The 71,434-nt window shown below is 39.1% G+C and overlaps 5 protein-coding genes and 2 long non-coding RNA genes across 10 annotated transcripts in view; 2 read left to right on the forward strand and 5 right to left on the reverse strand.

Annotated features, from left to right (window-relative positions):
* Positions 1-2,337: 2,337 nt before the first annotated feature.
* On the reverse strand, positions 2,338-5,403 carry LOC113017876 (type-2 ice-structuring protein-like). Its single transcript, XM_026160985.2, has 6 exons — positions 5,065-5,403; positions 4,807-4,869; positions 4,424-4,530; positions 4,181-4,315; positions 3,982-4,090; positions 2,338-2,675 (listed from the first exon to the last, which is right to left on the reverse strand). Exons 1-6 carry the CDS (start codon positions 5,123-5,125, stop codon positions 2,599-2,601), a joined length of 552 nt encoding a protein of 183 aa, XP_026016770.2. The 5' UTR covers positions 5,126-5,403; the 3' UTR covers positions 2,338-2,598.
* Positions 5,404-10,929: 5,526 nt separating this feature from the next.
* Positions 10,930-11,322, reverse strand: LOC145422041 (uncharacterized). Its single transcript, XR_013903418.1, has 2 exons — positions 11,182-11,322; positions 10,930-11,108 (listed from the first exon to the last, which is right to left on the reverse strand). It is a non-coding gene; the product is annotated as an uncharacterized LOC145422041 (long non-coding RNA).
* A 10,257-nt stretch (positions 11,323-21,579) lies between these two features.
* On the forward strand, positions 21,580-24,916 carry LOC113017884 (ladderlectin-like). 4 transcript variants are annotated; one of them, XM_026160994.2, is made up of 6 exons: positions 21,580-21,724; positions 21,816-21,910; positions 22,144-22,226; positions 23,812-23,946; positions 24,028-24,142; positions 24,624-24,916. In XM_026160994.2, the coding sequence occupies exons 2-6, from the start codon at positions 21,856-21,858 to the stop codon at positions 24,689-24,691; spliced, it is 456 nt and encodes a 151-aa protein (XP_026016779.1). In that variant the 5' UTR covers positions 21,580-21,724; positions 21,816-21,855; the 3' UTR covers positions 24,692-24,916. The 4 variants fall into 4 exon arrangements, with proteins under 4 accessions (XP_026016779.1, XP_026016781.1, XP_026016780.1 ...); XM_026160996.2 differs by having other exon boundaries at positions 21,585-21,724; positions 24,627-24,916; XM_026160995.2 differs by having other exon boundaries at positions 21,637-21,724; positions 21,856-21,910.
* A 7,477-nt stretch (positions 24,917-32,393) lies between these two features.
* On the reverse strand, positions 32,394-39,903 carry LOC113029712 (type-2 ice-structuring protein-like). Its single transcript, XM_026180707.2, has 4 exons — positions 39,779-39,903; positions 39,536-39,670; positions 39,334-39,442; positions 32,394-32,731 (listed from the first exon to the last, which is right to left on the reverse strand). The coding sequence occupies exons 1-4, from the start codon at positions 39,836-39,838 to the stop codon at positions 32,655-32,657; spliced, it is 381 nt and encodes a 126-aa protein (XP_026036492.2). The 5' UTR covers positions 39,839-39,903; the 3' UTR covers positions 32,394-32,654.
* On the forward strand, positions 32,952-37,580 carry LOC145419360 (uncharacterized). Its single transcript, XM_080290231.1, has 3 exons — positions 32,952-33,087; positions 33,234-36,519; positions 37,464-37,580. The coding sequence occupies exons 2-3, from the start codon at positions 33,466-33,468 to the stop codon at positions 37,578-37,580; spliced, it is 3,171 nt and encodes a 1,056-aa protein (XP_080146357.1). The 5' UTR covers positions 32,952-33,087; positions 33,234-33,465.
* A 19,108-nt stretch (positions 39,904-59,011) lies between the features above and the next one.
* On the reverse strand, positions 59,012-64,382 carry LOC113009171 (uncharacterized). The gene is made up of 3 exons (XR_003270123.2): positions 63,001-64,382; positions 59,531-59,649; positions 59,012-59,462 (listed from the first exon to the last, which is right to left on the reverse strand). It is a non-coding gene; the product is annotated as an uncharacterized LOC113009171 (long non-coding RNA).
* A 2-nt stretch (positions 64,383-64,384) lies between these two features.
* LOC113028446 (uncharacterized) overlaps positions 64,385-71,434 on the reverse strand; it is a 9,473-nt gene continuing 2,423 nt past the window's right edge. Inside the window, exons 2-6 of the mRNA XM_080295849.1 lie at positions 70,075-70,425; positions 69,321-69,608; positions 68,953-69,102; positions 64,617-67,146; positions 64,385-64,523 (exon numbers count right to left, since the gene is read on the reverse strand). Coding sequence (XP_080151975.1) covers positions 64,385-64,523; positions 64,617-67,146; positions 68,953-69,102; positions 69,321-69,608; positions 70,075-70,425 — 3,458 coding nt within the window. The remainder of the gene's footprint in view (positions 64,524-64,616; positions 67,147-68,952; positions 69,103-69,320; positions 69,609-70,074; positions 70,426-71,434) is intronic.

A 71,434-nucleotide genomic window follows, 5' to 3' on the forward strand; every position in this document is an offset into this window, starting at 1 on the left:
GCGTGGGAAGAAAACTTCTTTTTACAGCGAAAAAAAAAAAAACCCTAAACTTCCGAGCAAGCACCGAGTGCGCTACGACGTAATGGGAAATCCACAGAGAAACTCGCGGATTCTTCCACCGACCGCTGCGACACACCTGCACCAGGGCAAACATTCGCCTGCTTTACAGGTGAAAATAGAGCAACAGGACCGCTGAGTAATTCATTTTATTTATTTTCTACTGTGTTTTACTTGCATCTATTTGAAAGCCTGAGTGTAAACACAAAAAATATTTTATGTGCTGTAATGTGCAGAAAATAGGTTTAAATGTTAAACAAATTTTCTCCAGTCAGAGAATGTTGCATATAATTTGATTTTTGCATTATGCATAAAGTTAAAAGATTAAAACTAATAAAACAAGTTTTAAAAAGAAACTTTTCCATTTGATTACATTTTGTATGATGGATTATGCAGAAAAAGTAGAATTGGGCTGAAAGATCTATCACTTTATCACTTATTCAGGTTGTAAATCATGTTTTTAAAAGTAACTAAGTAATTAATTACTTTTGAAAATAAGCAATCAGTAAAGTAATGGGATTACTTTTTGGGGGAGTAATCAGTAATTAGTTACCGATTACTTCATGACCAATGGTCAAGTAACTTGACCAACACTGCTCCCCAACACTGCTGTGGTGTTCACCTGGCAGAGAATTTCTCTCAATACCAGCTCCATAACTAAGAAGGCCCAACAGCATCTAAAAAATTCCAGTGGAAGCTGAGAACAGTCCATCCCCCTCCATTCTTTCTCACCACCTTCTACAGAGGGACTATTGAGAGCGTCTTGAGCCGTTGCATCACTGTCTAGTAGGGTAACCACACCATATCGTTTAGCAATACCCTACAAAGGATAGTGAGAACGGATTATTGGAGCCTCTCTTCCCTCCATGACAGACATTTATCACACTTTAAACAAACTCATTTTCAGTGGTGCAGTTACTCAAAGTATAATTTGGGAAGTTTCCAGTATCACCATCAGGTGTCACTATGACAATATTGGTCACAGTGAAAGGATAGCAGTTTTCAGTCCTTGATAACTCAAGATTTAACTAAGGGATAGAAAACAAAAACAACATGAGCAGTGACGACAGGACTTGGTGGCGATTATGACTCATTTTATAAAGCACATGTAAAGCATAGGAGGGTAATATAAATATTAGAGTGCATAGCCACAAAAACTCTCTTTCCATGTGCTACCATAAAAATGATGTTTCACAAGAGCAATGAATTACATTATAGCTGGAATCGTTTTATTTGAGTCAGTTCTGATTGACATTTTTTTTTTTTACATTTGAAAATGTAGTTTTTCCTCTTCACTATCACTCCTGCAAGCCTTACTCTAAAAACTATCCATTTGCTTCCGCTTGGGGGCGATCATGGCTCAAGAGTTGGGAGTTCGCCTTGTAATCGGAAGGTTGCCGGTTCGAAGCCCCAGCTCGGACAGTCTTGGTCGTTGTGTCCGTGGGCAAGACACTTCACCCGTTGCCTACTGGTGGTGGTCAGAGGGCCTGGTGGCGCCAGTGTTGGCAGCTTCCCCTCTGTCAGTGCGCCCCAGGGTGGCTGTGGCTACAATGTAGCTTGCCATCACCAGTGTGTGAATGTGTGTGTGTGAATGGGTGGATGACTGGTTGTGTAAAGCGCTTTGGGGTCCTTAGGGACTAGTAAAGCGCTATACAAATACAGGCCATTTATCCTTTTCAGGGTCGCAGGGGGGGCTGGAGCCTATCCCAGCTGTATAGGTGTACACTAAAAATTACTGACTTCATGTTGTGCTTTGAATATAGTTGTCATGGTGAATTGGATTAAAGGACTCAGGTGCGAGACTCCTTGCAGAATGACAGTGGATTTATTTACAGTGAAAAGGTGAGTAACAGTTCGAGTCTATAATCCAAAAAGGGCAGTGCAGTGATACGGCGACCTCTCCTCACGGTGACAGTGCAGTAATAATCCACAACAACTCCTGGTGCCGGCTCCTCCTCCAATCCTTGAACCCCGGTTTAGTTCAACGTTCCAGCGTTGGTTGTGACTCAACCGCCGCGTTAAATAGGTCTGCGCTGGCAAGGTAATTCTGCACAGGTGCGATGATTCTAGCTTAGGACACTCCCCTCCGGTCAACTGCCGTTCCGTGCCACGGCTTCCGGAAGTACATGTTCCAGCAGAAAAACACATGCCCAGGATGGAGAGGAGAACACGACACAGTACACACAAACACCACAACAAATTGGCAAGATGATCAGTGAGGACCGTCTAGCCATGACAATAGTAGAACTATAGCTGTAACATGGAGCAACAGACCACTAGTTTCTTTCAATGCTTTAGTGTTTTAATTTACATAAGAATATGAAATACAGTCCACTTTCCAAAACAAATGTGTACATTGTGTGAAAGCATTCTTTTATTTTTAAAGCCTTTCCAAACATAAAATCCTTCTGCAGTTTATTGTATGTGTCGTTTGATTCCTTATGCTGTAGCAACAGAACAGAAATACCAATAAAGACTCAATAGCTGAAAAACACGTCAGTGTTTTTACTGATGAAGTGTAGGTTTGCATTAGCGATGAGATCACATGATAAGGCTACCACAGACAGATAGGAGCTTAGTGTCACACTTCATGTCATCCAAGCATCCTGCCTTTCCTTCTGCAAAAAACACACAAAAAATAAAACAGGAATTGGTCTCAAACAGTGACACTATGACTCAACGATCCTCTTTCATCAAAATTTATAAAATGTAACAAAAACTTTCTGAAATGAGGGGACAATTTTTAGCAAAAAAATGAGTGTAGCTAGTTGCTAAGACACAACTAAATACAATATTTGTCCACTTATTTTAATTAATTACATTTGGCTATATCATCATTGATGCATGTGTACACAGTTAAAAGCAGAGGACAGTTCTGTGGATTCAGAGGAATATGCATCAGTGTTCACCAGCTACATCAGCACATGCATTGACAATATTGTCATGCTACAAAACGTATCCAAACCAGAAGCCACGGTTGAATTGTGAGGTACATGCCATGCTACATTCACGCTCCGCTGCATTGGCCTCTAGTGATGCAGATAGAAACAAAAAGGCCAGATATGATCTGCGTAGATACATCATGGAAACCAAGAGACAGTACAGACTGAAGCTGGAAGGATACTACAACAACAGGAAGGCTTTCCAGCGTGTCATTAAAAAGGCACACTTCATCAGTAGAAAACTGGCAGACGCTACAGGAGTGTGAAAGCAACGACAACCCGACTAAAGAACAGCTTCTATCCACAGGCCAGCAGTCTACTGAATCACTGACTAGTTGTTGTTGATTATCTTTGACCTGAAAAACTGCTATTTTGTACATACACAATCAATACAATACAACTTCATACAATATAAACATGTTAATATTGCATACTCTGTAACTATCACCACTGTGACAGTGTTGCAACTACTTGCACTTTATTCTAAATTCCGTCTACACCCACAGATAAGCTACAAAGCTCTTGCTTTACTTTATTATCTTCTGTGCTATGTTCTACGCTCAGAGTTAAGTTTACTCTTTATTTTAGTTAGTTGATTATTTAGTTGTGTGAAGGGAACCTGCAAAGTAAGAATTTCATTGCTCTGCATCACCACTTGTGTTTTGCAGTGTACATGACAATAAACTCCCTGTACAACGCATCCACTTAACACACTGTTTGCTGCTACAACTACACATGTTTCTTTTCCAAATATTTATTTATAAGTGACTTATGTATGTATGTATATATATGTATATATTGTACTATTCTTAGTTAGCGTATTGTCTGTCTTGTCTTAATGTTGGTTTAAAATGGAGCACTGTAACAAAAAATAATTTCCCCCAGGGATCAATAAAGTATTCTGATTCTGATTCTGATTCTGAACTTCTTGAATCTAGCAGTTTTTTTTCTTTTTTTTGATGGGGTTGGGGGGTAGACTTACCACCAAAAGTTATCTGCAAACAGTGGTGCTTATGTTTAGCTTCCTGTCCTCTGCAAAACTCAGTAAAAGCAGACACGCCCATGTAATCACTCCAGGACCAGGAAGGATTCTGTTAAAGCAAAATTTTAAAAAAAATTGCTAATTCATATTAATAAAAAATGCAATTGTTTCATAAACTGCTAGACACCGTGCTATTTACCGCTGGAGTATTATGGCCTCCAACCCAAAACTGTCCATAGCCACGTCCAGCACGTTGCACCTCCTTTTGAATCTCGTAAGCTTGACTGGCACTATACACAGATGCAAGCTGTCCTCCACGAGACTGACAGTTTCTCTACAGCGCAGACAAACAGACAGAATTAAGTGACCAAGAAATTTTACATCATTAATGTACTCCAAGCTTTCATAGTATACTTAGTGTAAAAATCAATATCTTTGTTACTTGAGCCTCAGCCCAGGTCATGTATCTTGGAACAAAGAGGAGGCACTGTTGACTGTGCATACTCCATCCATCAGGGCAAGATGGAACCCAGCCACCAAAAGGGTCCTCTGAGGACAAATGGACAAGAAATGTTGATATTGAGCTGCCAGTGAATAGTTAATCTGTTGTCACTCTTCATTTTTTGGCTTTTACGGGAAAAAACTAAAATAAATAAATATTGTTATATTGCATCTGTTGTAAATGGTTTCATTCACCAAATGTCTGCATCTGCATGGGCTGAAAATGTTTTTGGTTGCAGTTACTAATGTAGAGCATGTGCTATTCTAATTTTTTACAGGTGGATCATCGAGATATTCATCCTAAAATAACCATCTTACATTCACCTGGTACAGGAGGAGCATCTGTCAAGGGTATATTACTATAAACTGGAACAGTTGCAGGGACAGCTTCAGCCACAGACAAGAAATAAACAAGAGAGTTAACACAGTATCATAAATTCAGTACCACAAAGATAAAATGCTCATGAACAATTAACACTTAAAAAAATCAGACTGATTGAAACATCTAAAATCTGCTATTTTTCAATCACGTTTTGTATGTAAAATCTAAAAATATCTACACATTTGCCTTTAAATACTCACAAGAAACTTGGGCAAGAGCCATCATGGTGCACACAAGCAGAGGCACAGTAAGCGCCTTCATCACGGAGCTTTAACCTCTGATAAAGACCTAAAGGGGTTTCATTTGCATTGGGTTTACAAACCAGTGGTGAGAACATTCATTTTAATGAAAAGAAAAAAAACGTTTGCAATGTTGCCTTCTGTTCTTCTTTCTTGGTCTCAGTCTGCAGATCCTGTGTGGGGAGCTGAAGACTGCTGGTCTTAGATATGCCTATTCACAGGGGGGGAAACAAGAAAAGAGGTCATACATACTCATAACACACAAAGAAAGAAAAGCAAATATAAATTTAGCATGAAAAATGAACCGGGGCTTTTACTGGCACATAAACGCCCTTATCCTGTGTCAATGAACTGCCGGAGGATCACCTGATTTTTCTCCAGCACAAGCAAAGTTCAGTTTATAATGTTCATGTTTATTCAAGGATTTATCAGTAAAGAAATGTGATAGATTTGTGTTTGAATATGAGACATGACCCAGCACCAGCCCTACCATCCACAAAGAGGCTTTATTATTCAAACTCTTTGTTAAAAAAGCAGCAGTTAGACACCCTGCATGTCTGTTTACTTTATCTTTGACCTTTTCCTCCAACTCCATTCTTTTAAATGTTTTCTCCCTCTTTTCTATTTCTACCCTGTCTTTCGCTAGTCTGGCTTATTATTGCAATCAACCAGAAAACCACTCTGATAACAGTGCACATCAAAAACAAACTATGAGCATGTACTGTGTATTTCTCTCCTCTGTGAATTACACACAATATGTTTGTAGCCAATGCTTATAATAACAGACGTCACAGTCATGACTTGCATGTGTTTAAGGTCCCCGTGTTGCATAAACTGTACTTGACAGCTTTTCTGACTACCCTGTGTCACCCTACCCACAAAAACTTCTCCACCCATATTTGCATATCCAGTATTTGATATGAGGGTGTCTGTTGGTCAGTGTAGCAGGATGCAGCAACAGTGCCAAACAGCATTATAGTAAACAGTTACCCTCAAAACTGCAGATGATCTTTGGCGGAATGATTTGAAAAAGTTTATTTAATTGTTTCGAGGTTTAATTCACCGTGTTGGTTAAAGTTGATTTTTAGAAATAACATCTGACGATTACTCCCATTAAAATATAATCTCTTAGAGTAGATTTATCTACAGTGAAAAGCAACTCCTTACCTTGCATTATCAAAAATAAACATGTCTTTGCATTGAGGTTGTGAACACAGATTAGGTTCAGCAGAATATGTGTAACCTATGACACATTTGGAAATCATTTAAATAAATTGAACCAGAGAGTAAAACTTGTAAAATAAATGACCTTGAGGATGTTACTATTTACAACAGATGTGTATACACAAATATTTATTTATTTTAGAACATCCTGTTCCCAGTTGCTCCAGCACCAGGTTTCTTTTTCTGTTCTTGGAAACACAAGCAGAGGAACTCTGTCACTGCCACGTATTACTGGAGCAAACACAGCATCTCACATCTTCACTCTCTATCACACACACACAGTAAGTGAAGAATGATCAAAGACCCCAGTTGTGTGTGTATAACCTGGAAATAACTAATTTTCAGTTCAAACATACAATATTCTTATACCCAGTCTTCCAATCTTAATGGATATGTATGAACATAGGGTTATATATGCTTCTAAAAGTATGTGCTTTTAAGTACATATTAGTATGTGTTTATATATTGTATTTTTATTGTATTTATGTCAGTAAATGTCAGTGTTAAATGTTAGCTAGATATCAGTAAAGTGCAGATAAAAGGTCAGATTTCTTAGCCCTCCAGATTAAAAGTGTAAAGTCCTAGTTATAGGACATATGTGTTTTAGTCAGCCAAGAGACACAAAAACAGTGCTGTGTGATACTACAGATTTTGGTATTGATCTGATACCAAGAAAATACAGAGGCAGTATTGTTGATGCCAGTACCAATACTGATACTCTTAACCAAAAAAGGCAGCTTGTACAGGAGAGCACTGTGTCATGATTTTTATTTATTTATTTGGAAATTATGAACATATTTTAATGGCCACTAAAATCCTTCATTTTGAATTAAAAGCTTCCAGGCAAACGTGTTCTGGTAGTTTGTGGCTGTAGTAGGAACATTGTTGAGCATCTGTGAGTAATGATGTCACTAGAGGGAAGCAAAATATCAGAATGACAACCGCCTGCTCTTCAGTGACTTACCGTATCAAAGTAGAAATTGCAATATAACCACACAAAGGTTCTTTCTCTACCTTCGAGTGGTTTAAATTCCTACAATCTTACTACACTCTTGGTGTCTTCACTCAGTATAGCAATCAACAATTGATTCTGTTAAGGAGATCAGGTTGCCTTAATCTTACTACATTATTAAAATAATTTAAGATGTTTATGTTTTTTGGCATTCCTGCTTTCTTTAATTTTCTTAAACAAAAGTTAAAAAGAAAAGGTTTGCATCATGTTTGAGGTTGATGTCTTAAAATATAATATCAATAATGCAAAAGTAAGGCTCTGGCTAGACAGCAGGACTCCAACTGTTTAAGCCTTCAAAAAAAAAAAAAAAGAAAAGAAAAAGAAATCATCCGTAACAGTAAACCTGAGAGTCTGATTTACTCATATTAATGTTCAAACTAGAAACAAAAAACAAACAAACAACCCCCCCCCCCCCCCCCCACAAATTTTACATTATGTTGCCTTGTAGCAACCAGCAAAACATGTGTTAAACATGTAATATAGCGCCACCTTGTGGAAAAACTGGAAATAATTAAATCAGAAGCGAGCCCATTTCAGCTGTACTGATGTGTAACCCTACTGAAGGTTTATTAGCAAGAAAAGCCCTAAAAGGCCATTATAAGATGATCTAGGATTGGCAGGAAGCCAAGGAATAAACATCAATAAGGAAGGACCACACCAGGGTAAACAGTGCACAAATTGTTATATTTGACACATAGCAGCTGCAAATCAATGTACTTAAAACAATCAAATAAAATGCTAAATATCCCCCTCCCAAAAAAAAAATAACAAACTAAATTAAAGTGCGCACATACAGCTTTTCTCTGAGTCATATGTATGAATGAATAATGTCTGATGACTGATGGATCATTGGGACCTGTTCTGTTTGTTTAACTGTTGTCCTACCGCTGAAAAAAGAAAGTTTGTAGTCTTGCAGGTATCTGAAACTTTGATGGGAACGAAGCTCTGGATCCAATAAAACCTCAGCAAATCCTATCCACTTTTATCTTAATATAATAACTATAACATTGGCCATATCATATTTACACTGACTTTAGTCTCATGAACAACATTAACTAACTGTTATTTACTAGCTAATCTTAAATGACTGTTCAGCACAGAAATGAAGCCCAACAATCATGTTTTACAGTCCTGTGGTCTCAGCCTCAGATACTTATTAAATCACACAAAGCTTGTGTAGAAACAAACAAATGAACAAAATATGTTCTCCTTCATTTCTGTCAACCACACGTTTCCAGCTATCATGGTTGCTAGGCGACCTGGGCAGTGCGACGGAGGCTAGACCGTCCCATTTCACAAGCCTCGCACTTCTGGCCTTAGCGGTCTTTGAGTACGCGGCCCTTGAGGACCGTTGAGGCTGCGTACTTTAAGGCTGCAGACCCTGAATTGGGATACAGCCTGTGTCTGAACTTCTCTGTGCCATAATGGTTCTGAGAACTACTCACATTTCTGTTATGGTGAACAGAAGAAAAGCACCTCAGTGTCCTTTATGATGTCCAGCTAAATTTGTAGCAAAACAGTTATGTATTTTATATCTGAAGTGAACTGAACAAACGAAAACAAATATTGAATCACTCCAAAGAAGTGAGGCATCAGCCACTTCCGGGTAGGGTGTTGTTTCAGCTCTAGAACATCAGTCAGCCATGTGTTGCGACCCCTGGTCTCATGTCGGTCCGCCTTCCTGTATGGAAAATCAAGTATGCCAGGAATCACAGGTGATTGGCTGGCCAGGGACCTATGCCCACCAAACTTCATGCAGATTGGAGTGTGCCAGTCCACACACACCATTGGCTGCTGCTGCATCCTCGGACGCAGTGGACCAATGATGTGGCTGCCTGCTTTTATCTGGTGTAACAACCCTTATTGTGTTATAGCACCACTGAGGGGGAGTCTCCTAGGGGTGTGTGTGAGAATAGCGTGGCAGCCATTACATGCTGCTCGTGTTCTGTTCTCAGGATAGACCTCACCATTGTAACGGCCTGGCGCCGGCGACTACCGATCCCCGCACATGTATGTACGGACAGTGTAGAGCCGTGGAGACCTGGCTTGTATGGTCTTATGTTGCTACAAGGAATAAAGGTCTGTTGTTTAATTTAACTGACTGGCTTCGAGTTATCCGGCTAACCTCCACACCACATGCCCGCGGGACCTGCTAGCCGCTCCTTCCTCGCCAGACTGCTGTTACACTGGGAGTACAAAAAGCTGAGGATTCTTCAGTCGTGGAGGAGTCTTTGGTTTGAACAGACTGTGTAGGTTGTCCCTCCGGCCTCTGCCTTTGTGCTGGTGGCTTTTGAATCTCTGTTTTTGAGTTGCTGCCTGTGAGATGGTTAGTGTTCTATTAGTGTTCTTGTGTTATTTGAATATATTAGTTGTTTGTTTTTTTTGTTTATTTAAATTGCCTCATTGCCTAGTGCAGACCTTCCCAAAGTGTGGGGCCTGCCCCTTTGGGGGGGGGCAGAGCCATGGCAGGGGGGGAAAAGGGGGGGAAAAACAAAAAGGCTTGGACACTGCGGGGCGGCCACAGAAACGCAAGATGAAGCATCGCTGAATATGTTTTCAAACCAACTTCATTCCAAGCCAAAGACTAGAAAATAAGGTGAAGCATATCTTCCCTTTGGCTTCACCTGCACAAGTGTCGAGGTAGGTCTCCCCTGCATAACTGCTTTTCCCTTCCTTTCCCTGTGTCGAGAGCAGCGCTGGGCTGTTCAAATCACGGACAAACAGTATCCCACATTCTTGATTTTTAGTTCACAAACACTTGTTGTAATGACTAACTACTCCTGACATTTTGGAGATGTTAGCTCTTTATACAGTAAAGTTACAGCGGGATACAAATAAGATCAGGCTGATCCTGCCACGATTTGTTCCCCCTGTCTAAATCATGGACAAACAGTATCCCACAGTTGTTCATGTTTTTGAACCCATTTTGCACAGAGAGGCATTTTTTGAAAATGTATTAATAACAGTGTTGAATATTATTGCATAGGAAAAAAAAAACAACTACAGTAAAATAATTACACCGTGACGCCTCTGCCTTTCTAAATGGAGGGACAGTAACTCCGTGTGTGTATGTGTAAGCCTGTAAAACCTGCAGATAGTCAGATTAACAGTATTTTGTCTCTATCTGCTATTCTGCAATTCATCTCATGTAAACAATAACGTGGCGCACCACGTGACGTGAAAAAGGCACATACCTTTGACGTTGCGTGATGAACTCTGTATTCCTCGTTCACACATAGTCACATCGGACTAGGTCGCTAGATACGGACTGGCCCTACATACCTAGACACATCACATTCTTTTCTCAACAAGCGGTGAGCGTGGAAAGAAAGAACATCGCACCGTATCATGTATAATTTGATTCACGTATACGTTTTTGTGAACACCATTGTACACGAAGCGATCTTCACGGGTGGGGGGGGCAAAACGATCTGGTCGATATGCCCCCGAAGGCCGTCAAGGCGCTACCGGCAGAGGATGACAGCTATGTCAGTGTTAGCACGCTGAACGCTATGCTGGAACTGTCATGGCGCAGTGGCCCGTGGAAATGGGATGGACTCAAGTGCAGTTTCAAACCCGGAGGCCAGAGGTGTGGTGTAACGAAAAGAGACTTTATTTACAATGCTCAGAGGCTAACAGAAATTGCAGACTAGAATTAAGGAACATAAACTAGATGTCTGAGGCGAGAGAAAATACTGTGACTATAACTAGATGGCAGGGATAACTGGGTGCAGGTACTGGGCAGGGGAAACTGTGGCGGGCCAGGGCACTGAAACAGAGGAGAGAGCAGTCAGGGGAATCCCACAGAGGGCTGCGAGTGAATCTGAGGATAATACACTTACAAGCTTGCAGGTGGGGGTTGCGTGGAGGGGGGAGGCAGGAGAGGTCCAGGTGGGTGCTGCATGCAATGCAGGGAGGCAGGCAGGAGAGACTGGCAGTTCCAAAATGGGGAGAGATTACCGGCGGCTGCAAACTTGTATCCAGGAGAGCTTGGTAGGTGGGTTTCAGAGGCTGACGAGAAAACAGAGGAAATAAGGTTAATACACACGATGAGTCACCAAGGAACAGACGTGAGGCTGAGAACTGACTAAAGTTGGCAGATAATCTGGTGAAGACCAGTTGAGTGCACCGGTCATAAATACTGCTGGTATGATTGCCATCAACAGCAAAGACTCCACCCAGTGGGGAGGAGCCGATGCTGTGGAAAACCACCCAGACCACAACAGGAACAGCAACGGGAGTTTTACAAAGATCTGATTCACCAACAGCAAGATAACTTTAAGACATTTGTCCAATTAATCATGGATGGAACTAACAAAAGGTTGGACAGCATTCTAAGGGATGTACAGGATGTTAAATCCAGCCTGCAATTCACGGATGGGGTTGTCACCGAGCTGCAAACTGAAGAGAGGCGCATTAAAAGCAAACTAAAAGAGTTTGAATCGGCGGTCAGCAGCATACACGAGGAACACAGAGAATTAACAACCAAGATGGACTATTTAGAAAATCAATCGAGAAGGAACAACATTGTGGTGGATGGATTAATAGATGAAAAAGCAGAAACGTGGGAAAGATCAGAGGAGAAAGTCCGACATATGCTGAAGAACAAGCTGGGCCTGGATAGTGACAGCATTCAAATTGAACGCGCCCACAGAGTCGGTCCATACAAGGAAAATGGACGAGCCAGGCAGATTGTGGTCAGACTACAAAGATTTAAAGATAAACAATTCATTTTCTCATCTGCCGAAAAAACTGAAAGGTACCAATCTTTACATCGGATTTTTCAGAGTCCATCAGGAAGAAGAGGAAAGAACTGTTACCACAGCTGAGAGCGGCCAGAGACAGAGGTGATATTGCCGTCCTGAAATATGACAAATTAATTGTTAAACCGAGGTCACAGAACGCCGGAATTAATATTTAGACTTCAGCAATGTTGCCATTTGTAGCTGTTGAGATCGATCGGTCTGCAAATGTCTGATCCTATACTTATTCCCGGATTCTCCAGTAAAGATTTTTCAGTGGCTCAAGTCAGTATTTGTAGCCTTAAATATAAGATTCAGGAAATTCAGTCACTGTTGTCAACAAATACGATAAGTGTGCTGGCTATTTCCGAGACACATTTAGATGCTGCCTTTGAGAATAATGAATTTGAAATAAACGGCTATAAGTTGTATAGGAAGGACAGAAACAGATTTGGAGGGGGCGTAGCCCTATACATTAATGATAATATGGCAAGCAAACTACGTATGGACTTAATGTTTGACGACCTGGAAATTGTGTGGGTTCAGTTACACCCGCTCTATGGCAGGCCTGTATTAGCAGGTTGCTGCTACAGACCCCCAAGTACTAATATGTTGTATGTAGAACGAATCTGTAAAATGCTGGAAAGAGTAACTGAGGAAAACAAAGACATGTTCTTATTACGAGACTTTAATATTAATTGGTCAGCTCCTTCTTGTCCTTTAAGGAAAAAGATACGTTCATCAGCGTCGGCCTGTTGCCTGTCTCAGATGATCGCCATTCCCACCCGGGTCACGGTCAACGCAGGAGGTCATAGGTCATCATCATGTATTGATCATATATATACAAATGTTCCTGAGCATTGCTCTAATATTGTTTCTATTCCAGTTGGTTATAGTGACCATAATCTTGTAGGTTTGACCAAGAAAATGAAACCACAGAAAACTGCACAAAAGATGATTTTTCATAGATCATACAAAAATTTCAATGCAAATAAGTATATTAATGACGTAAAAGAAATTCACTGGACTGACATCTGCCTCGAGAGTGACCCTGATATGGCATTATTTATGTTTATTGAAAACTTTTGCTACCTGGCTGACAAACATGCCCCCTTAAAAAGATTTACTGTTAAAAAGAACTACGCACCTTTGTTAGATAATGAACTTAAGGCTGCAATGTCAGAAAGGGATATAGCAAAAGCAAAAGCACATAAGTCTGTCAGGCCACAAGAGTGGGCAAGATATCGCGAGTTAAGAAATCAAGTAACTAAATTGAATAGGCGCAAGAAGAAAGAATATTATCAACTCAAGCTCAAGGAGGCCAATAAGGACAGCAAAAAGGTGTGGAAAGTTTTAAATAATATGATGGGTAGAGATCTTGCTCCGGTGGTGTCTCACATCTACACGGGTGGTACGTTTATAAATAAAGCCAAGGACATAGCCAATTATTTTGTGAATTATTACAGCAATAAAATAACAAATTTAAAATCTAATATGAGCAGAGGCGATCCCACTTTATCACAGTGTCTTATACAGGATGTTATCATGAATAATAAGCAATGCCAATTTAAGTTTGAGGCAGTGAATGTGGAGATGGTAGAGTGCTTATTGATATCACTTCCTGACGATACATCCTCTGGCTCTGATAACATAGGCAGTAAACTGCTCAAAGTTGCAGCCAAGTTTGTGTCCCTTCCTATATGTCACATATTTAATAGATCTTTGGCATGCAGCTTATTTCCATTGCAGTGGAAAGAATCAAAAATAATTCCCATTCCTAAAAACAAGAATGACGTTTTTAATGGTGTCAATAGCAGACCTATTAGTCTACTCCCCGTTCTAAGTAAAATTATGGAGAGGATCGTCTACGAACAAACCTAACAGAAAATCAGTTACTCACTCAGTTTCAACATGCCTACAAACCTGGTTATTCCACCAGTTCAGCTCTTATTCACATGACAGATAACTGGTATAAATATCTAGATAATGGGAATCTGGCTGGGGTGGTATTTTTGGATTTTAGTGCTGCATTTGATTTGATAAATCATGATCTTTTGATAGATAAACTAAAATGTTATGGATTTTCACCAGCTGCTTTGTGCTGGATGGAAAGTTATTTGTCTGGAAGAAGGCAAACGGTTTATTATAATGATTATTTCTCGGAGGGCTGTGAAATGAACTGTGGTCTACCCCAAGGCAGCTGCCTCGGTCCACTTCTCTATTCAGTCTTTACAAATGATTTGCCGTACGTCCTGGATAAATCTCATCTTGTAATGTATGCTGATGACTCCACCATGTTTTATTCAGCCAGTAGCTACTCTGAATTGACAAGCGTATTACAACTAGATTTGCTGAACGTGTTTGATTGGATAAGTAAAAACAACATGATTTTAAACGTGTCTAAATCCAAATCCATGTTAATAGGAAGTAGAGTACGCTTAGTCAACAGCCCACAACTAAATCTTTCCATAGCTGGATGGGTATTAGAACAGGTCACCCAGATTAAATTACTTGGTGTTACCATAAACCACCACCTTTCATGGTCTCAGCACATCAACTCTGTTATTAAGAAAGTGGGACAGGGCATAGCTATAGCTAGGAAATGCTCTTTTTATATTACTTCTTCAATTATGAAATATGTCATTAATGCACTAGTATTATCTCATCTAGAGTACTGCTCAATCATTTGGTCAGCAGCTAATAAGACGGATCTGAACAGACTTCAGTTAGTCCAAAATAGGGCGTCCAGATTAGTGTTAAGGTGTTCATATTATACAAGTATTGATAAAATGCACGATAAACTTTATTGGCTTTCTGTACAAGCTAAATTATACTATGGCTTACTTGTATTTTTAAAGAAAGCAATACTGGTAAACACACCACACTTTTTTTATGCTCAGTTGCAGTATCCAGATGAAATACATAATCATGCTACACGATTCTCAACTAACCACAATTTAGTAACTCCTCGAGTTAAAAGTAACTTTTTGAAAAACTCTGTTATATTTAGAGCATCTTTTCAGTGGAATAAGTTGCCTTATGCAATTAGAGAATTGGCTTCTATTCATAACTTTAAAAATCACCTAAAAGCCTATTTAGGCAGTTTTTAATTTATTTGTAAAAATTGTAGAGGGTAATGTCACTTGTAATGGAAATTGTGTATTTTGTTTGAATGTTTTTCTTATAATTTTTAATATTTACATGTTTACATTTTCAGAATTGTAAAACCTTATTGTGGATGTAAGAGCCAAATTCTGTGGACATTTTTGCATCCAACTCATTGTGTAACATTTTATTTGGTGGTATTTGATGGTTTGGGCCCCAGGAAGACTAGCAACCACTGTTGTGGAAGCTAATGGGGTTCCTTATGAATAAACAAACATAAACGCAAAAAAGGAGTTTTAAAAAAATCTCAGTTTTCGGTGATTCGAAACGACGTTTATGTGTGGACGAAACAGCTGTGTTTTCAAAAACACCCGTGTAGGTGTGAACGCAGCATAAAAGAGTTAGTAGTTTATTTTCTTACTACCTGTAATTTATTGCAGATTACTTGTATTTGCTTAATTGTTTACTAAATGTTTGAGGTGTGAAATAAACCGCAATGGAGCAAAATATGGGTGTGTGTGTTTGGAGGATGTGTGCGTGCGCGGGGGGATGGCACGAACATTTTTCTTGTAAAACAAAGGGGGGCCTAGCAAAAAAAGTTTGGGAACCACTGGCCTAGTGAGTCATTTCAATAACAGTTTTCAGTTGTGGTAATAAACCTTGAGTTTTTTTAATCTGGGCTCCTTTATGTTACCTCCCCTGTCACCTAGCAGAGTCGGGGCGTAACACAATGTAAGGTGAACAATGTTTTAATTAATTGTCTTTATCACTAAGGATTATCATGATTATGATAAGGAAGAACATACTGATAAACATTGTTACCACTTCCTACCTGATACAGTATCAGCTAACAAAATCAAGATGCCTATGCCCGGCTCCTCATAGTGGATTTGGGTCTAAACTTTTACATGACCATTGAATATCAGCTGGTGCTGGATGTGCTGAGGAGCTGACGTCGCTTTCCTACATAATTACATCAACTACCTAACGTGTTAAACTTCAGAGATGGAACAGTAACGTTTGTGAAATTATATCTCATTATCAAGGACATCTACATTGAGTCCTCTTAAACTGAAATTGCTTCCTTAGTACTCATGAGTTTGCTATGCATCGTCTTGCTTATGTAATATTTAGTTATATATAGTCATAATATATAGTTATCTTTTGTTCACTGCTTACCTTTGTTAGGGTTTTTTCTCCTTGAAATCTGTCTTCATGTTTTCTATTCTGTGTCTAACATTCGTTGGTGCAATTCTGGCTTTGGTCATATTTTGAGTTCTCTTTGTGCTTTACTTAGTATTTTATACTTTGTTCTTGTATATGTATACAGACTGTTTACACTTCTGCCTTCGGGACGGAGGTTCAGAAGTGTGAAATCCAGAACATCCAGACTCAACAACTCCTCCTTCCCCACTGCCATCAGACTCTTGTACAGCTGACCTAGTTTTGAACAGTAATAATTTTTTGCACATCAGGTTACCCTGCATATAAAGCCAGCATATTAAGCTATAGCTCTTTTGCACACATCTCTGTTTCACACTTTAATATTTTGTGCCCTTTTCTGTCTGCTTCATTTATTTATTTGTACTATTTGTATTTTATCTGTTCTAGTTCTATGCCACATCTGGCCCGATTATGGTTTGGTTTTTGTGGCCCAGGCTCATAGAAAACTGGACTGGATCTCCATCCAGGTTGTACACTCAGAGGTCCTGATGACCTCTATACTGTCAGCAGCAGAGTGACTGTGGAGATTGCAGGTAAGCTTGCTGTGTCTCTTCAGACCCCAACAAATGAACATCAACCATAGCAAAGAGACACATATACATGTTCCAGGTAAAGTTCATGCATATCCTAATGTAAATTCTTTGGAAAACCTGGACAAGTTTGGTCAAATTATATATGAGCTATTGTACATTAAAATTACATTTCAATTCACTCAGTTTTGTTTGAGATTAATAATGACAAATGATGAAATGCAGATTGGTAGTGAGTGATAAAGGTGAGTGAAGAACAAAGACTAAGTGCATGATTGGAAGCACCCAGCAGCCTAGACCTATTCCAAGCTGTTGTCACTTCAGATGATTTCTCCATGGTCATCGGGCCTTGTGAACTACACTTCTACAGAGTCCTCTATGTTGCATTGTGCATAGTATATAGTATTTTTTGCTATGGTGGTTTGCTATTTTGGCTTTTGGTCTTCATCAGGGCCATCATTTAACATCCCGGGGTCAACATTTTAAACATATTCAGTGTAAAACCATCAAATTTTATACAACCACATACATTATGCAGTGGAGGAACTGGACCCCAATCAATCCAATACTGGATTGATTGGGGTCCAGATTAATTGCAACCTCTTCTAGTGTTGGACAACAGGATGGTGGTGGAAATTGTTGGTCAAAGACAAAGGAAGAGAAGAACTGGAAGGTCTGTTCGGAGGCGGCCTGAGACAAGGACTATATAACAAGGTTGCAAATGTTGGATAGTGAGTCTGAGGTGATATGGTGCTATGGGGCCTTTAAGCCCAACACTTGGTTGCACTCCGTAAACTCACCATCAGATGCCATTAATTCTTTATTCGGGTAATGTCTTAAAATGTTATGCTATAGTATGTATGTATGTATGTATGTATGTAGGCTCCTGGGTGTGTGCTTGGAATGCCTATTAATATTAAGGTCAGGAATAATCAAGAAACTAGTGTTTCAGGGCAGGAATACTTGAATGCCGACAAGGCTTCAAGAAGATTTCTGCTAATCATGTTTTATGTTGTTGTTGTTATTTTTGTTTGTTTTCCAAAAGTTTATTAATGACTGATTTTCAACCAGATGTAGGTTTAGCATTTTTTATAAATAACATTGTGGTATCATTGTGCAATCTTTAAATGTATTTGAATTTTGTCATTTACGGAAAGTTGGGTCTGCAGAACACTTGCAAATCATTAACCTGTAGATTACACACTGTCCAAAACCCAGATTGTTTTTAGGTGTTGCCAGACTTTACAGGAAGGACACAGATAACGGTTGTTTTTTGGACTGTTTGTTGGTTCATCTATGATAAATTGGCAGCTACACCAAGCTCAAAAATCTTTAGATTTAAGCTTCAACCCTGGTAACTGGATATACATATTGCACTGTGAACAACTAAACATATTTTTTAAACTATGCAATATCTTCATCTTCTTCATGATCAGATGAAATACACATAAGACATGAGTCCTGAATGTGTCAAGAAAGGTGGAATGGAAGATCAGGTCCACATGCATGTAAACTAATGACAGGACTGCTCTTACTATGGTAAAGTCAGAAAGTAATATTACTATAACTAATGTGATATGATTAAATATGTGATTAATACACGTTACCGTCCATTATATCTGAGAGAGGATAAAACAACTTAAGGCTCAAGGTTCTTTATCTGTCACATGCATAGTTATACAAGTATAACACACAGTGAAATGTAGCCTGACATGCTCCTCGACATGTGCAAAGATTGGGGGGGGGGGGGGGGGGGGGGGGGGTAGAGGAAGAACATTATATATATATGTATAGTATATACATTGGGTGAATGTGCAGTAGTAGAAGCAAGCAGGTGAATTCTGTACATTAATATGAATAGACATCTGACTATTTTACAGAATAGACAATATAAACATATTTAAAATTACAGGAATTTGGAATGTACAATTACTTAACGTCTATATGTATGTATGTGTATATTAAATATACACATGAATTTATATTGAATATATTGTGTTTGCCTTGCGACCCTGGATTTGATAAGCACAAGAGAATGGAAGGATACTCTGATACACCCACTGGGCTGAGGAAAGGAGACAAGTGTAGTTACATTTTGAGGGTAAAATAATCACTTACGGGTAAAATTGTGGTCACAGTGGCAGGTGAAAGAGAAATTGAAAGTGTTGAGCAACAATCCTACTAATAATAAATAAAATTGCTGATGCCAATAACATATACTAGGAACATTGCAAACTAAAAATAAATTGCAATCAGGGCTGGACTGGGACAAAAAATCAGCCCGGGCGTTTTGACTAGAGACCGGCCCACCAGGTATTATCGGAAAAGCCATAAAGCCTTTAAATGAAAACACACGCTGTTGTGACAGGGATGTAAACTGTCTTGTTGGTATATGTATGAGTTCTATGCATTTTACATCAGATAAAAACTTTGGTTGTAAGATTCAGATAATTATTTGTTAAAAGCGAGACATTTTAAATGAGAATAAGAAAGAAAAGTATTTCTTTGTGCCCCCCTTTCCCTGTTAATGCCCTACCTGGCCCCCTGGCAACACTTTGCTAGACCCGCCCCTGCACAGTTACCAGCTGTCAGCTACATAAAAAAAGGATCCTGGTGTTATTTGTCTCTCAGAAACAGTTCATAACTTCCCTTCAATTCATTCATGTCACCTAAAAGGTAAACCTGTTTCTCCATCACCTGTTCAGCTCTGATGATTCAGTAAGGACATCTCCTGGTTTCATCTTCATGTTTCCCTCTAACCAGATAACCAAACCGATATCATGACCAGCAGCTTAACAGCTGTGGCTCCAGCAAACATCATCTGATACTAGAAGGTAATATTAAATAAATTCTAATAACAGTTGATCAAGCTTAAACGTGCAGCTGTTGTTTAGCGCGACATCCGCTGGTTTCCTCTTTCTGACGCAAAGTGGGAGCTAAACAAACAAGAGAGAAAAGCCGATCAGCTGATCATTGATCAGTTTCATGATTGAAGTAGCAACAGGAGAGAGAGGGGGAGAAAAGAAGAAAATAAAAGGCAGCTGAAAGTGTAAAGACACAGAATAAGTGTACCTTCCTGTCTTTTTTTCATTCTAGCTGAAGTACGAGACAAACTGTGTTCCTTCTCAGCTCAATATGAACCACGTAATATTTTTTCTGAATACAGGACGATTCCATTTTTTATGGGATGGTTGGCAACTCTACTAACTAACCTTATGAGTAAAATAAAGTTTACTATCAGTAACATCATGACACCTACCCAGCTGTATAGAAACTCCGTCATGCTAGCTAGTAGCAGTGCGAGTTATTGTAACTGAGTGTAAAAAGTCAGCACAACAAAAATAAACTCCTAAAATCCTAAAGTTGGTTTATATCTGACCCACATATAGTTCAGTTCAGTTCACCTGACACTCGGACCTGCGGCCGCCTCGGGTCTCTCCTCCTCCTGCCTCCCCTTTCCCTCATCCACCTGCTGGCCTCTGTAGAAGCTCCACCATTGCCACCACCAAACAACTGAGGGTTTTTTTACACATCTGGCAGCATCTGGCCAATCCGCCATCTTTCATCTTTTATACCGTTACTAAATAAAAAAAAAAAGTCATTGGTCGCAAAAAACGAAAAATCACCATCGGCCCAGTCCAGCTATGATTGCAATAATAACCTGTCTGACCTTTAAGATTCTTGGCAAAATACCATCAAAATCAATGTTCATTGTTGATATCGGGAACAGAGAGAGGAAATGGGTTAAGAAAAAGAATACTAATATTAAATAAAAAAATATGATTAAAAAAAACAACAAACAAAAAACAAGCTTTAGCGTTATTAGCTTAGAATAATGATCTTAATTTTGATCGCTGGATATCTTTTTTTTTTTTTTTACATTTTGGGAACTTTTCTTCCTTTCTTTGTTCTTGTTTTTTTTTTTTTGTTTAATGAAATTTGAAATTTAAATGAAGAAGTAAAATAGTTTTGTTGAAAACTGTGCTTTCTACCTCCTTACTGTGCATAGCAATAAACTGAATTCCCTATTGTAGACACATTCCTAAGCTCCATGTGAGAGGACCTAAAGTTGATATAGAGTAGGGCTGCAACGATTCATTGAGTAATTCAAATAATTTAAATATAAAAAGTTCTTAACACAAATTATTTGCTTCAAAGCGTTGTATAATGGCTTTGTGTTAATGCCAGTCTGCCAGTGTGTTAGACGACATAAAAGCGAGTACTGGAGGTGTCGGAATCTGTTTACACACAACATGAAGCACAAAGAGGTAACAAGCTCAGGTTGAGTGAAAGAAAACGTGTTTCTAGCTTTCAAAACACCAGCACTTTTTCCTGTAATCACTTATTAAAACCTTTACATCCACCGCTATTTGTTTTATAAAGCAAAAAGAATCTGCAGTAAGCCTCTACAAGTCATCTTAAAATATGCAGATAATCTATATCCTAATTAAAAAATAATGATTTCATATTGTTTATGGTTCTGAGCATATTCTGTGTGTCATTATCAAATTTGGGATTAAACAAGATGTGAATTGAGGAAACATAGAAGGAAGACCTTGAGTTTCTGTGATTCACATGCTTACTTTTGAAAAACCAACAGTGTGGGATGTGCTGCCCTTTGATTTGTTGACCAATAAACTGATAAAAAAAAAAGGGTCATACACAGATGAGAAGACTTATCTAAACACAGATATGGAGATAAGTTAGTGTATATAAGATCCTTTTTTTCCTCTGGTCCAACAGATTCACACAGGAGAGCCACCGAGTGAATCCTTCTTCTGCAGGTTTACTGTGACTCTTTGCCCCAATTTTCTCCTTCACACTTTAACTCCCTCCATGATCATTAATAATTTTTCTGTATTTGTTCTTTTTAAGCTCACTGATCATATTCTTTGTCTCCGTCGTCTTCAAAAAGATGTTGACTGTGTCTCTGCTTGTTTGTGCCTTAATTGCTCTGGCCAGAGCTGATGGTGAGTACAGGTGTTTAAGCTAATGTGCTAAACTCTTGACATAGGATTAAATCCTCACAAATTGGCTGTGCTCTCGTCAGGAAAAAAAAAAATTGAAAGAGTAAAACACTTCATGTGAACAGAGTCAAAGTAAATATGCAGAGAAAAGCAAACAGGGAGCCTTATCATGATGACACAATATCATACAATTACTCACAATTCTCAATTTTCACTAATTTTTCACCCATCTGCAGCAACTTGCCCTGATAATTGGAGTGAGTTTGGAGGTCGCTGTTTCCATTACGTTTCAGTACAGATGACCTGGGCTGAGGCTGAGGTAAGACAGAGGATTGTGATTCACTCAAAAATGTTGACACTGTGCTTAGTCTTTGGACACAAAATTGCCGCTTTAAGCCAACAGTTAGTTTGCTTACCCCAGTTAGCCCCAAGATAAATAGAGTCATATTCTGATGTTGGTATTTTCATGAACGCAGCTCTGCACTGAACACTGTTTTCTAAACAGGCATATTTATTGTAGAATTTGCTTGTCAGATCATTCCATCTGACAAATATGCAGGAGTAATTTCAAGTAGAAATTACTTCTGCATATTTTTACATTTCCCTCTCTTTAAATTGTGATATAACAAAGATTGAAGATGTATTAATGACAATTTCAGTAACATACTCTGGACTTCATATTTTTGAAAAGGGGATTAAATGGTATTCTAAAAATCAGTTACATGTATTATGATTAATTTTATTAAAGAACAAAACACATCAATAGCATTCAGTAAGAAGGTTTTACAGATAGGTGGAGCTGTGGGGTAGCTTCTTGTCTGTAGAAAACTCTTTGATCATTAAGATGTGACGATAGTTTCAAAGTAATATAAATGAAGAGCGGCAACAAAGACTGAAATGAGAAATATATTACTATTTTATAAAATATCTCAATGCTATGGTTTAGCTAAAATGATAGAATCACTGAACAAATTTAAAAGGTATAAATATATAATGCAGCAAGCCTGTAAACGAAGGTGCCACCACACTGCAACACCCTCATCTCAGAGTGATGTTGAATAGCTAGTCCATGATTTTATTTTTTATGTTTTTTACTTCTTGGGTTTAGAAGAGGCTATTCTGACAACTCCTGAAAAACCTTCAGTTGATCCAAAACACTGCAGCAGTAGTACTAAGATGAACTAGAAAGAGACACCACATTTCTCCCATATTAGTTTATTTTCGTTGGTCCCCTTTTAAATTAAGAATTGATTTTAAAATCATTCTACTCGCAAGACCTAGAAAGAGGACACGTTACATCTCAAAACTTCTTAGCACCATTTTATCCATATTACTAACATGGAGGCTGAGCCTTCTACTTTCACTTAGCTATGAGTTCTCTAGAGCTTTGTTTGCTGTGCTTTTTTCTTTTGCTAAAAAACATTCTGATAAAAGCTAAAGTACTAATTCAACTTCTTTAGTCAAATAAAAGTGAAAAAGTACAGGCTCTGAATGTACTCAAAGTAAGAAGGTAAAAAGTAACTCTTTGAAGAACATTTCCACTAAATATTTTTTTTCTGCAAAGCTAACTTAATCTTCTGTTATAATAATAAAAAATAATGTTAGTATATGTACTTTGTTACTTCCACCTCTGCAAATAAACACTCCTTACGGAGTAACTGTGACTTTTTTTTAAAGTTTTGACATGCTAGTAGTGTACAAATAGCTTACTGCCAGTGAACTTGCTAAAGAGCTCCCAATAAATGCAACCAGATTGAAAGTGTGAAAAATGACATCTATGATTGAGTTGCCAAATTGCAGATAAGTCCCTTTGGTCCAGATATTTATTTCAAGTAGCCACGTTGTTCTCCAGCAACCATCTCCTTTTGAGTTTCTGTGTGTCTTTTTGTTCATCTCCACTGTAGAAAAACTGTCAGGCCATGAAAGCACACCTCGCATCGGTAAACAATGCTGAAGATAATGAAAACATTCAGAAGTTGATAAGAGCTGCATCATTGTATTCCCGACGAACATGGATTGGAGGCACTGATTGCCAGATGGTAATTTATCCAAATAAAAGCTGATCTTAATGAGAGAAGGACACTTTGAACTTTTAAATCTCTGTTTTATTTCATCTTTAGAATGATCTCTGGCTCTGGAGCGATGGCAGTCATTTTTTATTTTCAGCATGGAAACCAGGGCAACCAGACAATTGGGGAAGTAACGAGTCTTGTATAGAGATAAATCATGGTGGAGGTAATTCCCTAAAACATTATTTACTGAAATGTCTGAGCTGTCTGAATAAACATTGTAATGTGGCAAGTCATAAATGATAACTAGCTGTTTAAATCCTAAAGGGGACTTTACTAGTGCATTCCACAGTCTCTCAGATTCCACAGCACTTAAGAGACTTCAAAACATCAAGTAAAGCTAAAACTCAGATGATATTGATAACAACAGCAGGTTAATTCCATATATATTAGTACAAGTAAAAGGTTTGAATAGTGGATGCCAACCTAGGGGCTGTAGCCGCTAGGTTTCACTTCTACTATACAGAGATAATGAACTGGACCTCTTGACTATGTTGAGTTTATAGACTTTACGATTATCTGTTTATTAATAATACTAAAATCAACATTTATTACATTTGCATTACTTTCTTTAAAACAAAGAAAGTAATTGCCAGTTTCAGGTCTACAGTTGCTCTAACTGTCTCCTGTGTTTTTTCTGGTCACAGAAGGAGGCAAATGGAATGATGTACAGTGTTCCACTCAACGTCCATCCATGTGTGCCTTTACTCTGTAAATGATGCTGAGCCGATGCAAAGAGTTGCTGCACCCACCAGATTTTGTGTCATCAGCTTCCAGTATTAGAAGGCCTTTTTTTGTTTTCTGATTCACTGTAACAGCAAACAGGAACTGGATTTCCTATTAGTCCTATACATTCTATAATGTTAAAGTGAGACCATGTGGACAAACATGCTACATGTTTCATTCTGCAGTAATAAATAAATAATGACTAAAGATAAAACATTATTTTAATTCTGTTTTTCTTCCAAAGTAAGAGTAGACCTCTTGGGGATGACATTACAAAAGCAAAGTATTTTGTATGAAGACTCGTAACTGGCATTCAGCAGGGCAACATAGCAGGTGATGAACTGGGTCATACTGGTCTTTTAACACTTTTTTCTTTTTTTTTGGCTTTCCTGCATTATCATAAAAACAAGAGTTTCTTCTTTCTTTATAGTGTCATGCACAATATCCGATGCGCCGCTCGGCGTAGGAGGAACTAAGTAAAAAACGAAAGCACAATATCCGTTGTAGGAGTAAATTCCAGCAAAGTGCACTTCCTTTTACAGTCGGGCGTATCTGCACATCATTTTTGGCATCCACCAAAGGAAAGGGGAAAAAAAGCCTGTTGCACATTGTGTCAACAGAGTGTTAATCCTAGAAACATTGCAAAACATTCCCCAGCAAAGTGGGTGATCTGTGACTTCTGTGCAACCAACTATCCCAGATTGCATTTTGTCCAAAACTCAAATGCACCATTGGTGGAGGATAGCGGCTAATACTATGAGTAAAGTTTGAAATATTACTGCTTCTGCAACACAAAATAAACATATTTTCAGGTGAGACTGTAGATGTGTAAATTTCAAATATCTGCTTGATTTATCAAGACATCACATATTTGCAAAATATGTCTTGTTTATCTCAGTGTTTTACTTGTTCCAGAACAGAACTTTAGCATCTCCTAGTGGTTAGCTTGGATAGTGTGGTCAAGTGATTTTTTTTCTGGGTTGCTGTCCTTTAGAGACACATGAGTAGGAGGAGGCATGAGGCCATTTTAGTACTGGCAATTGCACAGTGGCTGTATCCAGTTCACGGTCTGCAGCCTTAACGGTCCACAAGGGCCGCATACTCAAAGACTGCTGAGGCCTGAAGTGAGAGGCTTGTGAAATGGGACGGTCTAAACAACACGTTCTCACTCCCAACTCGTCAAACGTGTGACGCATGGTCAGGCTCCCTCTGCTTCACTTATCGACGCGCAGGGTACCCCCCTGGCGTAGAGAATTGACGTGCACGGTCCTCTCATTGAATACTATAGAGCTCCCTAAACGTTGCTTATTGACCACAAGAGATTGCCGCGGAAGAGCCTGTTGTCCGTATATTTATATATTTCCAAAATCACATTGTAGTGACGTATACAGAACACAATAAATTATATAATGTAAACAACTACCTGAGAAACAGCAGATACAGCAGATACATTAATTATAGGCTGTTACTTTTGTATCGTTTATTGCATTTATGGAGGGAGTGATGTATGCTGGGTAATGGCACAGCTGGCGACTGGGTGACTTTATTCACCCGCTTCGGCTGTTATCAGTCCATACAATGGGCGTTATTAGCACAAATCAGTCCCATAGATATGGGCCATCTCCTGCTAGATTGTTCAGAAGGTTGTTCTCATCCATCCAGATGGAGGATCACTAACAGGAGCATGGGAAGTAGTGATGGTAAATTTGATTCTTTTTACTGAATCGAGTTTTAATGAGTCACTCACCAAAGTGAATCGTGTTTTTTGAGTCATTTGATTCACTGAGTCAGTTGACCAGAGAGTGCAAAAAATTTACATTTTCACTCAAACTTAATTTGTTTCTCCTTTCATGTAAATCCCACTGCTAAGATGAATGATTCTAAAAAAAACAACTATTTTATAGAGCAAAAAAGAGCAAAAACATTTCTAAAATTAAGCAATTTCCTATCAAAATTGCTTAATAAACATTTATTTTGTTTATTTTTATTTTATTAGTATTTTCCTTAACTGTGTTAAATACATATTTTCTCATCTAAATGTCCACTGAGCTGTGAGCCAGGGGGCGGTAATGCGCCTTAACATTGGTGCCAACCAAGAAGAAGAAGAAGCTGTGAGCCAGGAGGGAGGGGGTGATGAGTGAGTGACTCGTTCGCTCGCTCTATGATTCAGCACAGGAGGGAGGGGGTGAGCGAGTCCTGAGTGATTTGCCTACGCTTATGATTCAACACAGGAAGGGTGAGTAGCTCAAATGTGTTGTTAGCATGTTAGCAGAGCAATGCTACTGTGAACCGAGGAGCTATTTTCTTGATGTGAGCTTCTACTCACATCTACACACAAACTTCTACTCTTCTACTTTACCCTTCTACTCAGGGTTTTTTCTTCCAGTTCAGAGCAGAAATGCTTTTGTTAAGAAACTGGCTGTTGTTTTTAATTATAAGCTAGATATATTTCTACTAAGCGAATTAGTTTGCTAATGCTGGGCAGACACTGCAATTTTTTTCAGTCGCGCGATTCAGCTCCTGCTCAAACTGTACTGTATGTTTTGGCATAAGAATATTTGTTGTGTTTGTTTGTTTTTAAATTCCCCACAAAAGGTATACATCAGCTCTCTCATTGGTTATCCTGAGTGACTGACAGAAAGATGCAGAGTACATAGTTGTACATAACTGTATGCAACACTGTCAGTTTAAACACTACTGCTGCATGTACTTTGGTTAAGGGAGGAGTGATTGTAAGAAGCCAGTAGTATGTTGTACTATGAAAAGATATAAATATGAATATAAACATTGTAAGTTTGATGGGGAACTGAATGAAATGTCAGTTACCGTGGGGTATGTTGTTATGGTGAGTACTGTGTGTATGTGTGTGTTTTTAGAAACAGCTCCGTGCTGTGATGATGATTAAGTTACAGTGAGTGCTAATGTAATTGCCACAGACTGTTGATTATAAATCATGCAGTTATGCAACACATAGTTTTGTTTTTGTTTCTGAGTGAGTTGGGGAGTATATCAAAAGCTTGAAGGCTTATTTAATTTTTTTTCTATATGCTAATACTTTCTACATTGTAGATGCATACTGAAAACATCAAATATATAAAGCAAGACATATAAAATTATGTAACAAAGAAAAAAAGTATAAATAACTCTGAATATGTCTTATATTTTAGATTCCTAAAGTAGCCACTTTTTGATTTGTTGAAAATGTGTCTGCTACACTGGCAGGGCTAGGGGCCAGGACTCTCCTCTTCGGGTTCTTGGGGGATGTTGCTAACTCCAGGTCCGATAACAGGCACCACACCCGGAGTAGATGTGCTCAGTGTGAGGTCTCGCAGCAAGCTATGAAATACGGTGCATTTCTCGGCTTTTAAAAAAACGCTACGCGTCGCCAGGTGTTTCATCAGATTCGAGGTGTTACCTCCTTTGCACAATGTCACCTTAAAGCACTTGTTGCAGGCTGCTGAGTTTGCATCTTTTGCTGTGAAGTACAGCCAGACTTTTGACCACCTTGGGCGTTTTTAATCTGTAGCTCAGCTCTAAAAGAACGTACGTACCTGTGCCCGCCTACTACGCTTGCAAAGGTAAAATGATTGGCTGGAATCCAAAGTGTATGACATCTCAGGAAAAAAAAGCACTGAAATGTGCACTGCTTTTCGGTCTGGTTACTACCGTTTATGTCAGAACCGGTACCCATCCCTACTTGTCAGAGTACATTTGTGGAATTGCTTGCCTTCTTAATCGGGTTGTACGGGTTGGGACCATCAGTTGTGTTGTGCAGAAGTCAGGTAGGTACGCAGCTGACAGCCCTATTTGACAACTGTTATAATTCATATTATACATCGAAACTGGCTCACACGAGCACCGCCTCAGCAAAGGAAGACCAAGCGTCACCTCTGCTGCTGAGGATAAGTTCAATCACAATCAGAATCTGATCAACTGGATTAATTCCAGCCATTTGCAATTAAATTGCATGCTTATCCAAATGAGCTAAACCATTGCATGATGGTGTTTAATCACCAAAACTGGAGAAGGGGTAGAGAGGGCATGGCCTAGGATATGAAACAGGAAATGACTGTTGTGTATTCCATTTACTGCAACAAAGAAACTGTATTCTGATTATCACCCATTTAAGCAGTAACTGTAACGGAATATAGTTACTCGTATTTTGTATCTTAAATACCTAACTCCATTACATGTATTTCGTTACTCCACAACAGAGATGGGCAGTAACACATTACAAGTAACGCGTTACTGTAATCTGATTACCTTTTTCAAGTAACAAGTGAAGTAAGGGAATACTATTGCAAAAAAGGTAATTAGATTACTGTTTCTTTCCCATAAGCACACTGCATTACTGCGTTACTAAAACCATGATTTTTTTTTTTTTGCGAGTGTGCCTCGTGACAATAACGTAAGCGAGTGCGACGTTCGTGACAACAGCTGTGTGCAGATCAACAATGGATAATATATCGAGTGCGGGAGAGAGTATGAGCATGCAGCGTTTAACCCTTTAAGACCTACCATAGAACCAAGTCCGCCAGAGCTTATATTATATTTTTACATGCTGTGGAGCCATTTTTGGGAGCATTTCAAATTGCTATACATCAATACAACCATTATAGCCCAAACTTTAATAATATGTCTGCATTAGGTGCATAGTAATTACATAAATTGCAAAAAAGTGCAATAAAATACAAAAATTTTTTAAATCGTTTTTGTTTTTTTAACATATATTTCTAGTTAGAGAAATTTAAGAGGCTTATCCCTCAAAACTGTAAATACAAAAAAGTTGCACAAACTAGTTTCCCACCACAGGAAATTTATTTTGAGTGTCTTCATAGTTTTATTTTTGAAATACACCAATTTTTATACACTGCAGGAAAAACGAAAATAAATATTATAGTGCAAATTTGCAAAATAACAGCATATGCATCAAAATAAACTATTTCCAGCAGTGCAATATGAGTCCTAAGCATCCCAGAAACGACACAGAAAGTCATAAACTCAAACATAACTTTTTAAAACACAAGTATAGGCTCATAAGGCCCCGATCGTAAAAAACTACATTTCCGCAAAATGACGTCACTTCCGGTTTCGGGCAGGTCATGCGGTCATGTGATAGTTCGCGCTGATGGACGTAGGAAGTGTTACAAACAGCTGATCGGATCGGCGAAGCGTGTTTCTGGAATATCATGTTTTTGTTGCTGCAAGTGATTTTTATGCAGTTTTTGCAAAGCTATATGTGGAAGGAAACCGTGACCTAGGACAAGCTAATGGCATAAGATGTAAGTACAACTCCTCCGGTTTCATATGCAAAAAAAATGATTGCGCTAGCTCACGTGGTTGCAGAGCTACCGGGATTTTAAAATAGTTACGCAAAACAAAGCGTGCCCGCTCCGATCGGCTGTAAAGGGTTAAAGCGTGGAAGTACTGACCTTACCTTTGACTCCGTAAAAGGTGACAAAAACATTAGTGTCCGCTGTTCACTGCGTGGGAAGAAAACTTCTTTTTACAGCGAAAAAAACCCCCTAAACTTCCGAGCAAGCACCGAGAACGCTATGACGTAATGGGAAATCCACAGAGAAACTCGCGGATTCTTCCACCGACTGCTGCGACACACCTGCACCAGGGCAAACATTCGCCTGCTTTACAGGTGAAAATAGAGCAACAGGACCGCTGAGTAATTCATTTTATTTATTTTCTACTGTGTTTTACTTGCATCTATTTGAAAGACTGAGTGTAAACACAAAAAATATTTTATGTGCTGTAATGTGCAGAAAATAGGTTTAAATGTTAAACAAATTTTCTCCAGTCAGAGAATGTTGCATATAATTTGATTTTTGCTTGATGCATAAAGTTAAAAGATTAAAACTAATAAAACAAGTTTTAAAAAGAAACTTTTCCATTTGATTACATTTTGTATGATGGATTATGCAGAAAAAGTAGAATTGGGCTGAAAGATCTATCACTTTATCACTTATTCAGGTTGTAAATCATGTTTTTAAAAGTAACTAAGTAATTAATTACTTTTGAAAATAAGCAATGAGTAAAGTAATGGGATTCCTTTTTTGGGGAGTAATCAGTAATTAGTTACCGATTACTTCATGGCCAATGGTCAAGTAACTTGACCAACACTGCTCCCCAACACTGCCGTGGTGTTCACCTGGCATAGAATTTCCCTCAATACCAGCTCCATAACTAAGAAGGTCCAACAGCATCTAAAAAATTCCTGTGGAAGCTGAGAACAGTCCATCTATTCGGGATGGCTATTCGGGGCCTGAACCAGGTGTAGGACTGGACTCTCTCAAACACGTCACTATAAGACTGGACTCTCACACACGTCACCACACGCATCACCACACATTTCCTATAATCCCTATAATTCCTATAATTTATAATCCTTATCTTTATAATCTCTTCTGCTTTTTGCACATTCTTTACTGTAAATTCCTAAGTTAATTTGTAAATTTTTGTAGTAAACTGTAAATTGTAAATATTGTAAAACTTTTCTTCTGTCATTTAATGGTCGGGCATTGTACAGCTACAAGCATTTCACCCCCATGTCATACTGTGTATGGTTGTGTGTGTGTGACAAATAAAATTTGAATTTGATCTCCCTCCATTCTTTCTCACCACCTTCTACAGAGGGACTATTGAGAGCGTCTTGAGCCGTTGCATCACTGTCTAGTAGGGTAACCACACCATATCGTTTAGCAATACCCTACAAAGGATAGTGAGAACGGATTATTGGAGCCTCTCTTCCCTCCATGACAGACATTTATCACACTTTAAATAAACTAATTTTCAGTGGTGCAGTTACTCAAAGTATAATTTGGGAAGTTTCCAGTATCACCATCAGGTGTCACTATGACAATATTGGTCACAGGGAAAGGTCAGCAGTTTTCAGTCCTTGATAACTCAAGATTTAACTGAGAGATAGAAAACAAAAACAACATGAGCAGTGACGACAGGACTGGACTTGGTGGCGATTATGACTCATTTTATAAAGCACATGTAAAGCATAGGAGGGTAATATAAATATTAGAGTGCATAGCCACAAAAACTCTCTTTCCATGTGCTACCATAAAAATGATGTTTCACAAGAGCAATGAATTACATTATAGCTGGAATCGTTTTATTTGAGTCAGTTCTGATGGACATTTTTTTTTTTTTTTACATTCGAAAGAGTAGTTTTTCCTCTTCACTACCACTCCCGCAAGCCTTACTCTAAAAACTATCCATTCGCTTCCACTTGGGGGTGATCATGGCTCAAGAGTTGGGAGTTCGCCTTGTAATCGGAAGGTTGCCGGTTCGAAGCCCCAGCTCGGACAGTCCGTGGGCAAGACACTTCACCCGTTGCCTACTGGTGGTGGTCAGAGGGCCCGGTGGCGCCAGTGTTGGCAGCTTCCCCTCTGTCAGTGCGCCCCAGGGTGGCTGTGGCTACAATGTAGCTTGCCATCACCAGTGTGTGAATGTGTGTGTGAATGGGTGGATGACTGGTTGTGTAAAGCGCTTTAGGGTCCTTAGGGACTAGTAAAGCACTATATAAATACAGGCCATTTATCCTTTTCAGGGTCGCAGGGGGCGCTGGAGCCTATCCCAGCTGTATAGGTGTACACTAAAAATTACTTACTTCATGTTGTGCTTTGAATATAGTAGAACTATAGCTGTAACATGGAGCAACAGACCACCAGTTTCTTTCAATGCTTTAGTGTTTTAATTTACATAAGAATATGAAATACAGTCCACTTTCCAAAACAAATGTGTACATTGTGTGAAAGCATTCTTTTATTTTTAAAGCCTTTCCAAACATAAAATCCTTCTGCAGTTTATTGTATGTGTCGTTTGATCCCTTATGCTGTAGCAACAGAACAGAAATACCAAGAAAGACTCAATAGCTGAAAAACACGTCAGTGTTTTTACTGATGAAGTGTAGGTTTGCATTAGTGATGAGATCACATGATAAGGCTACCACAGATAGATGGGAGCTTAGTCTCACACTTCATGTCATCCAAGCATCCTGCCTTTCCTTCTGCAAGAAACACACAAAAAAAAAAACAGGAATCAGTCTCAAACAGTGACACTATGACTCAACGATCCTCTTTCATCAAAATTTGTAAAATGTAAAACTGAAAATAATTAAATCAGAAGCGAGCCTGTAGCGGCGGATGTGTAAAGCTGGCCCACATTCACGTAATGTAACGTTTGTGCTTTTGTTTTGGTAACTTCCTGTGGGACCGGAAGTGAATGTTTTAACGGTAAACGGCTTGATGTGCAAAAAAGACGGAAGAAAACGGAAAACTAATACTAACGGAGAAAAGGGAGAGAAGATTATAGTTAAATTGTACGAAGACAAATGGTTCTAGCTACAGTCGACAGGGGAACAAGGTTTGTAATGTATAAGATTTAATTTGAGCAAGTTGAAATGCATAATATGTATTATATAGTTTAATAGATAACGGTTAGACCAGCGTAATGAGCGGTTAAGATGCTGTACATGAATAATATGGTAATTGTTTCATTTGTTTGTCTAGCTCTTACGTTGGTTCGTTGTCTGATACACGGCAAGGAATAATAAAGGTCATTCAACAACCATCAGTTCTGGCCTTCTCAGTTCGACTGGATGCTTCAGTAAGAGCTTGACCGCCGCCATTTTGCTACACCACGAGGGCTCAAGGTTTAACGGCAATTCCCACAACGTCCAGCAGATGGCAGAAGCAGGTCAGAGAATAAAACGGTGAAAGGCTTAAGGAAAATAAAGTTAAAATGGAGGATCTAGAAGAAGACATTAATGAACAGTTTGCAAACAAAGAACAAATATTAAATGAGCCACAAGACAAAGCTCAAAGTAACTCTGCGATTCCAAGGCGTTCAGAAAGAGCCAAGGTGCCAACCGAAAAAATGCTAACTCATCAGAAAGAAGACATAAGTAAAAAAGAAAAAAGACTATTAACTCTTTATGAACAATGGAAAATACGAGTGCGAGAAACAAGAGAAAGATTAAAGTTGGACATTTCAGAGAAAGAAATGGCAGATCTTGCAGATGATGTAGAGCAAAGAAAAGATGAACTGCTAAAGTTGTACACTGAAATGAGAAGTCACATTGCACCTTCATCAGACATACGAAGAAAAACCGATGCATGTGAAGCAGTTACTCATGACATCGTGAAAGTCATCCTGGAAAGAATAAGCGGTGTAGATGGAGATTTTGATGGAGAATATGAAAGAAAACGTCTACGCAGACTATTAGAACATGATTATGCCCAATCCATCTATGGTTCAACTGCAGCATCGAAACGTAGCCAACTGTCTTCAGCCTCACATCTTGCTTCAAAACGAGCAGAGGCAGCAGCAGAACTAGCAGCAAAGGAGGCAGAGTACAAGATTGTACAAGAGGAACAAAGACAGAAGGAAAAGATAAAGGCTCTAGAAGAGGAGCATAAGAAACAAATGGCAGTTCAAACATCAGAGTTGGAACGCCTGAAAGCCGAAAGGGAGGTGGAAGCCGCTCGCGCCAGGTTGGACGCCTACAACAGAGAGTTGTCACAACTTGATGATGCATATTCAGTTAAGATGGAAAAGGTGAACCCAGAGCACACACCCAAACACACTGTACCATCATACTCCATACCGGCGCCAACAACCCCTCCTAGTGTCAGCCAGCTTGCACAGGCGGTACAAGACAGCATAAGAATAAATAGACTCCCCACGCCAGAACCAACGATGTTTAGTGGTGAGCCAATAAAATTTTTTGAATGGAAATCCACTTTCATGTCACTTATTGAACAAACTGGCATGTCAGCAGCAGATAAACTGTACTATCTGAAAAGGTATGTAACTGGCTCAGCTCGCAAGTGCCTTGAAGGGACTTTCTTCAGAAATGATGAAGAAGCGTATAACGATGCTTGGGCAAAGTTAAACCAAAGGTATGGCCAGCCTTTCGTGCTACAAAGGGCATTTAGAGAGAAGTTATCTAGTTGGCCTAAAATACAGTCGAGAGATGCTGATGGGCTAAGGAACTTTGCTGATTTTGTGAATGCATGCACACTTGCTATGCCTCACGTGAAAGGACTGCAAATACTCAATGACTGTGAAGAAAATCAGAAACTGTTGCATAAATTGCCAGACTGGATAAACACAAGATGGAACAGGCATGTAACAAAGACACTCATGGACGGTGGTGAATTCCCCAGCTTCAGTGAATTTGCCTCCTTTCTCTCACTTGAAGCAGAAGTAGCATGCAACCCAGTCACTTCCATACATGCACTTCGCTCCACGGAAATAAATGATGACAAAAGAAACACAAGAGAAGTCAAAAGAAACAAGGCAAGTGTATTCAACATTAACACAACTGAACGAGATGCAAAGACTAAAATATACAACAGTTCTTCATGCACACTGTGCCAAGAGTCGCATCCACTTATAAAGTGCCCAAAGTTTCTGCAAATGACCCTGGAAATGAAAAAGAAACATGTAAAGGATAATAAACATTGTTATGGTTGTTTAAAGCAAGGTCATAGTGCCAAGGACTGCAAACGGCGTCTCACTTGTGAAACCTGCTCTAAGAGACACCCGACCTGTCTTCACGATGAGAACTACAGCATCAGTCTGCAAAGAGAAAAGCAAGCTCAAGTGAGTATAGACATCGCAACACAAGGGAACTCACCTGAAAGTGCAACAGCCATAGCGTTAAATGTCGCTAGAGCAGAACACACAGTCAGCACCTCCATGATAGTCCCAGTATGGGTCTCAACGGCTGCTAATCCACAAAGGGAAAAACTAGTCTATGCGCTACTAGACACGCAGAGTGACACTGTTTTTATAGATCAGGATGTAACACAGAAACTGCAAGCAAATGTGTGCCCTGTAAAACTCAGACTTACCACAATGATGGGTAAAAATGCAGTAGTAAGCAGCGGAAAGGTGTGTGATCTTCTAGTGAGAGGTTACAATTCAGCAACAGTGCTAAGGCTCCCGACTGCTTACACAAAGGACTACATACCTGCAAATAGAGAACACATACCAACATGTGACACGGCAAAACTGTGGAGTCATTTGTCGTCCATTGCAGATGAGATCCCACCGCTCCTCAGTTGTGAGGTGAGTCTCCTGATAGGTTATACTTGTCCCCAAGCTCTGGCGCCTAGACAAGTACTCTTAGGTAAAGACAATGAGCCATATGCCATCCAAACTGATTTAGGATGGAGCATCGTTGGCAACTCAGCGCCATGCAATGCATCAGAGACAACAAGGAGTCTCTGTCACAGAATAATTGTTAAAGAAATGCCTCCATGTACTCCCGCAGATGCAATACGTGCACTAGAAAGGGACTTTAAAGAAAACGAAAATAACAAAAAGACGGTGTCTCAAGACGACCTTAGGTTTCTTGAGAAACTTGAACAAGGCATAACACAAGCAGAAAAGGGACATTATGAAATGCCATTGCCATTTAAAGAAAGGCTACAAATGCCAGATAACAGACAACTCGCCGAGAGCAGACTCAATCAGCTCAAATGTAAACCAATGCGTGATGAAAAATACAAAAGAGACTATGTCACATACATGAATGACATTATACAAAGGGGTGATGCCAAAGAGATTGATGATAATGGACCTGAAGGCGAGACACAAAACAATACTACACCACAGCAATGGTTCTATGTACCGACGAGTGAAAACCCCGCTGACATAACATCAAGGAGCACATCAGTAGCGGAACTGCTATCATCAAACTGGCTCACAGGCCCTCAGTTCTTATGGGAAAAGAAGTTAAACCTTCCAACTAAAGAGTCTATTGAACTTTTGGTGGGAGATCCGGAGGTGAGAAAAGTGCAAACACTCAACAGCCAAACTACAGAACACAGGAGTCTCTGTGACCGTCTCACAAGGTTCTCATCCTGGTCACACGCTGTCAGTGCCATAGCACGTCTCAAACGTTTCCTACTCAGAGACAAATCAAAGTCACTCAGCACTGTAACTGAAAGACAAAACGCTGAAATGGTGATTATCAAAAACCTACAAGGACTAACATTTTCAGATGAGATAAAGACATTAAGCAAAGGAAAGGCACTACATGAGAGCAACAAAATGTACAACTTGGATCCTTTCTTGGACGAAGACAATGTGCTCAAGGTGGGAGGAAGGCTACAACACTCATCGCTTCCTAACACATTCAAACATCCAACTGTCATTCCAAGAGACCATCATACTACAAAACTCATAATCGCTCACTGTCACGAAAGAATAAATCATCAAGGAAAGAGCTTCACAATGAACGAAATACGGTCCAGCGGTTATTGGATTCCCAAGCTAAGTCAAACAGTATCAGACTACATCCGTCAGTGTGTGACATGTCGGAGACTAAGGAGAGCTGTGGAAGGACAAAAAATGAAAGATCTCCCCACAGAAAGAGTCGAGCATTCTCCGCCTTTCACATATTGTGGTATGGATGTTTTCGGCCCGTTCCTAACCAAACAAGCAAGAAAAGAAAACAAAAGGTACGCTCTCCTTTTCACTTGTTTCTATTTACGAGCAGTACACGTAGAAATGTTAGAAGACCTGACTACGGACGCTTTCATTAATGGACTAAGGTGCTTTATAGCTCTGAGAGGCTCTGTCAGACAAATAAAATGTGATCGAGGTACTAACTTTGTAGGTGCCAAAAATGAACTGTGTGCAGCACTGAATGAAATAGACACTGAAAAACTGACAATCTTTCTATCTGAAAAACAATGTGATTTTGTGTTTAACACACCCCATGCTAGCCACGCAGGTGGAGTATGGGAACGACAAATTCGGACTGTGAGAAACGTCCTCAACGCCACACTTGCTCTCGCAAAGAGACGACTCACCGATTCATCACTCAGAACCTTTCTCTATGAAGCAGCTGCAATAGTAAACAGCCGCCCGTTGACGACAGACAATCTCAATGATCCAAACTGTTTGAAACCAATAACTCCAAATCATCTCCTAACTATGAAGACCACAACAGCCTTGCCTCCTCCAGGACAGTTTGTTAAAGAGGATCTGTACGCCCGGAAGCAATGGCGTCAGGTGCAATACCTAACGGAGCAATTTTGGAGCAGATGGAAGGGAGAATATCTGCACAACATCAGGGTCCGGCAGAGATGGCATGCTGCTAAAAGGAATATGCAAGTAGGTGACATAGTAATGGACAAGGAAGAGATACTGCCACGATCCCAATGGAGACTTGGTAGGGTTGTGGACACCATAACAGACGAAGATGGACTTGTGAGAAAGGTCAAAGTAACCTTTGCAGACAGAAACCTTAGTAAAAAGGGTGAACGTTTGCATAAGATGTCTACAGTGGAACGCCCAGTTCATAAGTTGGTTCTACTGCTGGAAAGTTGTGAAAAACAAGATGCACTAAGCAGTTAAAATGCGATGAGAATTTGTTGTTGCATATACAAAGGTATTATCATTGTTAAGTTACCTGTTTAGAAATTATTTGTGTTTTATTTGTTTGTAACAGCAAATAATTTGGTGGGAGTGTAGCGGCGGATGTGTAAAGCTGGCCCACATTCACGTAATGTAACGTTTGTGCTTTTGTTTTGGTAACTTCCTGTGGGACCGGAAGTGAATGTTTTAACGGTAAACGGCTTGATGTGCAAAAAAGACGGAAGAAAACGGAAAACTAATACTAACGGAGAAAAGGGAGAGAAGATTATAGTTAAATTGTACGAAGACAAATGGTTCTAGCTACAGTCGACAGGGGAACAAGGTTTGTAATGTATAAGATTTAATTTGAGCAAGTTGAAATGCATAATATGTATTATATAGTTTAATAGATAACGGTTAGACCAGCGTAATGAGCGGTTAAGATGCTGTACATGAATAATATGGTAATTGTTTCATTTGTTTGTCTATCTCTTACGTTGGTTCGTTGTCTGATACACGGCAAGGAATAATAAAGGTCATTCAACAACCATCAGTTCTGGCCTTCTCAGTTCGACTGGATGCTACAGAGCCCATTTAAGCTGTACTGATGTGTAACCAATGTGTAATCCAAATTGTCACTAGGTGTGAATGTGCGAATGGTTGTCTGTCCCTGTGTGTTGGCCCTGTGACAGACTGGCGACCTGTCCAGGTTGTATGTAACACTTCATCAGTAGAAAACTGGCAGACGCTACAGGAGTGTGAAAGCAACGACAACCCGACTAAAGAACAGCTTCTATCCACAGGCCAGCAGTCTACTGAATCACTGACTAGTTGTTGTGATTATCTTTGACCTGAAAAATTGCTATTTTGTAGATACACAATCAATACAATACAACTTCATACAATATAAACATGTTAATATTGCATACTCTGTAAATATCACCACTGTGACAGTGTTGCAACTACTTGCACTTTATGCTAAATTCCGTCTACACCCACAGATAAGCTACAAAGCTCTTGCTTTACTTTATTATCTTCTGTGCTATGTTCTACGCTCAGAGTTAAGTTTACTCTTTATTTTAGTTAGTTGATTATTTAGTTGTGTGAAGGGAGCCTGCAAAGTAAGAATTTCATTGCTCTGCATCACCACTTGTGTTTTGCAGTGTATATGACAATAAACTTCTTGAATCTAGCAGTTTTTTTTCTTTTTTTTGATGGGGTTGGGGGTAGACTTACCACCAAAAGTTATCTGCAAACAGTGGTGCTTATGTTTAGCTTCCTGTCCTCTGCAAAACTCAGCAAAAGCAGACACGCCCATATAATCACTCCAGGACCAGGAAGGATTCTGTTAAAGCAAAATTTAAAAAAAAAAATTTGCTAATTCATATTAATTAAAAATGCAATTGTTTCATAAACTGCTAGACACCATACTATTTACCGCTGGAGTATTATGGCCTCCAACCCAAAACTGTCCATAGCCACGTCCAGCACGTTGCACCTCCTTTTGAATCTCGTAAGCTTGACTGGCACTATACACAGATGCAAGCTGTCCTCCACGAGACTGACAGTTTCTCTACAGCGTAGACAAACAGACAGAATTAAGTGACCAAGAAATTTTACATCATTAATGTACTCCAAGCTTTCATAGTATACTTAGTGTAAAAATCAATATCTTTGTTACTTGAGCCTCAGCCCAAGTCATGTATCTTGGAACAAAGAGGAGGCACTGTTGACTGTGCATACTCCATCCATCAGGGCAAAATATGCCTATTCACAGGGGGGGAAACAAGAAAAGAGGTCATACATACTCATAACACACAAAGAAAGAAAAGCAAATATAAATTTAGTATGAAAAATGAACCGGGGCTTTTACTGGCACATAAACGCCCTTATCCTGTGTCAATGAACTGCCGGAAGATCACATGATTTTTCTCCAGCACAAGCAAAGTTCAGTTTATAATGTTCATGTTTATTCAAGGATTTATCAGTAAAGAAATGTGATAGATTTGTGTTTGAATATGAGACATGACCCAGCACCAGCCCTACCATTCACAAAGAGGCTTTATTATTTAATCCTGTGATGTCTGTAACTCTTTGTTAAAAAAGCAGCAGTTAGACACCCTGCTTGTCTGTTTACTTTATCTTTGACCTTTTCCTCCAACTCCATTCTCTTAAATGTTTTCTCTCTCTTTTCAAATTCAAATTCAAATTTATTCAAATTTTATTTGTCACGTACACAGTCATACACAGTACGATATGTAGTGAAATGCTTGGACAACTGCTCGTGACCTAAAGAAAACAAAAAAAGGAAAAGGCTATGAATAAGATAGGAAATAAATATGAAAAATTAAAAAGGGTAAATTTAACTAGGAAGGAATAAAATATAAATTAAGGTTAAAAATGAAATAACTGTACAACACAAATTAGAATGAAGGGTAAATTTAACTGGGAAAGAATAAGATAAAATATATAAATTAAAGTTGAAAATAAAATAACTGTGCAACAAAATACACAATACACAATATAGAACTATATAAGAATGTATGAAGAAATCTAAATATAAATAAATATATACACAATAACAGCAGCTGTACAAGTATTAACCGGAAATGAAGAATATAGTGACCAGTGTTGTGCAAAAACAATGTCCAGAAAGTCCAGTGTGTGTGTAAGAACCATATGTGTGGGTCAGTACTGTGTGGTGGTGTGATTGAGAGACCGTATCGCCTGCGGGAAGAAGCTCCTCCTCAGTCTCTCTGTGTTGGTCTTCAGGGAGCGGAATCGCTTTCCTGACCTCAACAGAGAGAACAGTCTGTTGTTGGGATGGCTGAGGTCCTTCACGATCTTCCTGGCCTTGGTCCAGCACCGCCTGCTGTAGATTGAGTGCAGGTCAGGGAGCTCGGAGCGGATGGTGCGCTCAGCTGACCGCTTTTCTATTTCTACCCTGTCTTTCGCTAGTCTGGCTTATTATTGCAATCAACCAGAAAACCACTCTGATAACAGTGCACATCAAAAACAAACTATGAGCAAGTATTGTGTATTTCTCTCCACTGTGAATTACACACAATATGTTTGTAGCCAATGCTTATAATAACAGACGTCACAGTCATGACTTGCATGTGTTTAAGGTCCCCGTGTTGCATAAACTGTACTTGACAGCTTTTCTGACTACCCTGTGTCACCCTACCCACAAAAACTTCTCCACCCATATTTGCATATCCAGTATTTGATATGAGGGTGTCTGTTGGTCAGTGTAGCAGGATGCAGCAACAGTGCCAAACAGCATTATAGTAAACAGTTACCCTCAAAACTGCAGATGATCTTTGGCGGAATGATTTGAAAAAGTTCATTTAATTGTTTCGAGGTTTAATTCACCGTGTTGGTTAAAGTTGATTTTTAGAAATAACATCTGACGATTACTCCCATTAAAATATAATCTCTTAGAGTAGATTTATCTACAGTGAAAAGCAACTCCTTACCTTGCATTATCAAAAATAAACATGTCTTTGCATTTAGGTTGTGAACACAGATTAGGTTCAGCAGAATATGTGTAACCTATGACACATTTGGAAATCATTTAAATAAATTGAACCAGAGAGTAAAACTTGTAAAATAAATGACCTTGAGGATGCTACTATTTACAACAGATGTGTATACACAAATATTTATTTATTTTAGAACATCCTGTTCCCAGTCGCTCCAGCACCAGGTTTCTTTTTCTGTTCTTGGAAACACAAGCAGAGGAACTCTGTCACTGCCACGTATTACTGGAGCAAACACAGCATCTCACATCTTCACTCTCTATCCCACACACACAGTAAGTGCAGAATGATCAAAGACCCCAGTTGTGTGTGTATAACCTGGAAATAACTAATTTTCAGATCAAACATACAATATTCTTATACCCAGTCTTCAAATCTTAATGGATATGTATGAACATAGGGTTATATATGCTTCTAAAAGTATGTGCTTTTAAGTACATATTAGTATGTGTTTATATATTGTATTTTTATTGTATTTATGTCAGTAAATGTCAGTGTTAAATGTTAGCTAGATATCAGTAAAGTGCAGATAAAAGGTCAGATTTCTTAGCCCTCCAGATTAAAAGTGTAAAGTCCTAGTTATAGGACATATGTGTTTTAGTCAGCCAAGAGACACAAAAACAGTGCTGTGTGATACTACAGATTTTAGTATTGATCTGATACCAAGAAAATACAGAGGCAGTATTGTTGATGCCAGTACCAATACTGATACTCTTAACCAAAAAAGGCAGCTTGTACAGGAGAGCACTGTGTCATGATTTTTATTTATTTATTTGGAAATTATGAACATATTTTAATGGCCACTAAAATCCTTCATTTTGAATTACAAGCTTCCAGGCAAACGTGGTCTGGTAGTTTGTGGCTGTAGTAGGAACATTGTTGAGCATCTGTGAGTAATGATGTCACTAGGGAAGCAACAACCGCCTGCTCTTCAGTGACTTACCGTATCAAAGTAGAAATTGCAATATAACCACACAAAGGTTCTTTCTCTAACTTCGAGTGGTTTAAATTCCTTCAATCTTACTACACTCTTGGTGTCTTCTCTCAGTATAGCAATCAACAATTGTTTCTATTAGGAGATCAGGTTGCCTTAATCTTACTACATTATTAAAATAATTTAAGATGTTTATGTTTTTTGGCATTCCTGCTTTCTTTAATTTTCTTAAACAAAAGTTAAAAAGAAAAGGTTTGCATCATGTTTGAGGTTGATGTCTTAAAATATCACATCAATAATGCAAAAGTAAGGCTCTGGCTAGACAGCAGGACTCCAACTGTTTAAGCCTTCAAAAAAAAGAAAAGAAAAAGAAATCATCCGTAACAGTAAACCTGAGAGTCTGATTTACTCATATTAATGTTCAAACTAGAAACAAAAAACAAACAAACAACCCCCCCCCCCCCACAAATTTTACATTATGTTGCCTTGTAGCAACCAGCAAAACATGTGTTAAACATGTACTATAGCGTCACCTTGTGGAAAAACTGGAAATAATTAAATCAGAAGCGAGCCCATTTAAGCTGTACTGATGTGTAACCCTACTGAAGGTTTATTAGCAAGAAAAGCCCTAAAAGGCCAGTATAAGATGATCTAGGATTGGCAGGAAGCCAAGGTATAAACATCAATAAGGAAGGACCACACCAGGGTAAACAGTGCACAAATTGTTATATTTGACACATAGCAGCTGCAAATCAATGTACTTAAAACAATCAAATAAAATGCTAAATATCCCCCTCCCAAAAAAAAAATAACAAACTAAATTAAAGTGCGCACATACCGCTTTTCTCTGAGTCATATGTATGAATGAATAATGTCTGATGACTGATGGATCATTGGGACCTGTTCTGTTTGTTTAACTGTTGTCCTACCGCTGAAAAAAGAAAGTTTGTAGTCTTGCAGGTATCTGAAACTTTGATGGGAACGAAGCTCTGGATCCAATAAAATCTCAGCAAATCCTATCCACTTTTATCTTAATATAATAACTATAATATTGGCCATATCATATTTACACTGACTTTAGTCTCATGAACAACATTAACTAACTGTTATTTACTAGCTAATCTTAAATGACTGTTCAGCACAGAAATGAAGCCCAACAATCATGTTTTACAGTCCTGTGGTCTCAGCCTCAGATACTTATTAAATCACACAAAGCTTGTGTAGAAACAAACAAATGAACAAAATATGTTCTCCTTCATTTCTGTCAACCACACGTTTCCAGCTATCATGGTTGCTAGGCGACCTGGGCAGTGCGACGGAGGCTAGACCGTCCCGTTTCACAAGCCTCGCACTTCTGGCCTTAGCGGTCTTTGAGTACGTGGCCCTTGAGGACCGTTGAGGCTGCGTACTTTAAGGCTGCAGACCCTGAATTGGGATACAGCCTGTGTCTGAACTTCTCTGTGCCATAATGGTTCTGAGAACTACTCACATTTCTGTTATGGTGAACAGAAGAAAAGCACCTCAGTGTCCTTTATGATGTCCAGCTAAATTTGTAGCAAAACAGTTATGTATTTTATATCTGAAGTGAACTGAACAAACGAAAACAAATATTGAATCACTCCAAAGAAGTGAGGCATCAGCCACTTCCGGGTAGGGTGTTGTTTCAGCTCTAGAACATCAGTCAGCCATGTGTTGCGACCCCTGGTCTCATGTCGGTCCGCCTTCCTGTATGGAAAATCAAGTATGCCAGGAATCACAGGTGATTGGCTGGCCAGGGACCTATGCCCACCAAACTTCATGCAGATTGGAGTGTGCCAGTCCACACACACCATTGGCTGCTGCTGCATCCTCGGACGCAGTGGACCAATGATGTGGCTGCCTGCTTTTACCTGGTGTAACAACCCTTATTGTGTTACAGCACCACTGAGGGGGAGTCTCCTAGGGGTGTGTGTGAGTATAGCGTGGCAGCCATTACATGCTGCTCGTGTTCTGTTCTCAGGATAGACCTCACCATTGTAACGGCCTGGCGCCGGCGACTACTGATCCCTGCACATGTATGTACAGACAGTGTAGAGCCGTGGAGACCTGGCTTGTATGGTCTTATGTTGCTACAAGGAATAAAGGTCTGTTGTTTAATTTAACTGACTGGCTTCGAGTTATCCGGCTAACCTCCACACCACATGCCCGCGGGACCTGCTAGCCGCTCCTTCCTCGCCAGACTGCTGTTACACTGGGAGTACAAAAAGCTGAGGATTCTTCAGTCGTGGAGGAGTCTTTGGTTTGAACAGACTGTGTAGGTTGTCCCTCCTGCCTCTGCCTTTGTGCTGGTGGCTTTTGAATCTCTGTTTTTGAGTTGTTGCCTGTGAGATGATTAGTGTTCTATTAGTGTTCTTGTGTTATTTGAATATATTAGTTGTTTGTTTTTTTTGTTTATTTAAATTGCCTCATTGCCTAGTGCAGACCTTCCCAAAGTCTGGGGCCTGCCCCTTTGGGGGGGGGGGGGGGGGGGGGGGCAGAGCCATGGCAGGGGGGGAAAAAGGGGGGGGAAAACAAAAAGGCTTGGACACTGCGGGGCGGCCACAGAAACGCAAGATGAAGCATCGCTGAATATGTTTTCAAACCAACTTCATTCCAAGCCAAAGACTAGAAAATAAGGTGAAGCATATCTTCCCTTTGGCTTCACCTGCACAAGTGTCGAGGTAGGGCTCCCCTGAATAACTGCTTTTCCCTTCCTTTCCCTGTGTCGAGAGCAGCGCTGGGCTGTTCAAATCACGGACAAACAGTATCCCACATTCTTGATTTTTAGTTCACAAACACTTGTTGTAATGACTAACTACTCCTGACATTTTGGAGATGTTTGCTCTTTATACAGTAAAGTTACAGCGGGATACAAATAATATCAGGCTGATCCTGCCACGATTTGTTCCCCCTGTCTAAATCATGGACAAACAGTATCCCACAGTTGTTCATGTTTTTGAACCCATTTTGCACAGAGAGGCATTTTTTGAAAATGTATTAATAACAGTGTTGAATATTATTGCATAGGAAAAAAAAAACAACTACAGTAAAATAATTACACCGTGACGCCTCTGCCTTTCTAAATGGAGGGACAGTAACTGCGTGTGTGTATGTGTAAGCCTGTAAAACCTGCAGATAGTCAGATTAACAGTATTTTGTCTCTATCTGCTATTCTGCAATTCATCTCATGTAAACAATAACGTGGCGCACAGCTGAAAAAGGCACATACCTTTGACGTTGCGTGATGAACTCTGTATTCCTCGTTCACACATAGTCACATCGGACTAGGTCGCTAGATATGGACTGGCCCTACATACCTAGACACATCACATTCTTTTCTCAACAAGCGGTGAGCGTGGAAAGAAAGAACATCGCACCGTATCATGTATAATTTGATTCACGTATACGTTTTTGTGAACACCATTGTACACGAAGCGATCTTCACGGGTGGGGGGGCAAAACGATCTGGTCGATATGCCCCCGAAGGCCGTCAAGGCGCTACCGGCAGAGGATGACAGCTATGTCAGTGTTAGCACGCTGAACGCTATGCTGGAACTGTCATGGCACAGTGGCCCGTGGAAATGGGATGGACTCAAGTGCAGTTTCAAACCCGGAGGCCAGAGGTGTGGTGTAACGAAAAGAGACTTTATTTACAATGCTCAGAGGCTAACAGAAATTGCAGACTAGAATTAAGGAACATAAACTAGATGTCTGAGGCGAGAGAAAACACTGTGACTATAACTAGATGGCAGGGATAACTGGGTGCAGGTACTGGGCAGGGGAAACTGTGGCTAGCCAGGGCACTGAAACAGAGGAGAGAGCAGTCAGGGGAATCCCACAGAGGGCTGCGAGTGAATCTGAGGATAATACACTGAGCTGTCTTACAACAGAGGAAATAAGGTTAATACACACGATGAGTCACCAAGGAACAGACGTGAGGCTGAGAACTGACTAAAGTTGGCAGATAATCTGGTGAAGACCAGTTGAGTGCACCGGTCATAAATACTGCTGGTATGATTGCCGATGCTGTGGAAAACCACCCAGACCACGACAGGAACAGCAATGGGAGTTTTACAAAGATCTGATTCACCAACAGCAAGATAACTTTAAGACATTTGTCCAATTAATCATGGATGGAACTAACAAAAGGTTGGACAGCATTCTAAGGGATGTACAGGATGTTAAATCCAGCCTGCAATTCACTGATGGGGTTGTCACCGAGCTGCAAACTGAAGAGAGGCGCATTAAAAGCAAACTAAAAGAGTTTGAATCGGCGGTCAGCAGCATACGCGAGGAACACAGAGAATTAACAACCAAGATGGACTATTTAGAAAATCAATCGAGAAGGAACAACATTGTGTTGGATTGATTAATAGATGAAAAAGCAGAAACGTGGGAAAGATCAGAGGAGAAAGTCCGACATATGCTGAAGAACCAGCTGGGCCTGGATAGTGACAGCATTCAAATTGAACGCGCCCACAGAGTCGGTCCATACAAGGAAAATGGACGAGCCAGGCAGATTGTGGTCAGACTACAAAGATTTAAAGATAAACAATTCATTTTCTCATCTGCCAAAAAACTGAAAGGTACCAATCTTTACATCGGATTTTTCAGAGTCCATCAGGAAGAAGAGGAAAGAACTGTTACCACAGCTGAGAGCGGCCAGAGACAGAGGTGATATTGCCGTCCTGAAATATGACAAATTAATTGTTAAACCGAGGTCACAGAACGCCGGAATTAATATTTAGACTTCAGCAATGTTGCCATTTGTAGCTGTTGAGATCGATCGGTCTGCAAATGTCTGATCCTATACTTATTCCCGGATTCTCCAGTAAAGATTTTTCAGTGGCTCATTTCAATATTTGTAGCCTTAAATATAAGATTCAGGAAATTCAGTCACTGTTGTCAACATATACGATAAGTGTGCTGGCTATTTCCGAGACACATTTAGATGCTGCCTTTGAGAATAATGAATTTGAAATAAACGGCTATAAGTTGTATAGGAAGGACAGAAACAGATTTGGAGGGGGCGTAGCCCTATACATTAATGATAATATGGCAAGCAAACTACGTATGGACTTAATGTTTGACGACCTGGAAATTGTGTGGGTTCAGTTACACCCGCTCTATGGCAGGCCTGTATTAGCAGGTTGCTGCTACAGACCCCCAAGTAGTAATATGTTGTATGTAGAACGAATCTGTAAAATGCTGGAAAGAGTAACTGAGGAAAACAAAGACATGTTCTTATTAGGAGACTTTAATCTCAATTGGTCAGCTCCTTCTTGTCCTTTAAGGAAAAAGATAAGTTCATCAGCGTCGGCCTGTTGCCTGTCTCAGATGATCGCCATTCCCACCCGGGTCACGGTCAACGCAGGAGGTCATAGGTCATCATCATGTATTGATCATATATATACAAATGTTCCTGAGCATTGCTCTAATATTGTTTCTATTCCAGTTGGTTATAGTGACCATAATCTTGTAGGTTTGACCAAGAAAATGAAACCACAGAAAACTGCACAAAAGATGATTTTTCATAGATCATACAAAAATTTCAATGCAAATAAGTATATTAATGACGTAAAAGAAATTCACTGGACTGACATTTGCCTCGAGAGTGACCCTGATATGGCATTATTTATGTTTATTGAAAACTTTTGCTACCTGGCTGACAAACATGCCCCCTTAAAAAGATTTACTGTTAAGAAGAACTACGCACCTTTGTTAGATAATGAACTTAAGGCTGCAATGTCAGAAAGGGATATAGCAAAAGCAAAAGCACATAAGTCTGTCAGGCCACAAGAGTGGGCAAGATATCGCGAGTTAAGAAATCAAGTAACTAAATTGAATAGGCGCAAGAAGAAAGAATATTATCAACTTAAGCTCAAGGAGGCCAATAAGGACAGCAAAAAGGTGTGGAAAGTTTTAAATAATATGATGGGTAGAGATCTTGCTCCGGTGGTGTCTCACATCTACACGGGTGGTACGTTTATAAATAAAGCCAAGGACATAGCCAATTATTTTGTGAATTATTACAGCAATAAAATAACAAATTTAAAATCTAATATGAGCAGAGGCGATCCCACCTTATCACAGTGTCTTATACAGGATGTTATCATGAATAATAAGCAATGCCAATTTAAGTTTGAGGCAGTGAATGTGGAGATGGTAGAGTGCTTATTGATATCACTTCCTGACGATACATCCTCTGGCTCTGATAACATAGACAGTAAACTGCTCAAAGTTGCAGCCAAGTTTGTGTCCCTTCCTATATGTCACATATTTAATAGATCTTTGGCATGCAGCTTATTTCCATTGCAGTGGAAAGAATCAAAAATAATTCCCATTCCTAAAAACAAGAATGACGTTTTTAATGGTGTCAATAGCAGACCTATTAGTCTACTCCCCGTTCTAAGTAAAATTATGGAGAGGATTGTCTATGAACAAATTCAACATTACCTAACAGAAAATCAGTTACTCACTCAGTTTCAACATGCCTACAAACCTGGTTATTCCACCAGTTCAGCTCTTATTCACATGACAGATAACTGGTATAAATATCTAGATAATGGGAATCTGGCCGGGGTGGTATTTTTGGATTTTAGTGCTGCATTTGATTTGATAAATCATGATCTTTTGATAGATAAACTAAAATGTTATGGATTTTCACCAGCTGCTTTGTGCTGGATGGAAAGTTATTTGTCTGGAAGAAGGCAAAAGGTTTATTATAATGATTATTTCTCGGAGGGCTGTGAAATGAACTGTGGTCTACCCCAAGGCAGCTGCCTCGGTCCACTTCTCTATTCAGTCTTTACAAATGATTTGCCGTACGTCCTGGATAAATCTCATCTTGTAATGTATGCTGATGACTCCACCATGTTTTATTCAGCCAGTAGCTACTCTGAATTGACAAGCGTATTACAACTAGATTTGCTGAACGTGTTTGATTGGATAAGTAAAAACAACATGATTTTAAACGTGTCTAAATCCAAATCCATGTTAATAGGAAGTAGAGTACGCTTAGTCAACAGCCCACAACTAAATCTTTCCATAGCTGGATCGGTATTAGAACAGGTCACCCAGATTAAATTACTTGGTGTTACCATAAACCACCACCTTTCATGGTCTCAGCACATCAACTCTGTTATTAAGAAAGTGGGACAGGGCATAGCTATAGCTAGGAAATGCTCTTTTTATATTACTTCTTCAATTATGAAATATGTCATTAATGCACTAGTATTATCTCATCTAGAGTACTGCTCAATCATTTGGTCAGCAGCTAATAAGACAGATCTGAACAGACTTCAGTTAGTCCAAAATAGGGCGTCCAGATTAGTGTTAAGGTGTTCATATTATACAAGTATTGATAAAATGCACGATAAACTTTATTGGCTTTCTGTACAAGCTAAATTATACTATGGCTTACTTGTATTTTTAAAGAAAGCAATACTGGTAAACGCACCACACTTTTTTTATGCTCAGTTGCAGTATCCAGATGAAATACATAATCATGCTACACGATTCTCAACTAACCACAATTTAGTAACTCCTCGAGTTAAAAGTAACTTTTTGAAAAACTCTGTTATATTTAGGGCATCTTTTCAGTGGAATAAGTTGCCTTATGCAATTAGAGAATTGGCTTCTATTCATAACTTTAAAAATCACCTAAAAGCCTATTTAGGCAGTTTTTAATTTATTTGTAAAAATTGTAGAGGGTAATGTCACTTGTAATGGAAATTGTGTATTTTGTTTGAATGTTTTTCTTATAATTTTTAATATTTACATGTTTACATTTTCAGAATTGTAAAACCTTATTGTGGATGTAAGAGCCAAATTCTGTGGACATTTTTGCATCCAACTCATTGTGTAACATTTTATTTGGTGGTATTTGATGGTTTGGGCCCCAGGAAGACTAGCAACCACTGTTGTGGAAGCTAATGGGGTTCCTTATGAATAAACAAACATAAACGCAAAAAAGGAGTTTTAAAAAAATCTCAGTTTTCGGTGATTCGAAACGACGTTTATGTGTGGACGAAACAGCTGTGTTTTCAAAAACACCCGTGCAGGTGTGAACGCAGCATAAAAGAGTTAGTAGTTTATTTTCTTACTACCTGTAATTTATTGCAGATTACTTGTATTTGCTTAATTGTTTACTAAATGTTAGAGGTGTGAAATAAACCGCAATGGAGCAAAATATGGGTGTGTGTGTTTGGAGGATGTGTGCGTGCGCGGGGGGATGGCACGAACATTTTTCTTGTAAAACAAAGGGGGCGTAGCAAAAAAAGTTTGGGAACCACTGGCCTAGTGAGTCATTTCAATAACAGTTTTCAGTTGTGGTAATAAACCTTGAGTTTTTTTAATCTGGGCTCCCTTATGTTACCTCCCCTGTCACCTAGCAGAGTCGGGACGTAACACAATGTAAGGTGAACAATGTTTTAATTAATTGTCTTTATCACTAAGGATTATCATGATTATGATAAGGAAGAACATACTGATAAACATTGTTACCACTTCCTACCTGATACAGTATCAGCTAACAAAATCAAGATGCCTATGCCCGGCTCCTCATAGTGGATTTGGGTCTAAACTTTTACATAACCATTGAATGTCAGCTGGTGCTGGATGTGCTGAGGAGCTGACGTCGCTTTCCTACATAATTACATCAAGTACCTAACGTGTTAAACTTCAGAGATGGAACAGTAACGTTTGTGAAATTATATCTCATTATCAAGGATATCTACATTGAGTCCTCTTAAACTGAAATTGCTTCCTTAGTACTCATGAGTTTGCTATGCATCGTCTTGCTTATGTAATATTTAGTTATATATAGTCATAATATATAGTTATCTTTTGTTCACTGCTTACCTTTGTTAGGGTTTTTTCTCCTTGAAATCTGTCTTCATGTTTTCTATTCTGTGTGTAACATTCGTTGGTGCAATTCTGGCTTTGGTCATATTTTGAGTTCTCTTTGTGCTTTACTTAGTATTTTATACTTTGTTCTTGTATATGTATATAGACTGTTTACACTTCTGCCCTTGGGGCAGAGGTTCAGAAGTGTGAAATCCAGAACATCCAGACTCAACAACTCCTCCTTCCCCACTGCCATCAGACTCTTGTACAGCTGACCTAGTTTTGAACAGTAATAATTTTTTGCACATCAGGTTACCCTGCATATAAAGCCAGCATATTAAGCTATAGCTCTTTTGCACACATCTCTGTTTCACACTTTAATATTTTGTGCCCTTTTCTGTCTGCTTCATTTATTTATTTGTACTATTTGTATTTTATCTGTTCTAGTTCTATGCCACATCTGGCCCGATTATGGTTTGGTTTTTGTGGCCCAGGCTCATAGAAAACTGGACTGGATCTCCATCCAGGTTGTACACTCAGAGGTCCTGATGACCTCTATACTGTCAGCAGCAGAGTGACTGTGGAGATTGCAGGTAAGCTTGCTGTGTCTCTTCAGACCCCAACAAATGAACATCAACCATAGCAAAGAGACACATATATATGTTCCAGGTAAAGTTCATGCATATCCTAATGTAAATTCTTTGGAAAACCTGGACAAGTTTGGTCAAATTATATATGAGCTATTGTACATTAAAATTACATTTCAATTCACTCAGTTTTGTTTGAGATTAATAATGACAAATGATGAAATGCAGATTGGTAGTGAGTGATAAAGGTGAGTGAAGAACAAAGACTAAGTGGATGATTGGAAGCACCCAGCAGCCTAGACCTATTCCAAGCTGTTGTCACTTCAGATGATTTCTCCATGGTCATCGGGCCTTGTGAACTACACTTCTACAGAGTCCTCTATGTTGCATTGTGCATAGTATATAGTATTTTTTGCTATGGTGGTTTGCTATTTTGGCTTTTGGTCTTCATCAGGGCCATCATTTAACATCCCGGGGTCAACATTTTAAACATATTCAGTGTAAAACCATCAAATTTTATACAACCACATATATTATGCAGTGGAGGAACTGGACCCCAATCAATCCAATACTGGATTGATTGGGGTCCAGATTAATTGCAACCTCTTCTAGTGTTGGACAACAGGATGGTGGTGGAAATTGTTGGTCAAAGACAAAGGAAGAGAAGAGCTGGAAGGTCTGTTCGGAGGCGGCCTGAGACAAGGACTATATAACAAGGTTGCAAATGTTGGATAGTGAGTCTGAGGTGATATGGTACTATGGGGCCTTTAAGCCCAACACTTGGTTGCACTCCGTAAACTCACCATCAGATGCCATTAATTCTTTATTCGGGTAATGTCTTAAAATGTTATGCTATAGTATGTATGTATGTATGTATGTATGTATGTAGGCTCCTGGGTGTGTGCTTGGAATGCCTATTAATATTAAGGTCAGGAATAATCAAGAAACTAGTGTTTCAGGGCAGGAATACTTGAATGCCGACAAGGCTTCAAGAAGATTTCTGCTAATCATGTTTTATGTTGTTGTTGTTATTTTTGTTTGTTTTCCAAAAGTTTATTAATGACTGATTTTCAACCAGATGTAGGTTTAGCATTTTTTATAAATAACATTGTGGTATCATTGTGCAATCTTTAAATGTATTTGAATTTTGTCATTTACGGAAAGTTGGGTCTGCAGAACACTTGCAAATCATTAACCTGTAGATTACACACTGTCCAAAACCCAGATTGTTTTTAGGTGTTGCCAGACTTTACAGGAAGGACACAGATAACGGTTGTTTTTTGGACTGTTTGTTGGTTCATCTATGATAAATTGGCAGCTACACCAAGCTCAAAAATCTTTCGATTTAAGCTTCAACCCTGGTAAATGGATATACATATTGCACTGTGAACAACTAAACATATTTTTTAAACTATGCAATATCTTCATCTTCTTCATGATCAGATGAAATACACATAAGACATGAGTCCTGAATGTGTCAAGAAAGGTGGAATGGAAGATCAGGTCCACATGTATGTAAACTAATGACAGGACTGCTCTTACTATGGTAAAGTCAGAAAGTAATATTACTATAACTAATGTGATATGATTAAATATGTGATTAATACACGTTACCGCCCATTATATCTGAGAGAGGATAAAACAACTTAAGGTTCAAGGTTCTTTATTTGTCACATGCATAGTTATACAAGTATAACACACAGTGAAATGTAGCCTGACATGCTCCTCGACATGTGCAAAGATTGGGGGGGGTAGAGGAAGAACATTATATATATATGTATAGTATATACATTGGGTGAATGTGCAGTAGTAGAAGCAAGCAGGTGAATTCTGTACATTAATATGAATAGACATCTGACTATTTTACAGAATAGACAATATAAACATATTTAAAATTACAGGAATTTGGAATGTACAATTACTTAACGTCTATATGTATATATGTATGTGTATATTAAATATACACATGAATTTATATTGAATATATTGTGTTTGCCTTGCGACCCTGGATTTGATAAGCACAAGAGAATGGAAGGATACTCTGATACACCCACTGGGCTGAGGAAAGAAGACAAGTGTAGTTACATTTTGAGGGTAAAATAATCACTTACGGGTAAAATTGTGGTCACAGTGGCAGGTGAAAGAGAAATTGAAAGTGTTGAGCAACAATCCTACTAATAATAAATAAAATTGCTGATGCCAATAACATATACTAGGAACATTGCAAACTAAAAATTGCAATCAGGGCTGGACTGGGACAAAAAAATCAGCCCGGGCATTTTGACTAGAGACCGGCCCACCAGGTATTATCGGAAAAGCCATAAAGCCTTTAAATGAAAACACACGCTGTTGTGACAGGGATGTAAACTGTCTTGTTGGTATATGTATGATTTCTATGCATTTTACATCAGATAAAAACTTTGGTTGTAAGATTCAGATAATTATTTGTTAAAAGCGAGACATTTTAAATGAGAATAAGAAAGAAAAGTATTTCTTTGTGCCCCCCTTTCCCTGTTAATGCCCTACCTGGCCCCCTGGCAACACTTTGCTAGACCCGCCCCTGCACAGTTACCAGCTGTCAGCTACATGTCATCACCTGTTCAGCTCTGATGATTCAGTAAGGACATCTCCTGGTTTCATCTTCATGTTTCCCTCTCACCAGATAACCAAACCGACATCATGACCAGCAGCTTAACAGCTGTGGCTCCAGCAAACATCAGCTGATACTAGAAGATAATATTAAATAAATTCTAATAACAGTTGATCAAGCTTAAACGTGCTGCTGTTGTTTACCGCGACATCCGCTGGTTTCCTCTTTCTGGCGCAAAGTGGGCGATAAACAAACAAGAGAGAAAAGCCGATTAGCTGATCATTGATCAGTTTCATGATTGAAGTAGCAACAGGAGAGGAAGGGAGAGAAAAGAAGAAAAGAAAAGGCAGCTGAAAGTGTAAAGACACAGAATAAGTGTACCTTCCTGTCTTTTTTTCATTCTAGCTGAAGTACGAGACAAACTGTGTTCCTTCTCAGATCAATATGAAACACGTAATATTTTTTCTGAATACAGGACGATTCCATTTTTTATGGGATGGTTGGCAACTCTACTAACTAACCTTATGAATAAAATAAAGTTTACTATCAGTAACATCATGACACCCAACCAGCTGTATAGAAACTCCGTCATGCTAGCTAGTAGCAGTACGAGTTATTGTAACTGAGTGTCAGCACAACAAAATAAACTCCTAAAATCCTAAAGTTGGTTTATATCTGACCCACATATAGTTCAGTTCAGTTCACCTGACACTCGGACCTGCGGCCGCCTCGGGTCTCTCCTCCTGCCTCCCCTTTCCCTCATCCACCTGCTGGCCTCTGTAGAAGCTCCACCATTGCCACCACCAAACAACTGAGGGTTTTTTTACACATCTGGCAGCATCTGGCCAATCCGCCATCTTTCATCTTTTATACCGTTACTAAATAAAAAAAAAAAAAGTCATTGGCCGCAAAAAACGAAAAATCACCATCGGCCCAGTCCAGCTATGATTGCAATAATAACCTGTCTGACCTTTAAGATTCTTGGCAAAATACCATCAAAATCAATGTTCATTGTTGATATCGGGAACAGAGAGAGGAAATGGGTTAAGAAAAAGAATACTAATATTAAATAAAAAAATATGATTAAAAAAACAACAAACAAAAAACAAGCTTTAGCATTATTAGCTTAGAATAATGATCGTAATTTTGATCACTGGATATCTTATTTTTTTCTTTACATTTTGGGAACTTTTTTTCCTTTCTTTGTTCTTGTTTTTTTTTTTTTTTGTTTAATGAAATTTTAAATTGAAATGAAAAAGTAAAATAGTTTTGTTGAAAACTGTGCTTTCTACCTCCTTACTGTGCATAGCAATAAACTGAATTCCCTATTGTAGACACATTCCGAAGCTCCATGTGAGAGGACCTAAAGTTGATATAGAGTAGGGCTGCAACGATTCATCGAGTAATTCAAATAATTTAAATATAAAAAGTTCTTAACACAAATTATTTGCTGCTTTGTGTTAATGCAGATAATCTATATCCTAATTAAAAAATAATGATTTCTTATTGTTTATGGTTAATGAACTGGACCTCTTGACTATGTTGAGTTTATAGACTTTACGATTATCTGTTTATTAATAATACTAAAATCAACATTTTTTACATTTGCATTACTTTCTTTAAAACAAAGAAAGCAATTGCCAGTTTCAGGTCTACAGTTGCTCTAACTGTCTCCTGTGTTTTTTCTGGTCACAGGAGGCAAATGGAATGATGTAAAGTGTTCCGCTCAACGTCCATCCCTGTGTGCCCTTACTCTGTAAATGATGCTGAGCCGATGCAAAGAGTTGCTGCACCCACCAGATTTTGTGTCATCAGCTTCCAGTATTAGAAGGCCTTTTTTTGTTTTCTGGTTCACTGTAACAGCAAACAGGAACTGGATTTCCTATTAGTCCTATACATTCTATAATGTTAAAGTGAGACCATGTGGACAAACATGCTACATGTTTCATTCTGCAGTAATAAATAAATAATGACTAAAGATAAAACATTATTTTAATTCTGTTTTTCTTCCAAAGTAAGAGTAGACCTCTTGGGGATGACATTACAAAAGCAAAGTATTTTGTATGAAGACTCGTAACTGGCATTCAGCAGGGCAACATAGCAGGTGATGAACTGGGTCATACTGGTCTTTTAACACTTTTTTCTTTTTTTTGGCTTTCCTGCATTATCATAAAAACAAGAGTTTCTTCTTTCTTTAAAGTGTCATGCCCAATATCCATTGTACTTTTACAGTCGGGCGTATCTGCACATCATTTTTGGCATCCACCAAAGGAAAGGGGGAAAAAAGCCTGTTGCACATTGTGTCAAGAAAGTGTTAATCCTAGAAACATTGCAAAACATTTCCTAGCAAAGTGGGTGATCTGTGACTTCTGTGCAACCAACTATCCCAGATTGCATTTCGTCCAAAACTCAAATGCACCATTGGTGGAGGATAGCGGCTAATACTATGAGTAAAGTTTGAAATATTACTGCTTCTGCAACACAAACATATTTTCAGGTGAGACTGTAGATGTGTAAATTTCAAATATCTGCTTGATTTATCAAGACATCACATATTTGCAAAATATGTCTTGTTTATTTCAGTGTTTTACTTGTTCCAGAACAAATCGGTTTTGTTGAGATTACAGTTAAATGAAAACGTCCAGGCATGAAGCTTAAGTCTTACTTGGAGAGCTGTTAGTATATTTTGAAATCAATTTTTCACTCGTTGTTATCCCCTGATGTAAAAATGCGCTGTTCTTATTTTAAAAGCTGACTCTGAATTAAATCCAACAGAAATATTTTAATCCAGGAGTAAAACATTTTTACGAGGAGCAAAAATGGCATGTTACTATATGGAGAACCTGAAGACTGCTCCAGTAATGATCATGTAATGTTATCTGCACATTTAGCACTTTAGCATCTCCTAGTGGTTAGCTTGGATAGTGTGGTCAAGTGATTTTTTTTCTGGGTTGCTTTCCTTTAGGGACACATGAGTAGGAGGAGGCATGAGGCCATTTTAGTACTGGCAATTGCACAGTGGCTGTATCCAGTTCACGGTCTGCAGCCTTAACGGTCCACAAGGGCCGCATACTCAAAGACTGCTAAGGCCTGAAGTGAGAGGCTTGTGAAATGGGACGGTCTAACCAACACGTTCTCACTCCCAACTCGTCAAACGTGTGACGCATGGTCAGGCTCCCTCTGCTTCACTTATCGACGCGCAGGGTACCCCCCTCGCGTCGAGAATTGACGTGCACGGTCCTCTCATTGAATACTATAGAGCTCCCTAAACGTTGCTTATTGACCACAAGAGATTGCCGCGGAAGAGCCTGTTGTCCGTATATTTATATATTTCCAAAATCACATGGTAGTGACGTATACAGAACACAATAAATTATATAATGTAAACAACTACCTGAGAAACAGCAGATACAGCAGATACATTAATTATAGGCTGTTACTTTTGTATCGTTTATTGCATTAATGGAGGGAGTGGTGTATGCTGGGTAATGGCACAGCTAGCTACTGGGTGACTTTATTCACCCGCTTCGGCTGTTATCAGTCCATACAATGGGCGTTATTAGCACAAATCAGTCCCATAGATATGGGCCATCTCCTGCTAGATTGTTCAGAAGGTTGTTATCATCCATCCAGATGGAGGATCACTAACAGGAGCATGGGAAGTAGTGATGGTAAATTTGATTCTTTTTACTGAATCGAGTTTTAATGAGTCACTCACCAAAGTGAATCGTGTTTTTTGAGTCATTTGATTCACTGAGTCAGTTGACCAGAGAGTGCAAAAAATTTACATTTTCACTCAAACTTAATTTGTTTCTCCTTTCATGTAAATCCCACTGCTAAGATGAATGATTCTAAAAAAAACAACTATTTTATAGAGCAAAAAAGAGCAAAAACATTTCTAAAATTAAGCAATTTCCTATCAAAACTGCTTAATAAACATTTATTTTGTTTATTTTTATTTTATTAGTATTTTCCTTAACTGTGTTAAATATATATTTTCTCATCTAAATGTCCACTGAGCTGTGAGCCAGGGGGCGGTAATGCGCCTTAACATTGGTGCCAACCAAGAAGAAGAAGAAGCTGTGAGCCAGGAGGGAGGTGGTGAGTGGGTGAGTGAGTGATTCGTTCGCTCGCTCTATGATTCAGCACAGGAGGGAGGGGGTGAGCGAGTCCTGAGTGATTTGCCTACGCTTACGATTCAACACAGGAAGGGTGAGTAGCTCAAATGTGTTGTTAGCATGTTAGCAGAGCAATGCTACTGTGAACTGAGGAGCTATTTTCTTGATGTGAGCTTCTACTCGGGGTTTTTTCTTCCAGTTCAGAGCAGGAATGCTTTTGTTAAGAAACTGGCTGTTGTTTCCCAACCCCCCCCCCCGCAATTTTAATTATAAGCTAGATATATTTCTACTAAGCGAATTAGTTTGCTAATGCTGGGCAGACACTGCGATTTCTTTCAGTCACGCGATTCAGCTCCTGTTCAAACTGTACGGTTGACTCGCAGGGGTTAGAAGTTCATAGGTCACGATGCAGGGTCTCACAGTATACGGCCCGATGCTCTGATGCGACCTGAGTGTATTAAAATATGTGAAATAAATGTATGCTGTGAGCAGTTTTCCTTAAATTCACAAAAATCACAAAAAAATGTTGAGATCTCCTGCCTTTTCTTAGCCCTGTTGTGTGATCTGCTGAGGTGAGACTTCAATGCCCCTCGTGTCCTAAACGAACAGACGCAGTCACTGTAAACACAGGGCAAATGAAATCCTCTTCTATGTCGTAGCTGGTGATGTCTTAAGAGTACTTCTTGGCTTGAACAGACAAAAGAGCAGAACTGGCACTGCATACAAAAGCTATAATGAGAAGAGAGGAGAGGACAGTGTCAACAATTCAAAAGAAACCTGAATTAATCTCAAATTACCTGATAATGTGTTTGGGGCGGGGGGCGGGCACTCCTGTTCTGATTCCTCTCCTTACCAACTCCTCATCAGTCCCTCATAAATCAGGACAAGCAGTGGTCTGGAGTTGGCTTTTAATTCTCTAAAAATAAAAATAGCAATTAGTTTTAAAATAAAACACCAGCTAAGGCTGGGTATCGTCACTGATTTCTAGAATCGATTCAATTCCGATTCACAAGGTCCCGAATCGATTCGATCCACGATTCGATTTAATTCGATTTGATTCGATTTAAATCTGGGAAATTTTGACAGTCAGAGATATAATTCAGATCAGGACATTTACATATTTTTGTATCTATAAAAAGGAAGCTGACACTCTCAAGACTTTATCCAAGGTGTGAGCATCACAGCAGATGCCTTTGTGTCAAAGTAGCTGAAGATAAAACACAGAAAAACATGTAGGTGATTTTCCTGGCCTGGGATTTTATAAAAATATAAAAATATTCATCAAAAACGAAAGAAAACCATTAATTAATCAACATTACCTCTGACGTTACAGCGGTTTTATTAGAGACACGGCTAAGCATTTTGCATTTTGAATAATTTTAAAAAGTTTCAATTTGTTCAGTATTGAACAGCAGAAATGAGGTTTTCTTTTCGGAAGAATGTAAAAGGGAAAAAAACACCGGCCGACAGCGCTGTAAGCAACAGTAGACTTGTGTAACAAGCAAGCGAATAATGAAGAAAGCGAAACTGTTCGAGAGAGAGAGAGAGAGAGAGGGGGGGGGGGGGGGGAGGGAGAGAGGGAGAGCTGCGCATCGCAATGGAAGCAAAACAGTAAAAGAGTGAATTCATGACGATGTTTATGTGAAGCGTTTGGATCTTCTTTTGCTGCTGGTTCGGTCAATATTGTTTGGAGAGTAGTGATGGGTCGTTCGCGAACGAAATGGCTCTTAGAGCCGACTCTTTGACGTGAACGACGCGAGCCGGCTCCTTATCACGAGCCGTCACGTGGTTTTTTTTTTCTTTCTTTCTCTCACCCCCTCTCTCTTGCACTTTTCTTCCGCTTCACTCAGCACGCGAGCCTTGTGCTTTACGCTGGGCAGAGGGGGGAGGGGCGGTAGTTACACTGAGTAGCACAGGAACAGAGCCAGAGGGAGAGAGAGAGAAAGAGAGCCAGGGACAACAACGTCACATTAGAAAGGTATAGTAATCATCCACAACTATTTTCGGTTGCAGATGATAAAGGATTCAGAAAGTTTATTCATGCAGGTCCATATGACAGAAAATATGCATCTTCTTTTTGTTTTCATATTTTAATTTATATTTAATTGTGTTGTGGTTTGCAGTGTTTTGTGTTGTTTCACTTTAAATTTGTAAAAGGAAAAAGCTGAAAATTTAAATAGTTAAAAGTTGAAATGTGAATAGTTGATTTTTGTATTATATGATTTATTTATTACATTTTATGTGGAGTGAAAAAATAAAAGTATATTTACGGTGGCCCCTAGAGACAAAGCACATACAAACTTCAAATCACGTACAAACTCTGAAGCACGTACAAACTCCAAAACACGTAAAAACACGTACAAACTCCGAAGCACGTAAAAACTCAGAAGCACGTAAAAACTCAGAAGCACATAAAAACTCAAAACACGTACAAAAGACAACAGAAGTGCTCCAGGATGCTGGGCGCAGTGTTGAGCCTTTGTTATCTTGTGGCTACACAAGCCAGCAAGTACCAACGACCGGATTTGGTGTTTGGTAGTAACAGGTAAATGAACTTTTTATTTAAATTATTTGAATATATATGAGTGCCTGTGTATAAATACACAAACAATACACATATGCTTTCAATTGCGTAATTTAAGTGATCTAGTAGCTCTGCTTTGGAAGTTCAGTTCATGCTAGAAATGTGTTTTGGAGTTTGTACGTGTTTTGTCTCTAGGGGCCACCACATATATTTATACATAAAAATATCTAAATAAAACCACTTTTTTTACGTTAGTAATTCCTTTTGTGCATAATTTTATATTATTGTTAATAATAAATTAATTAAAGCAACAAAACAACCTGAAGAGCCGGTTCGGAGCCGAAAGAGCCGACTCTTTTTAGTGAGCCGAACCGAAAGAGCCAGTTCTCTAAAAAGAGCCGGATATCCCATCACTATTGGAGAGAGATCAAACTAACAGCTTTAGAATCAGCACGTAAAGGGCGTGAACACAAAGCGCGGACCCGGATCAGCGAGCTGTCGGCTTTCAGCCGCGACTGTGAGAAAGGCGACATCTAACTGATTCTGATCCGCGGGTCGCGCTGTGTGTTTAAGTCTATGTGCAGAATCCCTGTACCTGCTCTCATTTACTGTTTGGTGGTTCTTGAAATTTTGTGAGATGTCACCAGAGATTCTGGCATTTCGGACAAAATAAATTTATATTAAAAAATCGATTCAGGATTTTAATGAATTGATTTTACGTTATCCAAGCCAGAATCGATTTTAATTGATGAATCGATTATAAAAACCCACCCCTAACACCAGCTTCCTGACATTACTTACGAATTTTTTTCTCCTGTCCTAATTTTTTTTTGGCTCACTAAAGTGAGCTGATTCTGCCTTGTAAAATGCCATGTGAAACACAGTAAAACAAATAATTTACAAAACATACATTACATCAAATGTTTAATTTATTATTAACAAATTGTATTCTACATGGAATGCACCAACAGTATACTGGGATGTATTATGTAAGCCAAGGATAATTTTGTGTGATTGGTTTTACAACTTAGAATGACAAACATTGGATTGAGAGTATGAGTGGGATAAAACTCCTGAAGCATCTGTTTAAATTATCAGTGCATTTATTAATGGTGCTCCATAAATAAACCAAAACAATGTTGTTTTGTGCATAACAAAAAGCTCACAATTGTGCAGTCAAAATGTAAAATAAAAGATGCTGAGCATAATAACAAAGACAGATTTTGCAGCTGCTCTGTTTCCAAGTTCTACTGTGCAACTGACAGCCTGGAGTTTGAAATCCTCTTTGTAACCGTGTCTCTTACAGGTGCCATTTATGGTCCTTACACGCATAATATGGTAATATTACGTTGAAGCAGAGTACGTATCACTCTGCGAGTCTCCTCGGTAGCCGTAATGCTCCAACAATCCATCAAGCAGTGCAGCTTCATAGCTTACCAAAGTCGTACCAAAACATTTTTTGACATATTTTTTTAAGCTGTGTACCACATAAAATTGGTTCGAGGTCAGGAAGCACAACCAGAATTCATACATAAGGCAGACTGTCGATTTTTGAGATGAAAGGATTTTAGGCCGTGCGTCAACGCGTTAGCCCGGTTAGCTCACTAACGCCACCCAGCCCCACGCACGGGGTGATCCGCGGTAACTAGTCAACGGAGATTTGCCCCGTTAATGCAGTTATGGCATTAACTTTACGCTGACAGCACTAAAATAGTAATCTTCAAATGTTTTCTTTTTACCGACCAGCTCCTCTTTGATAGCTGCCGTGTCCATCTTGTCGTTGCCTGCAGGTGAAGCGATGGGGGAGGGGGAGTTGTGTTCAGTGAAGGAGAGAGGCGGAGTAACACAGCGTAGAGACAAAAGTGGACGAAAGAGAGGCAAACTTGCGGCTCCACGAGTATAATTATAATGTAACATAGACTACATCGATATAAACGATATTGTCACATCTCATATTTCATTTAGTTCATTTAGTGGAGCTCGCTGGCCATGAGGACTCCACCACCCCATTCACACAGAAACTAAAGCACACATTTTATTGGCTAAATGTGATTCGAACAAATTAAACGACACGGCAGCAGGTGCCCCCGAACTTTATTTTATTTTATTTAAATAGCGGCGGGGGGTTGCTGCCGTTGGTCATGAGTGAGCCAGCCTATTTTGTTTCGTTCGGTGGTATGGCGGCCACAGACTGCACTTCATGAAATACGCATAGGGGGTGTCGCGGAGGCTTGTCAGATATGAGCGCGCCTCTTTAGTAGCGAAGTTTGTCGGATTTTCATTGTTTTGTGACATGGCACGTAGTTTGTGACATGGAATCTTAAATGATATAGTAAACATACCCATAAGCCAGAAATTATGTTTTTGGAGTGGCACAAATAATTTGTGTGGCATCTTATTGAATGCAGAACAACTGATTGTTCTGTAAATAGTTATTTACAAAATCAAGGTAAAAGGTAAATGGATGCAAATAACTTTGTTGTTTGCAAAACTTGTGCAAATTGACAATTTATATTTGCATTTAAAGTTATGAAATATGATTCATTAAACATGTTTGTTGCTGTTACAGTAAAAATATAACTTTTTCTACTCAGTTCATATGTTTTTTGTCTGATTTTAGATCAATTGTGTTAATACAGTATGTCAAAATGAAAACATAACTGTAAATTCAGACACGTGAGGTTGTGCTGAAAAGAATGATACCAAACAAGGCGAAGTAGATAGATTTTAAAGGTAAAATGTGGAGAGAAAATCACAGAGTACATGCAGAACTGAAGAATATGATATGAACAGAAGAATTATGTTTTGATGCATTAGCAGATATATTTATTCAAAAAAATATCAACATGAAATAAATTAATTTTAAAGTTGAATATTTCCAAGTCACATAACCTTCAAATTGACTTTCTCTTTGCAGCAGAGGTTTTGAGTTTGAGCTAAAACAAGCTGCTCTTTTGTTCCTGAATGTTATTCCACCTCCATCAGATCTTCATCCTTTTCTTTCAGACATTCTTGTGGTTCTGTTTGAACTGGCAGCATCTGCTGATCTTTGGTCCATTGCATGGGTTCATACGATTGTGATGTTGCAGCATATTGACTGTGAGCTGCATCATGAACATTCATATGATCATTGTAACGGTGGACCCAAGAAATACCAGCCGGAGCGACTTTTGACAGTGCAGAACTCTTTATTAAGCTCGGGTTGTAGTGGACACATATACTCCGCGCTCTCTTTCTCTGCTGTCACGTTCCTTCTCCGTCTGTCACTGCCAACACATAAAGAGACACAATCACTGTCAGATCCCAGCACACCTGTTCACCCCGCCCCTGCGCCGCCCCGGGAGCTCACTGCGTCACGCCTCCTCTGCAGCTGGCCAAGGACCACACCCACGCCACAATCATAATTTTGTTTTTTCACATACTTTTTTGGCTTTTTAAAATTCTGATGCTTGCGTGCTCTTCTTTCTTCCTCAACTTTCTGTTTCTTGACTGGCAGTGTGCAGACCTCATTCAGTTTCAGTGCATTTGGACGATTTCTACTCTGGTTATTCTTTTGATCAAAATCACATGTTCGTTGCATCGGCTCCTCCTCCTGTTTTTCTTCCACACAGACTCCTCTCTCTGTGAGACTGACAGATTCTTCCAGCTGCTGTTTTTCATTTACGTTCACTTGTTGCTCCGCCTGCAGCTCTCCTTCATGTGGGAGTTGTAGTTTTTCTCTCTCCTTGTCCTTCCTCTTTGTTTCCTCAGATCTGAGCCCTTCATTAACCTCCAGCTTCTTTCCCTGAGCTCCTTCTTTCCTCTCTGCTCCTCTCAGTTTCTCTGGCTGCTCTCTGATTTGTTCTGGGCTCTGTTGACATGTTTCCTCTGGTTGTTTCTTGTGGTTTTGTCCTTGTATTTTCAGATGTGTATCCAGTGGAACTTGGACTGATGAAATCATGCTTTCTGTCTGACCCCTCTGTTCCTCTGGTTGGTTTTTATTATCTTTCCTTATTTTCAGTTCTCCCTCATCTTTCTCTCTTTCCCTTCGTGTCTCTGATTGAAGTCTCCTCTGGTTTTCCTCTCTCTGTTGTTCTGCCTCCAGTTTTTCTCTCCATGTCTCCTTCTGTGGCATAAACACAGAATTTACTTTGTTTACTTCACCACTGTTTTCCTCTGCTCTCTTTTTCTCAGTTTCTGACTCTTTCATGTCCACATTTCTCTCCATCTGTCTTTTTTCTACAAGCTGCTCTTGTTGTCTCTCTTTTTCTCTCCGTGGTTCCTGATCACTGCTCAGATGAAAAGAAAAATTAAAGGACTTTTCTTCTCCTAATAGCATGGGCTCCTCTTTATGTTCTTCTGTAAATGGTGAAAACTGAAGTCCTGAATATTCTTCAGCCTCCATCAGATCTTCATCCTTTTCTTTCAGACATTCTTGTGGTTCTGTTTGAACTGGCAGCTTCTGCTGATCTTTGGTCCATTGCATGGGTTCATACGATTGTGATGTTGCAGCATATTGACTCTGAGGAAAATTGTCAACGTCCATAAACTGATCATTTTGTTTGTTCACACACTCTTTTACCTTTTGGGAATTCTGATGCTTCCTTGCTTGCATTTTCTCTTCCTTGACTGGCAGTGTGCAGACCCCATGTGGTTTTCTGCTCTGGGTGTCGACCTCCATCAGCTCCTCCTCCTGTCTTTCTTGTAGACAATTTTTTGTTCTTTGATTCTTCCTCTCTGTTTTTTCTTCCTTGCGATATTGTTTTTTATTGTCTTTCCTTATTTTCAGTTCTCCCTCATCTTTCTTTTTTTCCCTTCGTGTCTCTGGTTGAAGCCTCCTCTGGTTTTCCTCTCTCTGTTGTTCTGCCTCCAGTTTTTCTCTCTGTGTCTCCTTCTGTGCCATAAACACAGAATAAAGATTGTTTACTTCACCACTGTTTTCCTCTGCTCTCTTTTTCTCAGTTTCTGACTCTTTTATGTCCACATTTCTCTCCATCTGTCTTTTTTCTACAAGCTGCTCTTGTTGTGTCTCTTTTTCTCTCCGTGGTTCTTCATGTGTTTCTTGTTTCATTTCAAACTGAGGCTCATTCACAGTCACAGCAGATGTTTTTGTTCCTGGACTGTCGGTGTTGCTTCTTTGCTCTGTTTCTTCCTGTTTTTGTTTTTTATCATGATCATTTCGTTGTGTCTCTTTTTCCTTTTCTTCTCTTCCTGTCATGTCTTGTGTTTCTACTGTAATCAAAGACTCTTTGTCACTAACAGTTAATGGATTTATTCTCTTTTCTTCTGGCCTGTCAGTGTCCCTTGTTTGAACTGTTTCTGTCACAGGCTGATTTTGTTGTGTTTCTCCATCTTTATTTCTCTGCTCTCTGGTGTCCACATTATGTGTTTCATGTCTTCCTCTCCTGCTCTGTTCTTCATGTGTTTCTTGTTTCATTTTAAACTGAGGCTCAGTTTTAGTCACAGCAGATGTTTTTGTTTCTGAACTGTCAGCGTCCACTTCTTTGCTCAGTTTCTTTTTGGTTTTTTTCATGACCATTTTCTTTTGTCTCTTCTTCTTTCCACTGTTGTTCACATCATCCTTTTCTTCTCTTCCTGTCATATCCTGTGTTTTGTGTTCCATCTTAATCAAAGACTCTTTGTCATTAACAGTAGATGGATTTATTCTCTTTTCTTGTGGACTGTTTATGTTCTTTATTTGTTCTGTTTCTAAAACAAACTCATCTTGTTTGGTTTCTCTGTCATCTTCATGTCTTTGGTCTTCTCTGCTGTCCACATCATCATCTTCTTCTCTTCCTGTCATGAGTGGTTTGCTTTGTTCTTCCACCACTGGCATCCCACTGTTTTTAGAGTTGATCGTGTTTTTCTTCCTGGCCTGTTCAGCTCCATCCTCCTCACTCTTCTTTTTTTCTGTCAAATAAAAGAAGCAGTAGAAATGGATGAAGAACAATATGAAACAAAGTTCTTGTTGTTTTTTGGTAAATGGGTAAACGTGAGAAAAAATAAATAAATTACACATTAAAGTATTTGAAGCAACCTCAATAAATGAGCAGTGATTGAGATTTAGTGCCATCTAGTGGTGAATTTACAGATTAAAACCAACTGTTTGCCTTGCGGATGCACAGAAACAGTGACAGACATCACCAGTGTTGGGGAGTAACACAATACACGTACCACCGTTACATATTTAAAATACACAAAATGAGTAACTGTATTCCGCTACAGTTACCATTTAAAAAGGTGGTATTCAGAATACAGTTACTCTGTTGAAATAAATGGATTACACGGCGGTATTTTCCTGTTTCATATGTTAGGCTATGTCCTCTCTATTTTTGGTAATTCCACGTCGTGGAAACCAAACAAAACACTCATCAAGAGGCTCTAATGTCTGTGTCTCATGTCACCTCTACTTCCGGCCCGCATAATGACCTGAAGAAATATTTTTAAAAGTGATTGTTCAAAAACTTATTCAATATGAAGGCAATAGGCAGAGTGTTACAGGCACAGCCCTAAAGAATGTAGCCTCATGGTCAGTGTAGCCCAGTTGTAACTAAGCTATTAAGACTCGACTGCAGCCTTTCAAAGCCTCTCTCTGTCTCTTGCTAGCAGAGTTGACCCAGACAACAAAGTAAAGCTAGTTTTCAGCTACGAGCCCAAAATGAACCAGACGTATTAGCCAGAGGTCCCTTTACTACGGTTCAGAGCTGCAGACCTGTTTTATATACGCGCGGAATAGTTTTCTATACGGGATCACTGCAAAAAGTCCAGCCTTACCTAATGGCCACCCTACTCTTACTCATTTTATATTAAGATTTAAAAATCTAGTTGGTATTGGTATGGCGAGTATCCTTCAGTAATAGTAATAAATCACACAGCCATAGTACATTCATGTAGTTGTAAAAAGAATTATAATATATTAAGTAATCCAAAGTTTTCTGTTACGTTACTCTCATTGAGTAACATAATGGAATACATTACAAAATACTGTTTGGGGCATGTAATCTGTAATCTGTAGTGGAATACATTTTAAAAGTAACCTTCCCAACACTGGACACCACACATGAGTAGTCATCTATATTCTTGAGCTATTTGGCTCCATCTATCTTAATGACCTCATAGTACCAAATCACCCCAATATAACATGTTGTCATGAGACTGATATCTAAAATATTCCCTCTCTCATGCTGTCTCCCTCCTCTCCCTTTGTCTTTAAACAACAGTAGCACTGTTTCCATGAGCACCCTGTTTATCAACAGCTCTGGAGACACTTGTTGTTAATCCAAGCCTCAACAGATCCAGTATGGAAATATGGGACCGGCACTGGGAGTACATTGATTTTTTTGGGGGAAGGTTTGCGTCCTGTGGGTTCCTAGTTGTATGTTCCTAGCCAACATACATTCTTACAGCCAACAAATACAATACACTAGAAATGTTGGTGGATTTTGAGTTTCTCTACTAATAAACAATGATGAGCAGACTCTGTGGAACTGAACCATTTTTAGGGTTAAGAAGTCAACAATTCTATTCTTCAGGTGATTGTTGTTCTAATAGATCCCTTTAAATCTTTTACACTGGACTCAGAAATATTTTTAGAAGTAACACATAAAATCATTTCTTGATAGATTGATTGATTATATGAGAAATAATAATAATAATTATTCTTATTTACGAGGGTAAAACACAATTATTCATCATTTAGAGAAAACAATGACTTACTGAATTTGCCTCTTCTCCACTTCCATGCAAAGAAAACTGCACCAATTAGAAGAAGAACAACAGCAACACTGACAGCCGAGGCAACAGTGACATTTGGATTACTGATTGGACGACTGGGTGGACCAGAAGGACTGACCAAGAAGAAATCATCTGAAATTAATAAAACAATTCATAATTCATTGTTTACAATATATATTAGTAAAATATCATTCTTTGATTCATATCTTTAACACTTCTTCTCTCAGACCTTTATGGGTCACCAAATCATATGTGTCCATCTCTCCCTATCCCAGCATCCTCCTCTGTCACCTCTCTTACGCACTTGCCATTGCTCGTTGTCGCCCCATTAAATAAAACATTCGATTTACCTGGAACATGTATGTGTGTCTCTCTGCGCTGGTTGGTGTTCCTCTGTTGGACTCTGCAGGTGATGTTGTTGCTGTGTCTCTTCTCCACAGTCACTCTGCTGCTGACAGTATAGAGGTCATCAGGACCTCTGAGGGTCTCTGTAGGTCCAGCAGAGAGGAGGTTTCCCTCACCGTCCAACCACAGCAGCTCAGGCTCTGGATACCAGCCTGCAGACTCACACTGTAACACCACTCCACTGATGGTTTTATTGAGGCCTGCAAAGCTGATAACAGGTGAGGAGACGGCACCTGGAAAAAGAGGCTTGTCTCACTTCACAGCTGGTGGACTTTGAACATAGTTCTGACTTCAATCTTTTCCTAACTGATAATGAGTTGTGTAACTTAATGAATGATAAGGCTTGTTTACTTTGTTGTAATATTTGTAATACTGGACACTACTACCAGAGAATACTGGAGAATAGAGAGATTATTTCTCAGCATAAACAAATGTTTTTGTGATATGTACCAATTGCTTGCCATGGAAATTGTCATGGAAATTGAAATATTGTCTTTATCTTTCTCTCTGCTACTAGCGTCTGAGGTGTGTGTTATGGAGACAGATTTTGGATTTTGAACTTCATGGTTCAATTCTTATCAACTCTGAGTTTCAGAGTTTTCTATTCTTTTGGCTAATGTTAGCCAATGTTAGCTGATGTTTAATAGTAAATGAATTGTTCTTAATAGAAGAAGCTAAATAACTTAGACATCCACTTACTAACAACAAGTTGAACATTAGAGTCTTTACGCAGGTCTGGAACAAAGCATCTGTATTTTCCCTCATCAGACGGTTTTACTCTGGAGATCTTCAGAGAAAGTTCTCCATGTTTCATTTCATTAATAAACAGAGATGTTCTGCCCTTGTAGGATGGATTTTGTAACTCAGGTCTCTCCGGCCACACATGGACTAATCTGAGGTCCAGGTCAGGTCTACTCCACTCCACAGTCATGTCTGAAGCATCCATGGTTGGGTAGAGGTAACATGGCAAAATGATGTCATTACCAATGGTTGCAGCAACTGGCTGATTCGGACCAATCACCTCTGACTGACCTGAGACAACAAAGGCTTCTGTTTTTATTTCACACAGAAATGAACAACAAACCTTGTTATTACTGTAAGCACATAACAGTTTGGTATAATTCCAGTGAGTCAGTGACTGGCGAACTTAACTAATGTGGTAACTTTGAATGTCTAAAAAAATAACATAAGCAGTTATGGATATTATTAATTAAATAATATAAATATCACAGATTTGGCCAGTTCATCGTGTTATTCCCAGTGAGAAAAGTAATAAAGAACTTAACCTTGAGATGAGAGTATGTCATGGCTGCACTTACAGCCACACAGTGGCAACATAAACCATATTAGTGTAGAGGCTTTTACATAACATTGCATTTACATTTGTGTTTAAATATAGGAATTAATTTACAGGACAATGAAGTTTGGTTTAGAATTAATTCACATATCCACATAACACTGCGTGTGTTACTGCGTTACTAAAACCGTGATTTTTTTTTGCGACAATGTCTCATGACATTGACGTAAGCGAGTGCGACGTTCATGACAACAGATCAACAATGGATAATAAACTGAGTGCGGGAGAGAGTATGACTGTGCAGCGTTTAAAGCGTGGAAGTACTGACCTTATTTTAAGTTTGATTCCATAAAAAGTGACAAAAACATTAGTGTCCGTTGTGCGTGGGAAGAAAACTTCTTTTTACAGCAAAAAACCCCCCTAAACTTCCAAGCAAGCTCCAAGTGCGCTACCACGTAATGGGAAACTCACAGAGAAACTCGCGGATTCTTCAACTGACCGCTGCAACACACCTGCACCAGGGTAAACCTCCGCCTACCCTACTCCTGGTTTACAGGTGAAAATAGAGCAACAGGACCGCTAGTCTTTGATTTTATTTATTTTCTGCTGTGTTTTACTTGCATCTATTTGAAAGACTGAGTGTAAACACAAAAAAATTATTTTATTTTATGTGCTGGAATGTGCAGAAAATAGGTTTAAATGTTAAACTAATTTCTTCAAGTCAGAGAATATTGCATATAATTTAATTTTTACTTGATGCAT

Source organism: Astatotilapia calliptera, chromosome 3 (assembly GCF_964374335.1).
Source record: "Astatotilapia calliptera chromosome 3, fAstCal68.1, whole genome shotgun sequence".
Taxonomy (NCBI): domain Eukaryota; kingdom Metazoa; phylum Chordata; class Actinopteri; order Cichliformes; family Cichlidae; genus Astatotilapia; species Astatotilapia calliptera.

Coding starts and splice junctions, on each gene's coding strand:
- LOC113017876 (XM_026160985.2), bottom strand. CDS start 5,125: ATGAAGGCGCTTACTGTGCCTCTGCTTGTGTGCACCATGATGGCTCTT. Junction 4,870..5,064: donor GGCTCTTGCCCAAGTTTCTT/GTGAGTATTTAA, acceptor CTGTGGCTGAAG/CTGTCCCTGCAACTGTTCCA. Junction 4,316..4,423: donor TGACCTGGGCTGAGGCTCAA/GTAACAAAGATA, acceptor TCTGCGCTGTAG/AGAAACTGTCAGTCTCGTGG.
- LOC113017884 (XM_026160994.2), top strand. CDS start 21,856: ATGTTGACTGTGTCTCTGCTTGTTTGTGCCTTAATTGCTCTGGCCAGA. Junction 22,227..23,811: donor TGACCTGGGCTGAGGCTGAG/GTAAGACAGAGG, acceptor TCTCCACTGTAG/AAAAACTGTCAGGCCATGAA. Junction 23,947..24,027: donor GAGGCACTGATTGCCAGATG/GTAATTTATCCA, acceptor TTTCATCTTTAG/AATGATCTCTGGCTCTGGAG.
- LOC145419360 (XM_080290231.1), top strand. CDS start 33,466: ATGGAGGATCTAGAAGAAGACATTAATGAACAGTTTGCAAACAAAGAA. Junction 36,520..37,463: donor TTTTGGTGGGAGATCCGGAG/GTGAGAAAAGTG, acceptor ACCCCATGCTAG/CCACGCAGGTGGAGTATGGG.
- LOC113029712 (XM_026180707.2), bottom strand. CDS start 39,838: ATGCACAGTCAACAGTGCCTCCTCTTTGTTCCAAGATACATGACTTGG. Junction 39,671..39,778: donor TGACTTGGGCTGAGGCTCAA/GTAACAAAGATA, acceptor TCTACGCTGTAG/AGAAACTGTCAGTCTCGTGG. Junction 39,443..39,535: donor GAGGCCATAATACTCCAGCG/GTAAATAGTATG, acceptor TTGCTTTAACAG/AATCCTTCCTGGTCCTGGAG.